This window comes from Rhineura floridana, chromosome 3, assembly GCF_030035675.1.
Source record: "Rhineura floridana isolate rRhiFlo1 chromosome 3, rRhiFlo1.hap2, whole genome shotgun sequence".
In the NCBI taxonomy this organism is placed as follows: Eukaryota; Metazoa; Chordata; class Lepidosauria; order Squamata; family Rhineuridae; genus Rhineura; species Rhineura floridana.
In genome coordinates, this window is record NC_084482.1 from 219,039,910 (window position 1) to 219,105,467 (window position 65,558).

At 42.2% G+C, this 65,558-nt stretch overlaps 3 protein-coding genes across 3 annotated transcripts in view; 2 read left to right on the top strand and 1 right to left on the bottom strand.

Moving 5' to 3' along the window:
* Positions 1-5,361, top strand: part of LOC133378995 (vomeronasal type-2 receptor 26-like) — a 9,305-nt gene extending 3,944 nt beyond the window's left edge. The window contains exons 2-3 of the mRNA XM_061613607.1: positions 1,956-2,082; positions 4,451-5,361. Coding sequence (XP_061469591.1) covers positions 1,956-2,082; positions 4,451-5,361 — 1,038 coding nt within the window. The remainder of the gene's footprint in view (positions 1-1,955; positions 2,083-4,450) is intronic.
* A 22,421-nt stretch (positions 5,362-27,782) lies between these two features.
* On the bottom strand, positions 27,783-34,914 carry LOC133378996 (vomeronasal type-2 receptor 26-like). Its single transcript, XM_061613609.1, has 3 exons — positions 34,171-34,914; positions 29,778-29,904; positions 27,783-28,693 (listed from the first exon to the last, which is right to left on the bottom strand). Exons 1-3 carry the CDS (start codon positions 34,912-34,914, stop codon positions 27,783-27,785), a joined length of 1,782 nt encoding a protein of 593 aa, XP_061469593.1.
* A 16,527-nt stretch (positions 34,915-51,441) lies between these two features.
* LOC133378997 (vomeronasal type-2 receptor 26-like) lies at positions 51,442-58,649 on the top strand. The gene is made up of 5 exons (XM_061613610.1): positions 51,442-51,720; positions 53,351-53,560; positions 54,610-54,837; positions 55,761-55,887; positions 57,739-58,649. Exons 1-5 carry the CDS (start codon positions 51,442-51,444, stop codon positions 58,647-58,649), a joined length of 1,755 nt encoding a protein of 584 aa, XP_061469594.1.
* The last annotated feature ends 6,909 nt before the right edge of the window (positions 58,650-65,558 follow it).

The window sequence follows — 65,558 nt, forward strand, 5'->3', positions numbered from 1 at the left end:
GAATAAAATACAATACAGTAAAATAAAAATCAGATCAAATCACTAAAAACATACAACATTGAGCATTTAACAACTTAATATAGAATAACTTAACAATAAACAGTAAACTTTGCTTGCTGAGGCTGATGGGAGTGGTAGTTGAGCAACACCTGGACAGCCAAGTGTTCCCCACACTTCCCTCTAATATTTGTTAACTTTTCATAATGTGAAACAAAAAAAAATGCTTCGTACTGAATTTGGTTACAATTTAAAATCAGAGGCAATATGAAAGGAAGAAAACCGTGAGGTAGCATGATTTATCTTATTTTTTTATTTTTATTTTATTTATTTAACAATGATCACTAAAACACTAAAAAACCAAATAATTACAACATTTTAAAAATAATTGAAACAGGAACTAACTAAAAAGATTAAAACATATCAACATATCTATGTGTCTGGAGAGACTTACCTAAACAAAAAAAGTTTTAAGCAGGCCCTGAAAGGAATGCACCAAAGGAGTCTGCCTGATGTCAATAGGCAGGGAGTTCCAAACACTAACAGAACTATTGCTTACAAGTGTGGAATATGTAGCTGTCGTGATAGTGTCAGTTCTGCAGATTGAAGCGCTCAAGTGGGCACATATGGGGCAAGGCACAAGTAAACTGGTCCCAAGCTGTTAAGGGCTTTATATACCAATAGTAAGACCTTGAACTTGGCCCAATAACAAACTGGCAACCAGTTCAGGTCTCTGAGCTGAGGTGTTATATTCTGATGGGCTCTCACTCCCATCAGCAATTTCGCTGCAGCATTCTGCACTAATTGCAGTTTCAAGTGCAAGGGAAGCCCCAGATAAAGCACATTGCAGTAATCCAGTCCTGAGGTCACCAATGTCTGAACTAGGGATGTGCTAGAATTCCACCCAATTTGTATTTGGTACTGAATTTTCCATGAATTCACTTATTTGCTATAGTTGCGGATCAGATTTTCGTGCAGTGGTTTTCCTCAGCTATTTTCAGAAAGTAAAAAAAAACATCTTGTCTAAAATATTCATATAAATATTTTATTAATATTTTCTTCAATTTACTGTCATTCCCTTTCAAAATATTGATGCTACCTTTTGAAATATGAACATTTCCTTTTAAAATATCAATTAATATCAATATTTTTTTTCCAAAGAGGATAAAAAACAGATTGGTAGAAGTAGCAGTTGCAGACGAAGAACACACTCGAATCAATACCAGACTGTTAGGTTGACACACTGCTTTTGAAGCAGCACTGGCCAATGGATCCCATCCCCAACTTGAACTACTGTGGCCAGCCCTCCCAATCCAGGAATGGCCATGGTTGTCGTACCAGGTGCAACTGATAAAAGACACTTCCAGGCAGTACCTGGGCCTCCAGTGACAGAGCAGGATTCAGAAGCAACCCAGACTGCGAACCTGCTCCTTCAGGGGTAGTGCAACCCCACCCAGGGCAGGAAATTGACCAATGTTTCAGACAGAGGAATGACTCAGCCACACTGTCTCTATCTTGCCAGGATTCAAACTTAGCTTATTAGCTTAGCTTATTTTCCTTCATCCATTATCCACCCCACCACTACACCCAGGCTTTGGCACCAACCCTTTGGAATGCCATCCCTCAGGTAGGCCATGCCAGGCTCAAGCGCTAGGCCAAATCATAGGCTTTCCTTGTAGCCTGTGGGCCAGATTGAATTTGAGGTTTATTTCCTAACTCTAGATCCACCTGGGTGAGCGAGTTGGAATCTTAACGGGTCTCTGGCTGAGCCAGCTGGATCCCCGTATAGAGCATTTTACAGTAGTCTTTCTGTATAGCTGTAAATTAAAAGAACTGCATTCAAAACAGACCCAAAGCCACTTCGTCAATAAACTGGTGCTAATGGTCTCATCGGGTCCTTCCCAACCATGTGAGTGCTTTACATTATCCCTAACATGTTTTGTTTAATGGTCCTGAAGACACTTCCTCGTGCAAGATGCACCCAAAGCTGTCGCCCTGGGTATGCCATAGAGATTCGGGAAGGACAGCCAACTTGCTGCTATGCTTGTGCTCCCTGTGTGGAAGGAACCATCTCTTCTCAAGAAGGTAAGAGTCATCAGAAGCAACCGTTGGGGAATGAAGTAAAATTTCATTCAAACAGAGGAGTTGGGATCATAATGAGGAGGACGCTGATGTGTTCTTGAGCCCCTGAGAGGCCGTAGCTCAGTGGTAGAGTATCAGCTTTGCATGCAGAAAACCCCAAGTTCAATTCCCCCGCATCTCCAAGTTGGGCTAGAAAAGAGTTCCTGCGTGAGATCCTGGAGAGCTGCTGGTAGTGAACTTTTGGTATGCTTTGGGAAGGTTATTAAGAGAACGTGATGGCTCATAAACTCACAAACTTCTTGATGACTCATAACTTGAACTTGATAACTCATAAACTCATCCATATTGTTCATTTCCCAAAGGTCTCTAAGCAATTTTCAACAGTGTTAAAACCGAGATGTCACTTCTCTTGTCTAAGACATGGGAACTGAAGAACCCAGTACTTCCTGGTGCCTGTAATCTGCTGGGCAGAGCCTGTGATTAGCAGGGGCAGGTAGGCAGAGGTTATTTTTGCAGGTAGGGGCAGAGCTTGGAAGGAACTAATTACAAGTAACAAATTACTTGTAATTCATTACTTTTTTGAGTAACAAGTGGGTAATTCCTTTACATTTTGATTGTAATAGAACTAGGAGTAATTTTACAACTTTTGTGGAGTAATTGTAACATTTCCAGAATTACTTTGGGGCATTACTGGGGGGGAGCAGGGAAAGTCTTCTGCTCCTCTGATCTGTGGATGAAAATCATGTGCCTCAAACTGGGCTTCTGTGCAGTGTCACTCTTTCCTCATGCTCTGTGCATGGGGAGGAGGCGATGAGGGAGGAGGCAGAGAGTGAGACGGGGTGGAGTGGAGAAAACAATTATTTTAAAAAATTATAGTGGTGGTTAAGAATGGAGTGGAGGGAAAAAGGATCCGGAGGTCAAGAACATGGATAAAGAAGGAGGCAGCAGCAGAACGGAGATAAAGAACTGTGGAGGTGAAAGATGACAACATACGTGTGTGTGTGTGTGTGTGTGTGTGTGTGTGTGTGTGTGTGTGAGAGAGAGAGAGAGAGAGAGAGAGAGAGAGAGAGAGAGAGAGAGAGAGAGAGAATATTGTGTTTGCACTTGACCTCCACCACCCTCTCTGGCTACTGTGCTGCATTTGCAGTATTTTAACTTTTTTGCATCTCAGGGGAAAATGTTTGGTGGCAGGGCAGGGTCTGGGAGGTGGTTAAGTGAGAGAGATTATGCTGGCTGGTTGAGTGAGGGTTTGCACTTGGTTTGATGTGCAAAGATCTGAGCAGTGGTCTCTGCCTCCCTTCCCACCACCCTTACCAGAGGAGAGACCACCATTGCTAGCTTATGAATAAAAATAATTATTCTACCACCTCTGTATGTGTTTGTTTATTTTTAATGTTGTTTTAGGCTACTTAGATGTGCAGCAGCCAAGGCCAGCACCTTGTAGGCGTTTTTTTAAAAAAGTAACTGAAATGTAATTGTAGTGATTACTTTCGGGGAAAAGTAAAGTAATCAGTTGCTTTCAGAGCAATTGTAATTGTAACGGTAATTACTACTTTTGTGTCATGTAACTGTAACTGTAATTTATTACTTTTTAAAAGTAATCTTCCAAGCTCTGGGTAGGGGTCAGATCAAGATGGAACTCTGCAGACATCAAAGCTTTTGTATGCCTGTTAGAGAGGAAGCAAAAAGATTGCATTGGGATTCTACAGAGCACAATCTGTGGTTAAGCTAGCTTTGTGTACCTTTTCCATATAATTCCTTTCTAGTAAAACTCCCATTTTTGTCTTTGTCAACGTTTTGTCTGGACTCCCATTATTCACCACCCAACGCTGAAGCTGATTGATATGCTACTTTGAGGTGTTCTTAGGGAGACACAGGAAACTCCCCTCTTTTATCTGCTGGCAGCAAGTTCTAGATAAGGGAAGAGTGGGCTGAGCAGAGGGTTACACTCTGTGTAAGCCGAGAACTCCTTTTCCTCCGATGATGTGGGAACGAGATTGGTTGGGGTACCATCACAGTACAATCAGGCTGAGGAATAAATTTTAATATAGATGATCCCCAGGACATTGGATATCTTGTCATTTTTTCCCTTTATTCTATATTTCCCTTAATTATATCTTAGGTTGTTGCTGTTATATATGTATGACATTTTACAGTTGAACCTGAGATAAGTAGGTAATAACGTACGTTGTGAGACTTTGTATTTTACTGAGTATTTCTCATTATAATTGCTTTAATTTTTTTATATTGTATAGATATTATGTTAAGTATTGCTATATATTGTTTCTTTCATTCTGTGTTGTAAACCGCCCTGGGGTCTCTTGACAAAGGGTTGTATATAAATGGAATAAAATAAATAAATAAATTTCAGATGCAGATCATTGCAAGAAGTGTCCAAAAGATCAGAATCCAAACAAAAACCAAGATCAATGTGTCCCCAAGACTATCACCTTCCTATCCTATGAAGAATATTTGGGGATCATACTGGCTTCCTTTGCCCTCTTCTTGTCTTTAACCACAGGCTTTGTGTTAGGAATCTTCATTAAATTCCTAGAAACTCCAATAGTCAAAGCCAACAATCAGGACCTCTCCTACATCCTCCTCATCTCCCTCCTGCTTTCCTTTTTGTCCTCCTTCCTCTTCATTGGCCGGCCAAGGAAAGCAACCTGCCTTCTCCGACAGATGGCCTTTAGCATCATCTTCTCCATTGCTGTCTCTTCTGTGTTGGCAAAAACCATCACTGTGGTGCTCGCCTTCCTGGCCACAAAGCCAGGGAATAGGGTGAGGAGATGGCTGGGGAAGAATTTGGCCAACTCTATCATCATTTTCTGTTCCAGTGTCCAAGTTGTCATCTGCACCATCTGGCTGGGTATCTCTCCCCCATTCCCAGATGCTGACATGCACTCACAGCCTGGAGAGATCATTCTGCAATGCAACGAAGGGTCTGTTGCCATGTTTTATGGTTCCCTGGGCTACATGGGCTTCCTGGCTGCCATCTGCTTCATGGTGGCTTTCCTAGCCAGGAAGCTGCCTGGGGCCTTCAATGAAGCCAAGCTGATCACTTTCAGCATGCTGGTCTTCTGCAGTGTTTGGGTGTCCTTTGTGCCCACCTACCTGAGCACGAAGGGAAAATATATGGTAGCCGTGCAGGTCTTCTCCATCTTGGCCTCTAGTGCTGGCCTTCTGGGCTGCATCTTCATTCCCAAGTGCTACATTATTATACTGAAGCCTGATCTGAATACAAAGGAACATCTAACAACAAAAATTAAAGACAGAATCTGATTCTTAAAATATTATTTTCAATCTTGACAATTGATATTCACCCAACCACCAACACCCTCATCCTTCTCAAGTGAATGTAGCTTCTTAGATGTAAATCTCTCTTCCTTTCAAATAAATCATGAATGACTAAAGTGCATTATGATATGCATTATGACTCTGTAATGGCTTCTGGCCCTTTACACTTTTCTTTACATGTAGGAGTTTATCACAAGCTGATAAACTAAACAGGCACTAAACAGCAGTAAAATTAAAAACAATAGTTGGCACATAACAATGACAACAACTCCTTTGGGTGAAGTGATATGGGATGCCAGTTTATCAGCTTTGGAGGGGGCATCAGGAAAGAACAAGAAAATAAGTAGTAACAAATGTGTTGTACCTCAAACTAGAAGAATGTCCTTTAAACTATTTCTGAAAAATGTGAGTATCACAGTAGGCTGTTTTTACATTTATTAGATTTAATACTTCCAAAAATAATGGACCAGTACATATATGTGGTTTAACCTGAAGCTTTCATAGAGAAAGCCAATCCATTTACATCTAAACTTTCTGGGATGGGGTATTAGCTGCTGGTGCTGGTTCTAAATGGGGCAATGTTGACTGTGATCAGTGCCAAACAGACTCTGGGCTGCAGTCATACCATACATTTATTCCACTCTAGCTCCACTTGAAAGAGTCATAGTTTTCCCCAAAGTATCCTGGAAAGTGTGGTTTGCAAAGGGTGCTGAGAGTTATTAGGAGACCCGGTTCCCCTCTCAGAGTTCCTTCCTAGGAAAGAAGGATTGATTGTTAAACTATTTGGGGAATTTTAGCTCTCACGGGAGAATAGGGGCCTCCATGCAACTCTCAGCACCCTTCACAAACTGCCAGGATCCTTTGGGGCAGCCATGACTCTTTCCAGTGGAAGAAGAGTTAAACAAATGTATGGTGTGAAGGTGGCCCTAGTCTGAAGGCCTTGTGTGTTGCCTCGGCCTACCCAGACCACATACACACCGAAGAATCCTGGGAAATGAAGTTTGTGAAGAGTGCTGATGAAGGAGGATTGTTTTAATATACAAATATATTTCTTTAGAGAACTAGAATTTTTCTTTTCTTTTTTCCTATGATAACAATTCCCTCATTCTCTCAGCTAAAAATCCTCTCCTTGAGGTTGTCTCCTCAGCCTGGCATCCATGGTGACTGTATGCCTAGAACGCTTAGTACAGCTTGACCCTTGGTATGATAAGATCAACGGAACAGAACTTGTACCGAGCATCCCAGCTCTCCAAGGCCTGGGACAAAATAACATTGTAATGTAGATAGTTCATAGCTGAAATGTGCTGGTAACATTAGAATTACTGAGAAATTACCTGATTGGCTAGAAGTTAATGTAGACAGTGTAACCCCTATGTAATCACTATGTAACACCAATGCAATGCTCATGTATAACCCCTTGATTGGATATGCTAATGTCTTTGTTCTAAAATGTATAAAAACCCTATGCAAAAAGTGCCATGTTGCAGAGCTCCACCAAACATCATGGGAGACTGACCGTACACACATAATCAATAAAGGCCTACCTTTGCTGCATGCCTGTGTTTTCAGTTTCCTTAAGGACACCCAGTGTAACGAATCCCAAAATTTCCCATCACTGACAGTTGAATGGTGTGACTGTGGCCTGGCTCCTACAAAGTCTTGCTACGCTAATAGCACTGTGTACATGTTGGTATTGGGATATGCACTTGAACCCTTCAAGCAGGGTCTTCATTGACATTTATCCAGGGATAAAATAAGGCAGAGGGTTTATTATATGAGGAAACATGTAAACAAAACCACAGTAAATATTTTCCCTTTGAGGAAAGGTTGATTTGTTTCTTGCTTTTCAGTTGTTTCAAATTAAATATATACTGTACGTAAATGGACAATTGCCAAGAAAGTCCAGCACTATTCAAAAGAGGCAAAAATGAGGAGACTGGGAGCCAAGCTGGGAGAGGCGGTTCTCTGCCTGAGACTGTGAGGAGATGCTGCCGTCACATTAGACAATAGATAATAGGCTTGGGTGATCAATAGCAGTGAGCAACCTCATATCTTCGTAATGTTCAGGAGTAACTAATCCATGCTCTGTGGTTGGTCATATAGCTTGATCCAGGTTCCTATGATGGTGTTTCAGAGCTTGGAAAAGTTACTTTTTTAACACTACAGTGGCCATGCTGGCTAGGGCTGATGGATGGCCACTGGATTGGGCTGATGGGAGTTGTAGTTCAAAAAAGTAATTTTTCCAAGCTCTGTGGTGTTTCTACTATAAAGTTCAGGCCCAACTCACCCTTTCCCAGCACTGATCTTTCCTGCAGTGAGTTCTTAATCTGGAACAAAAAGAGGACACAAGACAACAGATTTTAACCACTTGTTTCTGCTATCACAGACTTTGTGGAGAAAGCTTTTCACTGTGTATACTCAAAGCCAGCCTTTTCTGTGAAAGGCCCTACAAGATGCAGGGAGAAAGAGAAACTGGAGATTCTGGCCCAGGATGTCTTGGAAGAAAGCCTGTCTTTAGGCACCTACCATATTTACAATGCTGTCCAAGCTGTGGCACAAGCCTTAAATGCTGCACATTCATCCAGATTCAGTTGGCGGATGGTGGTGGGTGGAGACACATTGGAACTTCCAAGGCTACAGCCATGGCAGGTACTTTGTTTTTGCACTCACAGATCATTCCATACAAAAATATAATCGGCTCTATGGTACAGCAGTTGTGATCTTGTAGCCCCGTCTCAGATTTTTGAAATGTTGTGGTAACGAGTGGGACCTACTGTGGTAACGAGTGGGACCTAAATGTTGTGATATATCCATTTATGCCAGTCTGGTGCCCTCCAGATGTTTCAGTTGTGCTGACTGGGGCTGATGGGAGTTATGGTCAAAAACATCTGGAAGGCATGAGGCTGGTGGAGGCTGCAGCATAACTTCACCACCACCCAAACAGAGGCAGTCCCTTGGAATACTAAAATGAGGTAGTCAGCATGTTATTCCACTCCACACAGAGGAGGAGTTTTTATTTTTGAATGTTCTCTTAAGTTGGCTTTTTTTTTTTTCCAACAGCCTGCAACTATAAAACATCAAGAAATGGCTCACAAGCCTTTCTCCTTGCTGGGTTAGCTTTCTACATAATTCATGCAGAAATTGGAGAGAGTTTGATGACATCAGGATGATTTTATGTGGCAATACATACAGTAGTTTATACCACTTTCCTTCATATTAACCTTAGACTCCCTCATACCCTGAATCGAAATGTGGGGGGGGGAATGTATAATAACGCAAGTCTCATGCACAGATGGTGACTCATGAATTAGGGCTCTGAAGAGACAAAGTGGAGGTGTCTAGCATATTTTTCCTGTTTTCTAAATGGTGGCATTTGTTTTCTCTCATTCTAGCTCCACCCTTTCCTGAGAAACGTCCAATTTTACAATTCTTCCACAGATGGCCTGTATCTGGATGAGAACAGTGAGCTGGCAGCTGACTTTGATATTGTGAACTGGGTGAAGCTTCCCAATAACTCCATCCTTAAAGTGAAAGTTGGGGCTATTGAGAGACAACCCTCCTTGGGTAGGAAGGTCACCATTGACCAGGATATTACTGAGTGGCCCAGATTGTTTAACAAGGTGGGAAGTAACTATTTGTTTTGTTTTATTTCCGTTAATCAGGTACCCTTGGACCCTCCAGATGTCAATGAACTAAAGTTTCCATCATCCCTGGTCATTGGCCCTGCTTGCTGGGGCTGATGGGAGTGGTAGTTCAGCAACAATTGGAATGAAAGTTCCCCACACTTGCCTGTAGTGTTTGCTAACTTCTAACAATGTAAAACAAAAATAAGATTTTTCACAAAAGGAAGAAAAACATGGGATAGTGCAATGGGATGTGAGCAGACTCTCCGCAATCCCAGGCAACAACTGAGGTTTTTAATATTTATGTGAATCCACTGGGTGAACTCATCTGGAGATTTGGGCTGTGAATATTGATGGCTTCCAGCTCTCTCATTTACATTTGATCATAGGGTGGCAGTGGAGATTTTATGAACGCAAAGAAATTGCTGATCAGCCTAATGGCCCATCTAGTCCAGCACCCTGTTGCCTACAGTCACCAAACAGATGCCTTTGGGAAGCCCACAAGTTATGGGGCTTCTTATCCTGAAGATAGTATTAATTCATCATAAGTAGTAGCCATTCATCCACCAAATGAGGTTCAGCATCCAGGAGCAGGGACTTTTCAGCTGTGGCACCAACTCTACGGAATGCATTCCCCCAGGAAGGCTTGCCAGGCTCATGCATGAAGCCAAATCATGGCTCTTTATTGCAGTCTGTGGTCCAGATAGAATTTGATATTTTTGTTTCTGATTTGGCTTTTGTTTTCTGGTTTTGTTGACATTTACTACTGGTGCTAATACATTGGATTTTTCCTTGTTGCTTTTTGCATTTTCTTTTGATAGTTGGTTTCTTTTATTTTGTTTGACATGCTGTAAGCCAGTTTGGGTTGTCCCATGTGATGCACTTTTATTTGTCTTTTTTCAAAAATGACTCAAGATGTCTTACAATAATAATATATCCAGGCAATCAATCACAAAAGCAACAATACCATAAAACAGAGATGCAGAAGAGAGAATACTTAAGTGAAAATCCTTCTTAAAGAACCAGGTTTTAAGCAAGCACATCAAATATTCAGTGCTGGAGCTTGATAGATTTAACCTGGAAGGGCATTCCTCAAGGTGGGGACATCACAGAGTAGACCCTGCTCCCCAATATCCCCTGCCACACCTCAGATGGGTGGGTAGTATGGAGCAAACCCTCCAATGCTAAATAGAGCATGTGGAAAGGAACATATAGGATTAGGGCATTAGTCTGGGTGCCATCTGTGAGGTCAATCCAAAACTGTAATAGAACTGCTGAAGTGGACAAGCTGTTCCCTTTGTTAAGTTAATGGCCCTAACTGGGCCTGTAATGCATCCTGTTTACATTACTAAAGAGCTGGCCAAGCACAGATGTGTTGCCCTAGAAATTGTGAACTAGGGTTGCTTCCAGAAGGAGAAGCAGGCTGTGCCCCTGCTCACCAGGCTGGAAGCCTCATCAAACCTTCAGTATGTATTATTTATTTGTTTTTATTTTATTCAGCTTATATACCGCCCGACTAGCAAACAGCTCTCTGGGCGGTGAACATAAAAACATATACAATAATAAAATTACAGGATCTACTACAACAAGTATATAAAAGTACACCATCAAAAATAAAATTACAACATTTACTCAAATTAACTTAGATTAAAATGCCTCAGAGAAGAGAAAGGTTTTAACCTGGCGCCGAAAGGATAATAGTGTCGGCGCCAGGCGTACCTCCTCGGGGAGACTATTCCACAATTCGGGGGCCACCACTGAGAAGGCCCTAGATCTTGTTACTACCCTCCGGGCCTCCCTATGGGTCGGGACCCGGAGGAGGGCCTTCGTAGTAGACCGTAGTGTACGAGCCGATTCGTATCGGGAGAGGCGTTCCAGCAGATATCGTGGTCCCGCGCCGTATAAGGCTTTATAGGTTAGTACCAACACTTTGAATCTGGCCCGGAAGCATATTGGAAGCAATACGTATGTAGGAGAGCAATAGGTATGGAGCTGAGATGACACAGAGGCCTGACTTGCTGTCTGTGCTGAAAACAAAGCTATGACTTTGGGGGACTCTCCTAATGGAGGTGCAAGTTCTGTTCAGGTGGTGAAGCTGTGAGCCCTTCCATCTTATGCTCAGGCTCTCTGTGTGTAAATTAATCCATACATCACTAAGACAAAACCATTTCCAATGACCTTCATTCCAAGGAAACCAACATGCTGGCACACCTGAACTCTTTCACTGCTCAGAGTCTCCATGCAACAGCATGAAAGAAGGTGGTCAGTAGAGTTACCTGGCCCCAAGCCATTTAGGGGTTTAAAAGTTAAAACCAGCACCATGAACGGTGCCCAGAAACAAACTGGCAACCAATGTAGACGAAACAAAATGGGTGTAACATGCTCCAAATGCCTCATTGTAATCAAGAGACTGGGAGTGGGGTTTTGCATGAGTTGCAGTTTCTGAACATTTGTCAAGGGCAACCCCACATAGAGTATGGTACAGTGGTCATTCCATATAGCTGTATATCAGAAGAACTATATATCTGTACATCAAAAGAAAGGAGCCCTGGGCTTCTACTGGGAGGAAGGGTGGGATATAAATCTAATAATAAATAAATAGAATGAATGAATAAATAAATAAAAGAAATACCTTCAATAACTACCTTCATAAAAGGACCTGGACCTACTTGGTCATTAAATTAGTCATTAAACCTCTAGCCCACCGGCTCCTTTCCAACCATGTGCGTCATTTACATTACACCTATCATGTTTTGTCTGATGGTCCTTGTCTTTGTGATTAGACACTTCCTCATGCAAGGTGCACTGAAAGCTGTTGCCCTGGATACACCAGGGAGATTCAGGAAGGACAGCCAATTTGTTGCTATGGTTTATTTATTTATTTATTTCATTTCATTTTTAAACCGCCCATAGCTAATAGCTCTCTGGGCGGTGTACAAACAGAGTTAAAATACAATGTTACAATAAAAAAACCAAGTTGTTACTTGGTTGCTTTGGTCCAGAATTGTTAATGGCCCACTAACTAGGTTTTGGGTCCAGTTGGATCAGAAGCAATATGCCTAAGCCCCTCACAAGTTGAAATCCATTTGACAGCCCCTCTAACATGCAGACATATCTGGAGCAAACTTGAAGTCCCCCAAACCATAGTTTTATCCATTATCAGTTTTATATCCATGGCAGAAGGTAACAGCTGTTGCTGTGCAATTTCCAGCCATATCATGTACCAACATGATCAATCCAACGTACAAACCAACCTATGGTTGCACTCCGTGTACAGAAGGAACCATCTCCTCTCAAGAAGGTAAATGTCCCATGGGGAAATAAGGTAAACTTTTACTCAGAAAGAAGAGTTGTGATCATGATGTATCCTTGAGCCCTCAAAAACCCATAGCTCAGTGGCATGAGCATCTTCTTTGCATGCAGAAGAGCCCAAGTTCAATTCCCCAACATCTCCGGGTAGAGCTAGGAAAGAGTCCCTGCCTGGAACCTTGGACAGCCTCTGCCTGTCAGTCTGGACAATAGTGAGGTAGATGGACCAATGAGTCTGACTTGGTATAAGGCAGGTTCCTATGTTCCCATGAGCCTCAGAATCTTCCAGAATGTGCTCAGATTCTGTGGCAGACAATTTCCTTGATGATTGTGGTGACATGTTAGAAATGGTTCCCTCGGGGTGGAATGTTCAAAAACCATTCTGGAACATTCTTCTATTTTCTGTTGACCAGACCACTCCCAAGGGCAACTTTGATTCTCTCCTAGACATAACCTTTTAACTTGCTTTAGCAAAGTATTCTGCAAACCAGTAAGGTGGGATTAGATAGGTTCTGGGCTCCTGATGAGAGGAGGAGCAGGATATAAATCTATTGATTGATTGGTTGGTTGGTTGGTTGGTTGGTTGGTTGGTTGGTTGGTTGGTTGGTTGGTTGGTTGGTTGGTTGGTTGGTTGGTTGGTTAAAAGATTTATGGACATACAGTGACTGCTTCTGGCAGGCCATTGGAAGAATGTGATGACTCATAAACCCATGAATTTACTGATGACTAATAACTTGAAGTAGATTAGTCATAAACTAGTACAAAAAAGACGAAAGTATGGTTTGTATCTCAGCTGTGAAGATGATTTTCTGGTGGGGTAATGCTATGCCAGTCTCTCCCTCCAGTCTAACCTATTACACATGGTTCCCTGTTGGATAACAATTCTCACTGGAAACTTATCAGTTTTATGATGGAACCCATTGGGAGAATGCTGGTGCAGTCAGGAAGTGATGGCCATCAACTTGGATGGTTTACAAGAAGATTAGAAAAATCTATGGAGGATAAGACTACTGATGGCTACTAGCCATGATAGCTAAGCTCTGCCTCCACTGGTGGAGGCAATGTGCCTCTGAATATCTGATGCTGGGAATCACAGATGGTTCAGAGCTTGGAAAAGTTACTTTTTTGAACTACAACTCCCATCAGCCCGATCCAGTGGCCATGCTGGCTAGGGCTGATGGGAGTTGTAGTTTAAAAAAGTAACTTTTCCAAGCTCTGCAAATGGGGAGAGTGTTGCTGATGCACTCAGGCTCTGCTTGTGAGATTCCCATTTGGACAACAGGTTGGCCATTGTGAGGACAGTGTGATGCTTCATGACAGGCCTTTGGCCTAATCTGGCAGGGCTCTGCTTTCATACGCCATTGCAGGACATGTGCCAGGGCAGCAGAGCAGGGGTGTCACTACCAGAGTGCAGAGGGTGCACCCAGCACCCAGGTGTCACCATGAGGGGGGTGACACCCAGAGCCGCCCCGCCCCGTGCAGTTGCCCACTGCAGCAGAGGCTCACTCCACAGAACTAGAATCTAGAAAGAGTTCCAGAGGAGGAGTATGGGCTAAAGTAATTTGCCTTGCCCAACATCAGAGTGAGGCCTTTCCTCAAAATGACTTCACCCAGTGAATTCACATAAGCAGGAGAGGAGGCTCCTTCTTAAAAAAAAAAAAAGTCACCCAAACAGAATAGGATCTTGAGTTCCAGCCCTCAGGGTAATCTCTCATGGGAGGATCTGCTTCAGCCTCCCCTCAATAGCCATTCATTTCCACAGAATTAGGGTCCTTGGAGCCTTTCTAGCTCATGGCCAAGATGGGAGCAGAGTTGGGGCCTCTTGCCTCCACTGTAACTTCTCTGCTGTGTGGAAGAATGGGCTGAAGGAGGGAGGAAATATAGTGCCTTCTTTCCGGGGGTCCTCTGCCCTCCTGCATCCTATGTCCAGGTCAACTGTTACCATCGGAGGCCAGCTTCCCTTATCAAGGCCAGTTCCAGCCACAATGTTCCTTTTGACATTGGGAAGTTCTGTGCAAGGTAGATGAAGAGCGGGGACCCCACAGGGCCAATGGAGCCACTTAAGTCATCAGAATGGACCATTCTTTGGATCCAGAATGTCTTCTTGTTTGATCATCAGCAGGTACTGTTGAAAGTGGATGAGTCTCTTGGTAGCAAGTAATGGGGAATCCTATGCATACATATATAATCATAGATATTAAGAAGGTAAATGTTTTATAATCATAAAGAATTAAGTATTGAATTGCAGGCCTGTTGGGGCCCTGAAGATTCAGGCTCATAGAGAACCCCAAGCAAAAACCTGTTGCAAAAACCTGTTGCAAACAGCAGTGGTCAGAGGGACCTTCTGTTTCTTGTTGGATCATCAGCAGGTACTGTTGAAAGTGGATGGGCCTCTTGGTAGCAAGCACCAGTCAGAGTGCACAGCAGTGGGCTGGATGGACCAATGATCTGGCCTAGTGAAGAGACTTAATGGTTATTATTAGTGACCCTGAAATTGCTCAAATTTAATTGGTCACCACAAAAGCTGAGAAATATGTTTAATATAAGAGATCAACCAGCACATTGGATAGCATTTTGTCTTTCTTGACTTTCTTGTTCTTTTCAGATGCAGATGATTGTGACAAGTGCCCAGAAGATCAGCATCCAAACAAAGACCAAGTTCAATGTGTCCCCAACATTATCACCTTCCTATCCTATAAAGACCTTCTGGGGATCCTCCTGGCTTCCTTTGCCCTTTTCTTATCTTTAACCACAGGCTTTATATTAGGAATCTTCATCAAATACAAGGAAAGTCCAATAGTCAAAGCCAACAATCGGGACCTCTCCTACATCCTCCTCATCTCCCTCCTGCTTTCCTTTTTGTCCTCCTTCCTGTTGATTTGACAACCAAGTAAAGTCAACTGCCTTCTCCGACAGATGGCCTTCAGCATCATCTTCTCAGTTGCTGTCTCTTCTGTGTTGGCAAAAAACATCACTGTGGTGCTGGCCTTCCTGGCCACAAAGCCAGGGAACAAAGTGAGGAGATGGCTGGGGAAGAGTCTGGCCAACTCCACTGTCATATCCTGTTCCAGTATCCAAGTTGGCATTTGCACCATCTGGTTGGGGATCTTTTCCCCATTCCCAGACTCTGACATGCACTCCCAGCCTGGAGAGATCATCCTGCAATGCAACGAAGGGTCTACTGCCATGTTTTATAGTGCCCTCGGCTATATGGGTTTCTTGGCTGCTGTCTGCTTTTCTGTGGCTTTCCTAGCTAGGAAGCTGCCTGGGGCCTTCAATGAAGCCAAGCTGATCACCTTCAGCATGCTGGTCTTCTGCAGTGTTTGGGTGTCCTTTGTGCCCACCTACCTGAGCACCAAGGGGAAATACATGGTAGCCGTGCAGGTCTTCTCCATCTTGGCCTCCGGTGCTGGGCTTCTGGTCTGCATCTTCATTCCCAAGTGCTACATTATTGTCCTGAGGCCTGATCTGAATACAAAGGAGCACTTGACCACAAAAAGGAAAGAAGAAATCTGATTCTTCTGAAACAGTTTTTCAGCAGCATGGCAAAACCTCTCTGTATTTCATATTATGTACAATTATGCCACAGAAGAGACTGCATCTCTGGCTACTTTCATGGTTCCTGGTACTGAGAGACACTTCCTATCTAAAAATGCACCCAGAACAATTTGTTTTAAAGTATGGCATCAATTGAGGGAGGGGGACAAATGGCACTTTAGTAATGCACTGTAGCACCAATCAAATAACTGATCAATAAAATAAACTGAGGAGGAAATTGGTTTTTAAAAATGCCTGCACATATGTATCATAACCTACCCTTATGAATTGTTTTGTTTTAATGCATTTTAAGATCTGTTTTTACGATGTTTTAAAGTGTTTTTAGCACTTTGTTTGCCACCCTGGGCTCCTGTTGGGAGGAAGGGCGGGATACAAATTAAATAATAAATAAATAAATTGTATCTTCCGCTTCCCAGCTCATATGTCTACATCAAACTCACTTGGGCAGATCGAACATAGCAGAATGGGTCAAAAAGGCACAAATCCTCTTTCCAAATCATGGAAAGTCCATTGCAATTCCACCTGTGCTGGGACCATCAAAGTGCAAGTTTTCCCACATCCCCTGACCTGACCTGCCCTTCTGCCCTGACTCTTATAAGAAGGAGCTGCCCGTGGTGCCTCTGACATCTTTCTGGGCACTGCCCTTGTCCTTACGGCAAGAATATGAATGCATTTAAACCTTTTTTGAAATAGTAAGATTTTAATTGTTTTACTGGAAATACCCTTAGTCTGCTGGAGCTGTGGATAAGTGATTCTGAATTGGTGAAAACTGGCTCTTTTGATGTGCAAACTTTGGCAGCATCAAGAATTCGCAAAAAAAATATTGCTGATAATGTAGTCACCTGTTTGGGGGATGCCTTGATTTAAAGTTCTCGTTAAATGCTCTGATTTTAGATTATAGCCTATTTTAATTTTATAAGTGATCAAATTCCTTCTAAGATATGTAGCTACTCAGAGTTCACAGAAGGGCTGTTTCCCAGGATTCTTTGCTTCCAAACTTTGGTTCACTGAGATGAATCAAATATTTAAAATCCCCAAAATTTCATCCATCCTTACAACATATCAGGTAAAAACATTGAAAGGCAGAGCAGACAGGCTGGCTTATCTCACAGAAATAACTTAGAGAGGAGCTTGCACATTCTGCTTTATAACTTTCCTTCTAGTAGGGCTAGAGACTCCCTCTTTTTAAAAAAATAAAGCTCAAAGTCTGGATCCCCTTGCATGCATGCTCTCCCCAGTGCAAGTGCACAATTTGCACCTTTATAAATCTAGCAATGTGCTTGAGTCTTCGTGCTATGAACCTTAATTTTATGCTTAACTTCCATATTTGTAAATAAACCCAAATTCCAAACGCCTGGTGTGACCTCAAAGGAAACACAACCCTGGTCAGTATCTACCCACGTAATCTTGATTCTTACTCTCCGATCTTCTTCATATCAGCCCTGGCTAGTTTGAATAGCATCATTGCCTTCTAAGCTGCTGGCTGGCCTCATGAAAGCTGGAAGGAGCTCCTTGATGGCTGAGCATTTGGTGTCTGGTGGAGAGCTGCATGACATTAAACATGAGTCAGAATGGAAATGACATAGCTTTGCATGTGCAAGTATAATGAATGTCATTTCCAAGATGGCTGCCTATTAAAATAACCTCGGTCTCATGTAGGTTTGTAGTAGGTTTAGAATCATAGAATCATAGAATAGTAGAGTTGGAAGGGACCTACAAGGCCATCAAGTCCAACCCCCTGCTCAATGCAGGAATCCAAATCAAAGCATTTCTGACAGATGGCTGTCCAGCTCCCTCTTGAATGCCTCCAGTGTTGGAGAGCCCACCACCTCCCTTGGTCATTGGTTCCATTGTCGTATGGCTCCAACAGTTAGGAAGTTTTTCCTGAAGTTTAGTCAAAGTCTGGCTTCCTGCAACTTGAGCCCATTATTCCGTGTCCTGCACTCTGGGATGATTGAGAAGAGATCCTGGCCCTCCTCTGTGTGACAATCTTTCAAGTACTTGAAGAGTGCTATCATATCTCCCCTCAGTCTTCTCCAGGCTAACTCTAACAGAAGGTTTTTCCTGATGTCCAGTCAAAATCTGGCTTCCTGCAACTTGAGCCCATTATTCCAGGTCCTGCACTCTGGGACGATCGAGAAGAGATCCCGGCCCTCCCCTATGTGACAACCTTTCATGTACTTGAAGAGTGCTATCAAGGTTTGGCTACATATTTTCTATATTACATGCAGGCAGTAAATACAAGACAATGGCTTCAGTGATTAACTTCTCCCAGCTTGAGGACCCAGATTCCATCTTACTCTGAGGAGAGGGTGTGGTGAACATTCCTACTTCCAAACTAGCTGGACCCAGAGATGATGGAAAATTCAGAGCTAATATTCATATTAATAACTCTCCTCAACCAAATGGGGCACAATCAAATTTGATATGCTGGGAACATTGTCTATTTTTGTCTATTCATGATGGGCCCATCATTATGACATTTGATAGCAACCAGAACATTATTATTTACCATTATTATTTAAGTCATTTCTATACTGCTTTATATTATTTGGGAAACAATCTCAAAGCAGTTTACAACCTAGTTTAAAACTCTGAACAAAACATCACAAAATATTTAAAGAAAACATTACAGATTCAGGCCAAATATAAAAGACAAATTGAAAATGGGATGATTAACAGAAAAATATTTTCTTTCCCCCAATAATCCATCCCAAATATGTCCTTAACAGTCCTCCATGTCTAAATCCCACTCTGATTCATTCCCACAATCCATACAGATAACTTATCTCCAGCCAAGCCACCATAAGGAGCAAACACTTAGCCTACAAAAATACATCACAATCAACACAACCACTCCATCTCCGTCTCTCACCCAGGTAGGGCCATACTCAATGCCAGTTCAGTTTCTAATACTGAGTGGTACTGAGAGTTTTGAAGCATACAAAAACATGACAACCCAGACTCTCACTCTGGGCAGCGCATGCACAACTCAACAACAGTTGCTCTCTCTCTATCAGATAATACATTCAATGGTACAATATTAAAGGGGGTGATGCCTTCATGGAGACCCCAACAGTTCTGCATTGCAGCAACCTTCATAGCTAATGTGTGGGCTGGGCGCATCAATTAGGAGCAATTAAATCACACTGATAATAAGGCCATTAATTACCTATATCATAAATTGTTAAGTGGTTCCACTTAGTCGAACAATTGTTTGTGTAAACATTGAAAAACGTTCCTGAACTGATAATTCCTTTATGTGTTCACACCAGATATATATATATATATATTTAATTCGATTTATTAGTCGCCCATCTGGCTGGGAACCCAGCCACTCTGAGCAACGTACAAAATAAAGGCATATAAACATCAAACATAAAAGTATATAAACATCAAACATAAAAATATATAAACATCAAAAAACAAGCAATAAAACAAGCAATAAAACAAAGCAATAAAATATTTTCCCATGTGTGAGAGATTTGATATGTTGTTCTGTAGCCGAAATTGTATTTGTATTTCTTTCATGAATTCAGATATATTGAGGAATGTACCACCTTGTCATATTTTGGAATAGTTATTTTTTTTCTCTAACAATTGCGATAAGCAGCAACTGAGGTAGGAATTTTTCGTAAATATATAATCTTCAAAGGAAAATGTAGTATAAATATCCCTGCATCTCGTGGAATGTTTAAATAGTTTTATAAGTAATGGGAACTTGTTTAACTGATCTTATCTGTCTGAACACTTGTTCCCTAATCCTGAACTAACTCTCTCCCCTCTGATGTGGCAGCTGCTTCAAGGAAAACTAAGGTGCACCTTAACTGCCAGGCTCACAGCCTGCTACATAGACAACATGCTTCTTCCCAGAACAGAGTAAATCTGTCACACCAAAAGCCACCTGCACAGAAGTTGACCCACCACTAATCAGCTGCCAGACATCAAAGTGCCCTCCTGAAGAACAAGGACCCCTTGGGAGTAAGGGATGGTGGATTGAACCTTTAAAAACTGCACTGATTTTAATGACATTTGACTGGAAACTAAGAAATGAGACCATCCATTTATAAATCTCAGAATTTGTTTGTTTTCTTAGAATTCCTGAATGTTGGGTACTTTCAGCTCATTCCTCATGTGGTGGAGAACAATAAATAAATAAATGTTTCAGCAACTTCCTTAAGCGAGGGACGCATGAACAGAGCGACATGGAGAGAGTGCCTGTCTTGTGGCCTGGATGATTCTCTGCCTGCAAACAGGACTGGGGGAGGGGCTTCCAAGTAGCACTTGCTGTAATGTATTCAAAAAAGAAAACCAGGTGAGACAGGTAGGCCAGGCCATCCACAGGAGAGCATTGCTGGCGCTGGCTTAGGGAGGTAGGAAGAGCCTGGGGTCTCCGGAGGGTGCAGCCATTCCTGCCCTCCAGCCCTCCGGCCACCATCTCACTCTGCCCAATGGTAGAGCCAGCCTGATAATCAGTACTGCCTGGGGGGTCCTCTGGGAGTCAGTGGTGTAAGTCAAACAGGATTCTTGGGGAGAAGGCAGAATGGAGAACATAAGGAGGTTAGTTATTGCAGAAGATATTGCAGAGTAGTAAAAAAGCACCTGAGTGAGCTTTGTGCGTGTTTGAATCCTTGCTAAGTAGCACCCCTTCCCTTGAATTAGTCAGACAGAGACTTTAAGCTTCAAAATAAGTAAACTACTTTATTCTGGACATGCATACTTGATGGGAAACAGTTCTACATCTAGCTAACTAGCTAAACTGGAGATGCAAACACTAAACCTAGCGTTCATCCTGTGAAGACAGAGACAGACAAAGAGAATGTCTTGTCTTCTCTCTCTCCCCTGAAGAAGAATAAGCCAGAAGATGTAGTCAGCATCCTAAGAACATCAGTTTACACAGTAAGGAAGAGCTAAATATAAATGTACTGCCTTCAAGTCGATTCTGACTTATGGTGACCCTATGAATAGGGTTGTCATGAGGCTGAGGGGCAGTGACTGGCCCAAGGTCACCCAGTGAGCTTCATGGCTATGTGGGGATTTGAACTCTGGTCTCCCAGGTGGTAGTCCAACACCTTAACCACTACACCACACTGGCTAGCAGGAGATAAAAGGACAGGTACAGCCTAGGAAAGGGTTCGAATCCCCACATAGCCATGAAGTTCACTGGGTGACCTTGGGCCAGTCACTGCCTCTCAGCTGCATGAAAACCCTATTCATAGGGTCGCCATAAGTCGGAATCGACTTGAAGGCAGTACATTTACATTTAGACTGACTACAGCTGCAGATAAATATAATTAACTTCACTCAAGCCCACCTGTACAAGATCAATACACTCACATTAATCAAACACATCAACATTCTAAACCACTGTACTCAGTGGACACAGGCCCCATGTCAATGGGACAGGGGAATCAGTACATTGGACAGCTGCTGGGGAAAAAAAAACCAGAGTGAATTCCACTGCCCCACGGCTATGGAGCCACCAGCCTCCCCTGAATGTACTCAAGCTTACTATTTCGACTTATGGCAACCCTATGAATCAGCGACCTCCAAGACCATCTGTCATGAACCACCCTGTTCAGGTCTTGCAAGTTCAGGTCTGTGGCTTTCTTTATGGAATCAATACATCTCTTGTTTGGACTTCCTCTTTTTCTACTCCCTTCGGTTTTCCCCACCATTATTATCTTTTCTAGTGAATCATGTCTTCTCATGATGTTTCCAAAGTATGATAACCTCCGTTTCATCATTTTAGCTTCTAGTGATAGCTCTGGTTTAATTTGTTCTAACACCCAATTATTTGTCTTTTTCACAGTCCATGGTATGCACAAAGCTCTCCTCCAACACCACATTTCAAAGGACTTGACTTTTCTCTTATCTGCTTCTTTCACTGTCTAACTTTCACATCCATACATAGAGATCAGGAATATCATGGTCTGAATGATCCTGACTTTAGTGTGCTATAATAGACAAAGACACAGCAAGGGCACAAACAGAAAAGGCTGACAGGTGGGAAGGAAAGTGGTTCAACGCACAACAGGGTGGATCACAAAAGCAGCAGCAATACAAGCACAGAGGAAATGGCTCTCTGTTCTCTAAAAGATTGCGGGGAGAGGTGATGATGTTTTCAAAGAAAGTGAAACCCTTCTGACAGCAAGGCACATTTCCAGATATCAGTTTCAACAGGTTTATTGGAACAGATCACCTCAGACTATGAGGCTGTGGGTAGGAAGGTCAAGGATTTGGGGGCGCAGGTGGTCTTCTCATCAATTCATCCTGTGAAGGATAGAGGACTACAAAGGGAAAGGAAGATACTGAAGGTCAACGACTGGTTACGCAGATGGTGTCGACGGGAGAGGTTTGGATTCTGGGACCATGGTCTAAGCTTCTTGGAGGGGGGACTGTTGGCAAGAGATGGGCTTCACCTCACGAGGACTGGGAAGAATCTCTTTGGCTGAAGTATGGCAAAACTCATCAAGAGGGCTTTAAACTAAAGCCTCTGGGGGATGGAGATGATAGCTTAAATACCGATCCAAAGACAGCGAGTTGTAAACGCAACGATTTGAAGGGTACAGGAGACACTGGGAGAGAGAAAGGGATGCACGGCAAAGCTCACGGTATATTACTGGAGGAATCCAATAAGAACAAAAGAGACTTCTGGTGTCTATATACCAACGCGCAGAGCCTGGGAAACAAGCAAGAGGAGCTTGAAGTCTTAGTGCATCAAGGCAAATATGACTTCATAGGGATAACAGAGACTTGGTGGGATGACTCCCATGATTGGAATATAGCCATTCAAGGATATAAACTCTACAGAAAGAACAGAAGCAACAGAAAAGGAGGGGGAGTAGTGTTATACGTCAAAGACAAATACACCTCTATGGAAATCCAAGAGAGCGAACAAAGTGGTCTGATAGAGACCATTTGGGTAAAAATAAATGGAGAAACAAATAAAACCGACATGGTAGTAGGTGTCTACTACAGACCCCCTGGCCAAGAAGAGGTGGTAGACGAGGCCTTTCTCAAACAAATCTCTGAAATCTCAAGGAGGCAAGAAGTAGTAGTGATGGGGGACTTCAACTACCTGGATATCTGCTGGGAGACAAACTCTGCGAAGCACAAAGCCTCCAACAAATTCCTTTTTTTTTTTTTTTTTTTTTCAATAATTTTTATTCAGATTTTCATAAAACATACAAGACAAAATCATAAAACATTCAAAGACAAAAAACAAAATCAAAAATAGTTAAACAAAAAGAAAAAAAAGAAAAAAAAGAAAAAAAAAAAAACAAAAATAAAAAATAAAGAGTAAAATATTGACTTCCCATTTGTCAAAGATCAAATCAGTTATAAGTCTATAATATATAACAATCCTGTCTCTTAAGTCATATTATAAAATCACTTTCCTCCAGTAGTTATCTTACTTAATCATCAAATCTCATAAACATTACTTTATTCTTTCCACAAAAAGTCAAAGAGAGGTTTCAATTCTTTAAGAAATATATCTATCAATTTTTTTTTCCAGATAAGCATATCGATTAATCCATCTCATTACTAATTATGATAATCTTATTGTCATAACCATAGTCAAAATAAACATTTCAATTAATCCATCACATCAGAATCTGTTAGGTTCAATAATTTCAGTAGCCATTGTTCTATTATCTCTATTAGTTCCATTTTCCATCTTCCATCTTCAGTAGTCTTGTTAAGTCCAGTAATTTCAATATCCAATCTTCCATTATCAGTATTCCATAATAATCTTGCTGTCAAAGCCATAGTCATATAGTAAGAGTCTGATGGGGATTACCTCTATCCCAAATATTTTCTTGCCATCCATTCTGAATAGGTTGCTGAAATACTGCTGTAAAATCATATCTCTGTTCTTTTTTTCAAAATACACTGGGTCATCTCTTAAAAGTTTTTCCATTGTCACATGGCTGCAGTTAATTCCATAGATTTTCTCTATATTGGGCTCCATCACATCATTCCAGTCCAGAAGATTATCCATGCCATTGATAACTTTATCTCTAGAATCTTCATTCATTTCTTCAGAGATAACATTGAGTTCCAAACAATAGATTTTATTTCTAAAGTCCATAGACTCCAAATCTTGTTCCTGTTCCACGTTGGTTCCAATCTCCGGGATCTCCTCTCTCACAGGGACCCCTATTCCAGTCTCCAGGGTCACCTCTCTCACAGGGACCCCTGTTCCAATCTCCGGGGTCTCCTCTCTCACAGGGACCCCTTCCAGGGTCACCTCTCTCACAGGGACCCTTATATCTTTAATCTCCTGCTTCATTTTACTCAATTCAATTTTCATTATCTCAATCTCATCCATTATTTTCTGAAACATAGTTATTTCCAGATTTTCAGCCACTTTCTTAATTGCCATTTTAAAAGAAAAATATAGGAAAACCACTTCTTATTTCAGCAACAATTGGGTTAATACTCCAAACTTGGTGACATCACAGTATAAACAGAGCAGACAGCCTTATCTCTCCAATAGTTAAGTAAACAAAATGCAGTTCCCAGGATCGAAACAATTAATGGCAATCGTCAAGAAACAGATTCGTCAAAATAAAATAGACCAAAAAGAGAGTAGTCTCAAAACAGTATAATATTTTTCAAAATAAAAATCTGGAATAGAAATCCCTCTTCTGTGTATATCTTTAGAATGCAAATCCAGGACAGCTTTTTGCAACAAAAACAGAGATAAGCTATTAATTAGTGCGTAGCAGAGAGAAGTTATGGCTCCCCAGTGAGATGTCAAAAACTGATCAATCTGGCAAATCTCTTTTAAACAGCAACAATTTAAGTCAAGTAAAAGAAAAATATAGAAAGAAGGGTGCTTGCCTGTTAGTGCGTTCTCTCTTAGAAGATAAGGTGAACGTTCGCTTTATCAGATAGAGCTTGCTGTTAAAAATCCGTCCCACCTTCGTCGGCTGGACCTCGTCCCATAAATTAATGAGATCTGGTCGTCCCAACAAAAATAGGCTTTGAGGTTAATCTCTTCGTTTCTCCCTACCCGGGAGAAGTTTAATCAGTCAAAAAAAAAAGAAAAAACTGACTGATATATCTGAATAAGCTTCTTTTGAGGCAGGAGCCCGTCTCAAAAGCAGGCACAGGCTAAGTCACCCTTCCCGGAAGTCAGCCTCCAACAAATTCCTGATGGGCCTTGCTGATAATTTCCTCTTTCAAAAAGTAGAAGAAGGAACAAGGGGATCGGCAATCCTGGACCTGATCTTAACTAACACGGACGAATTGGTCATGAGAATTAAAGCGGTAGGTACCTTGGGGGAAAGTGACCACGTAATGCTGGAATTCGGGATTCTGGGGAAAGCCAAAGAAGAATATAGTCAAACATGGACCTTGGATTTCAGGAAAGCCGATTTTAGCAAGCTCAGGGATATGATGGGTAGGATGCCGTGGCTAGATAGACTAAAGAAAAAAGGAGTCCAAGAAGCGTGGGAGTTCATGAAGAACGTATTACAAAAAGCGCAATCGCAAACAAAGAGGAAGAAAAATGGAAGACATCTCAAAAAGCCAATGTGGCTACACGGAAGACTGGTGGAGGAGGTAAAAGTAAAAAAGAGCATGTATAAAGAATGGAAGGAAGGACGCATCACCAAGGAAGAGTACCAGCGAGTGGCTCGGGCTTGCAGGAATAGCGTAAGGAAAGCTAAAACCCAGAATGAGCTGAGGCTGGCGAGGGAAGCGAGGAACAACAAAAAGGGGTTTTCAGATATGTTCGAAGCAAGAGAAAGACCGAGGAAACGGTGGGACTGCTGCTCAATGAGGATGGCAAAATGTTGACAGATAACAAGGAAAAAGCAGAACTGCTCAAAGCCTATTTTGCCTCCATTTTCTCCCAAAAAGGGAACAGTGTGCAACCTTGCATCGGTAGCAATCTCAGTAAGGGGTCGGGATTGCAGTTCGAGATTGATAAGGAGATAGTCAGGAAATACCTAGTTAACCTAAATGAGTTCAAATCTCCAGGGCCTGATGAACTGCATCCCAGAGTATTGAAGGAACTTGCGGATGTACTCTCGGAACCTCTTGCCATCATCCTTGAGAAATCCTGGAGAACGGGAGAGGTGCCGGAGGATTGGAGATGGGCAAACGTTGTCCCGCTCTTTAAAAAGGGTAAAAAAGAAGATCCGGGGAATTACAGGCCGGTCAGTCTGACTTCAATAACGGGAAAGATATTAGAACGGATAATAAAAGAGTCCATTGTCAACTATCTAGATGACAATGCTGTGATTAGTGGGAGCCAACATGGGTTTGTCAAGAAAAAATCCTGTCAAACTAATCTCATCTCTTTTTTCGATCGGGTCACTAGCTTAGTAGATGGTGGAAATGCTGTAGATGTCATCTATCTAGATTTCAGCAAAGCATTTGACAAAGTCCCCCACGACCTTTTGATTAGCAAACTGGTCAAATGCAGACTAGATGGAAATACTGTCAGGAGGATTCACAACTGGTTGGAAAACCATACTCAAAGAGTGGTCATCGGTGGCTCTGCTTTGGACTGGAAGGAGGTCTCGAGTGGAGTGCCACAGGGTTCTGTCCTGGGGCCGATACTCTTCAACATTTTTATCAATGACTTAGATGATGGGGTGGAGGGAAGCCTTATGAAGTCTGCGGATGATACGAAACTGGGAGGGATAGCTAACACAATGGAAGACAGGAATAAAATCCAAAGGGACCTGGATAGACTAGAAAATTGGGCTGAAATAAATAAAATGAAATTCAATAAAGACAAATGCAAGATTCTGCATTTAGGCCACAAAAACAAAATTCACGGGTACAGGATGGGAAATACCCGGCTTAGCAGTAGTGCATGTGAGAAGGACCTTGGAATTGTAGTGGATCGCAGGTTGCACATGACCCAGCAGTGTGATGCTGCGGCAAAAAAGGCAAATGCGGTTTTGGGCTGCATAAACAGAGCTATAGTTTCCAGGTCGAGGGAAGTAATAGGCCCACTATATTCTGCATTAGTCAGGCCTCATCTGGAATACTGCGTTCAGTTCTGGGTGCCTCATTTTAAGAAAGATATAGACAAGTTAGAGTGGGTTCAGAAGAGGGTGACGAGGATGATAGCCGGTATGGAGAACAAGTCTTATGAGGAAAGGTTGAAGGAACTTGGCATGTTCAGTCTGGTGAAGAGAAGGCTGAGGGGTGACATGATTGCACTCTTTAAGTACCTGAAGGGCTGTCACATAGAGGAGGGTACAGATTTGTTCACTGCTGCCCCAGAGGGTAGGACTAGGTCTAATGGTTTTAAGTTGCAGGAGTGTAGATTCAGATTGGACATTAGAAGGAACTTCTTGACAGTAAGGGCAGTTCGGCAATGGAACCGACTGCCTAGGGAGGTGGTGGGATCCCCTTCACTGGATGTCTTCAAGCAGAGGCTGGACAGCTATCTGCGGGAGATGCTCTAGCTGTGGATTTCCTGCTGTGAGCAGGGGTTTGGACTCGATGGCCTACAAGGCCCCTTCCAACTCTATGATTCTATGATTGCAGGCCAAAGTCATTTCTGAAGCACAATAGGATGAAGTTTGATTAGTTCTTTAAAAACATCTGTGGATTTGTACCTAGCCTCATTTGCTCATTAGATGCTAGAAAATAAGTCTATGCAAATCCCATCAGTGTGACTCCAGATGACCATTAGCTGTATTAAGACTGTCTGATCAGGTACCTAGTGGGATCAGACTATGATAAAGCAAAATACATTAAACATCAAGTCCAGGGGGCCAATGACCACTGCAGAAACATTATAACTCCATGTTCATGATTCTTCCTTTATTTAAAAGGCAGAGAATTTACATCTACACAGTTATATTCACATGAAAGCTATGTGCTGTTCGTCACTGATGTGCAGAACATTAGTTGTCAAAATAAAAAACAGTATGCTAAGAATCAAATGGTATCACTAGGTTTTTTTGTCAGATGCTCCTTTGTATTGAGTTCAGGCCTGAGTACAATAATGTAGCACTTGGGAATGAAGATGCAGCCCAGAAGCCCAGCACTGGAGGCCAAGATGGAGAAGACCTGCACGGCTACCATGTATTTCCCCTTTGTGCTCAGGTAGGTGGGCACAAAGGACACCCAAACACTGCAGAAGACCAGCATGCTGAAGGTGATCAGCTTGGCTTCATTGAAGGCCCCAGGCAGCTTCCTGGCTAGGAAAGCCACCATGAAGCAGATGGCACCAAGGAAGCCCATGTAGCCAAGGGCACTGTAAAACATGGTGACAGACCCTTCATTGCAATGCAGCATGATCTCTCCGAGTTCAGAGTGCATGTCAGAGTCTGGGAATGGGGGAGAGATGCCCAGCCAGATGGCACAGATGACAACTTGAATACTGAAACAGGAAATGACAATGGAGTTGGCCAAACTCTTTCCCAGCCATCTCCTCACCCTGTTCCCTGGTTTTGTGGCTAGGAAGGCCAGCACCACAGTGATGGTTTTTGCCAAAAGAGAAGAGACAGCAACTGAGAAGATGATGCTGAATGCCATTTGTCGGAGAAGGCAGGTCGCTTTCCTTGGCCGACCGATGAAGAGGAAGGAGGACAAAAAGGAAAGCAGAAGGGAGACGAGGAGGATGTAGGAGAGGTCCCGGTTGTTGGCTTTGACTATTGGAGTTCTTCTGTATTTAATGAAGATTCCTAACCCAATGCTTGTGGTGAAGGAGAGGAATAGGGCAAAGGAAGTCAAGAGAAACCCCAAATATTCTTCATAGGCCAGGAAGGTGATAGTCTTTGGGATACACTGATCTCGGTCTTTGTTTGGATGCTGATCTTCTGGGCAAATGGTGCAACGATTTGCATCTGCAAAGAAAAAGAGTAACATCTATCTTACATGCATAACAGTTACATGATTTTATCAAATATATGCCAAAGAGTCAGAAAAGGGGAGAAGTTATGAACTGACAATATGCTGTAGGGCTGAGGATGGGGAGATGGCCATTGACAGAGAACAGGCTTGGCTTGCAGCAGTCCCCAGGTTAACTCCAGATCATTTGCAACCACAAGTTTCTTCGGGTGAGAAGTGCCGAAGACATTCTAGACCCATTGTCAGTCACTATAGATGCTAATGGGCTGGATTAATATTTGGAGTTGAGTTTAGAGTCAGAAACAAAATACTTTTGTTTTAAATTTGAATCCCACACTCCTTCTAAGTTGCTGATCATCAGATTTTATTTATTTATTATTTTTCCAAAAACTTTTTTGTACTGGTTTTCATTTAAAGAAATAAACATCAAAGGTATTCATAGGGTAAGAAAGCATATAAATATCCAGTGAAATCAATGAATAAAATGAATAATATCATTGCATATGACCAAGGAGATTTGGAATTTATAATATTAAAGGCCAGGGGAAACCTGTGTGAACAGGTATGCCTTAAATTGGCAGAGAAAACACCTCACAACTGGTGCTCGTATGATCTCAAAGGAAAAAGCATTCCATAGGGTGGCCAGAACAAGAGAGGAGGACATCCTCTGCACCTTGCCATAACCCTGTCAGATTGCTGAGGGTGAGATTGGCCTAAGGCCGATGACTTATCTCTGCTAATGGCTGGACAGAGATGGATAGATTTAATTATTTCCATCCTTTCTTTCCAAGCAGCTTTTAAAAGAATATCACAAACCATCATCCTGATAAGAATTTCAGATACTTATGAAAAAGATGAAACTTAAGAAACAAGAAGACCAAAACATGAGCTGCTCATCCAAAGAGACCTCATGGGTCATTCAGTTCAGTTTGCTGCTTGAACCCGGAATTCTATGGAAATCGTACCAGCCTTATCCATCCTCACTGGTGTAGGAACAATTTTGGAAAAGGTTGGAAAAGATTTCTGAGTGAACCCTTCCTCTCTTCTCCAAGGGTGCCTTTTCCCATTGGAATCACCCACCTTCTTGAGTGGAGATGGTCCCCACTGGGCAGGGAAGGCAGTCGTAGCAGCAAAGTGGCTTTCCTTCCTGAACCACCTTGACAAATCCAGGACGGCAGCTTTCCACACACCTGGAAAGAGGCAAGGTCTAAGCATGAAGACAACAAAAATCTGTTATAGATCATTTATCTGTCCGGGATTTGAGATCTTCCGGTGAGGCCTTTCTTGTGCTCCCCACACCTTCGCAAGTACATATGACGCGGACACGAGATAGGGCCTATTCAGTGGCCGCCCCTAGGTTGTGGAACTCCCTTCTGAGTGAGGTGCGATTAGCTCCCTCCTTGCCGTCCTTCCGGCGACAAGTAAAGACTGTTTTATTTCAATGGGCATTTGGGATAGAGAACAACCAGGATTAAGTGTCATAGGATTGGTGACTATATTATATGATTTTATTATCTTAAATATTTTAATATTTTATTATTTTAAATTGTCCACTGTTTTTAACGTATGTTTTATGGTTTTAATTTTTCTCATAGTTTAATTCTTTTTTAATTGTATACTTCTGTATGTTTTAATGGTGTTGTTTTTCATTGTAAGTCGCTCTGAGTCCTATTGGAAAAAAGGTGGGGTAGAAATAGTTTATTATTATTATTATTATTATTATTATCTATGAAAATGAGAGAATTGAGAAGGACTCAGTGGGGCCTCTAGCACCATGATTTAGCTTGAAAAAGTATAGCCAAGCCTAACCCTGCCATATTGAAACAACTGCATTGTTGCCTGAGGCCCAGATAGTCTCAGTTGTATGAAATGTTTATTTCAAGCTCTAAAAGGTTTATCTGCTACATTTGGGATAGCTTGACCTCAGTTATTAATGTTCTAATAACCTCATAGTTAATATTGTACTACTATGATATGTTCTACATAGGGCTATCTTGAAGACAGCCCAAATGCTGCAACTGGTGCAGAATGTTCAGTGTGGGGCAGCCAAATGGGATGGCAGATCAGCACTCTTTCAAGAACTGCACTGGCTGTCTTTTGGTATCGAACACAATTCACAGCATTGGCAGTCATGTATAAAGCCCTAAGTGGATCAGGGCACAAGTACATAAAGAAGAGCCTCTCCAATCTCTGCCAATATGAAGTCTGAGATCTGTAGGAGAGGCCCAGGTTGTCATCCTCTTACTAGCATAACATGTTGTATGGTATCATTGGACAGGGCCTTTTCTGTTGCAGCACCCTGGATGTGGGAATTCTAACAAATGAAGTGCAGGCTAAAAGTATTAATAATACTAAAAATCCTGTTCCCTGTTCACTCCTGGATCATCTTCTCTTCCTCTGCTGTTTCCCTTGTGCTTAATTTTAGATGGTAAACTCTGTGAGGCAGAGGCCTGTCCTCGTGTGCCCTCTAATGTGACATGCACGCTGAGAGGGCTATTATAAATCAGTAGTGCCTAACCTTTCTCAGTGTGAGGGCTGCATTGCATTGCAATATTTTAAATCATTTTAATTATCCATTATTAAGTGAATTCTTCATTATGAAATCCTATAAAAATAATTATATGTGCCATGGGCTAGCCCCCACCTCGATATAAACAAGTCAATGTAATTATCAAGTGGCCCGTAGTCTGTATTTGAAGTAGAGCTGAACAAACTTTTTTCTGCCAATCTGTTTTCATTCAATTACCAGAAAGCAGGGAATGAAATATCCTTGGATATTTAAGGATGGTTCATTTTGTTCCAGTTTAAAAATGGCAAGGGGTGGGGGAAACCTGGGCCACCTCATCCAGCTACTGAAAACTTAAAGGGGAAATTTGCCCTCCAAAAAGTTGACAAGCATTCAAAGGCAGCGCCACACAGAGCAGGGTACCCTTTTAAGAACTTGAAGGATGGGTACTACATTGAAATGAAAGGCATGCATTCCCCCCACCTGGTTGAGCCATTTGGGCCACACAATGGCATCCTGGTCAATGGTGCACTCCAGGTCTGGGGATCCTCGCCTGTTGATCCTCCCAAACTTCACCCTGAGGATGGATTTATTGGGAAATACCACCCAGTTCACAATGTCCAAACTGGCTGCCAGCTCCCCGTTCTCATCTAAATATATTCCATCCATGGAAGAATTATAAAACTGGGGGCTCCTCAGGAAAGCATGGAACTAGAACGGCAGAGAAAAGAGCAGCATTTGGAATATAGAGAAACCACAGTGACTATCCAACTCTGCTCATTTCATGCTTGGATCTCGTCTGACTCAGGGCTGGTTGTAGTTTCAAAGAGCCTTGTGACTTTAAGGTTTTTTACCCCTTTCATACATTCTTGTGGGATCACCCCAAAATTTCCCATTTTTTTCTGATGACCTTTTCAGTTTAGTATCCATTGCCCCGTTTTTTTTTTCTAATGTTACTTTTTATTTCAGGGTTCCCAAATTGTGGTCCGTGGACCACTGGTGGTCTGTGAGGTCCATGTGGGTGGTCTGTGGATTTGTGGCTGACGACAGAAGATGGCACATTGAACACATTAAATAATAATTGCTGTATTTTAATTGCTTGTTTTATTTCTTATATTGTATGTTTTGTATTACAATTTGAATTCTAGAATTTAAAATGTAACACAAAAGTGCAATATACAAGAAATAAAGGAAACAATTAAAATACAATCAAAAATCATACTGCATCTAGACAGCACATTACAGTTTCTACAACAGGTAGAAAAACAAGTAAGGATCATTAAGTGGTCTGCCAAGACCCTCAGCAATGTTCATGTGGTCCTGGGGTGGGTGCGGGGAGTTTGGGAACCACTGCTTTATAGAATATTGATTTGTAATGAGAGCACATATATTTGTGATAGTATACTTAATAATTGCTATAGTCCCCAGAATAATTAAACTGCGGTCCAGTAAACCAGATTCTACTTTCTCAATTTCAAATTTTAACTGTTTTTGTTTTATAAGATGAAATACACCTCATTGAATTAAATGGGTCTTCAGAGCTATTATCTGCTCTGTGTTGGCCCAGGCACGCTGCAGGCAGAGACGAAGAAACATCTTGGCTATAAAGGCAGAGATGCTGGCATCTGCGTTATCAAGAAAAGAAAATGGAGGTGAACATCAAACATCTTGCTCCCTGCCCTTACTTTATTTTTAACAGTAATTTCATGCACGGAACAATGTTAATTACTTGCTGCTGCATGAAAGCAGGCCAAGTGGACTCTACCCACCTTGAGGGTGTGTTTCAGCATGGGGGGAGAGAAGCCGGGCATGCTAGCAGTGGGCTGCCTAGTGAGCCAATGCCAGTGGAGGTCATCTCAAGGGGGAGACACCACGGAAGGTTGCCCTTTTGTGTCTCCCCTTCTGGGAAGGCAGATGGGGACAAAGACTGCATCACATGAAAGTGACAGATAGATGGAGGAAGGACCCTGACTGAGCGGTGTTGGAAGTGCAGGCAAGAGAAACTCCTGTTTGGGTTCTTGTGTTTGTATCCCAGAAGAAAAATAGAGTGAGGGTCCTCCAGCTAGCTAGGATTGGCTGCTTTTACCTGTGCTCTTCTCTACCCAACTTCCTTCCGTTGTAGACTGATATACCCAGTGAAGCTTATCTGCCTCTCCTTCCTTTGTTGTCTTCTTCAACTGTCCGAGGAGAGAGGAGACATCTCTGACTTTGCTCTCTCTCCTGAGCCATGAGGGCAAGACCCACGTCTGGCCATTGAGCCTCCAACTTAATTTCTTAGTTAGAATTAGGTGTGCCTTTCCTATAAATAAATAAATAAAGTCGCTTTTTCTTACTTTACTAAGTCTTAAATCTAAGTGATTTAAATGCAGAGTAAAAGCCTGCTTAGGTAAATATACACACTGGCAGACACACAACTCAGACCGCTGAGTTACTCTCCGTATGCATTACAAGAGGCAGGGAAGTAGATTGGGAGAGGAAAAAGGCCATCTCCCCTTCCCAAGGGAACACCAACGTAAAGGACAGAAGGTCTTAATCCAAATGGGCTGCTGCAGCCAAAGAGGGAGTTAGGCCACCAACAGGGGTTGTTAACAGAAGGGCTGTGCCCTCTGGGGCTAGCGTAAGGGGGCAGAAAGAGGGACCAGTTCAGGGCTAGGTGTGCAACATTTCACCTCTCCACTACATTCCACATTTTGTCAAACTGTAATCCCAAGACAACGATCCTGGATATTTGTACAATCAACATATTCGACAGAGATGTCTGTGATGGAAAATGGAAATGCCTGCAGTGGCCCATGTGGATTTCTCTTGGGAGGGGGAGATTGCATCGTTCAGGCTCTCTCTAAGCATTCCTGTCTCCTCTGGGAAATTCTAAACCAGGGATTCTCAACCTCTCTCAGACACCAATTCCAGAATTCTACAATCTGTTATCATATTCAGCACAGATGTCTGTGATGGAACTGCCAATACCTGCCATGGCGGTAGCCTTTGAGTTTCCACCTTGTCCATCACCCTCCACTTGGAGGTAGATGAATATGCAGCATTTAAGGCCCGTCCCACAGCTTGGACCGTGTTGTAAATCATGTAGCTGTCTAAAGAGAGGACTTTTTCCAGGTCATCTTGGGGAAACATTTCCAGGTCCTCTCTCCCTCTGCATCTTGTCCAGCCTTTCACAGACAATTCATGTTTTAAATATGTACAGTTAAAAGATTTCTCCACAAACCCCTTCATAGCAAAGAAAAAAGGTGCAAAATCATCATATTTTGACTTTTTCTTTGCCTCAATAAGGAAGGAAAAAATACCATGAATGTGTTGGAAAGGTATGACATTATACATCAATTCTGTGGAGACATCCCACATAGCCGTTGTTATCCAGACTTTCCCTACAATGGGTTTTATTAACATTTCAACTACCTGTTGTATCATTAAAATTCCATCTAAGAAGTAAGTCATCTCTGCATAATAAACAAATACATGGACTTGTCTCCACTTGAGGAATTGAAAAAAACCCATCTTTCCTCCTTTCATATTCAGTCCTGGGATGCTTAGTGAGATGGCAGTACAAACACCACTCTTGATGAGCAGAGGCGTCAAGGTCTGCATGAACCTCTCTCCATTGTCAGTGTCTGGAGCAATGAGACCAATGAACGTCCATCTGAAGTGCAGGAGCAGCTTGACAATCCCTGGGTACTGGGCTTCTTCGTTGGGGACCATCCGGTAGAAGAAAGGGAACTGGGTCTTATCGCTCAGAACAGCAGAAGCAAAAGCATAACTGACCTGGCAAGGAAAGGAAGATGAGTGGGTGGTTTTAGTACAAAGACTAAATATTTATTATCATAATATTGATGACTCAGGGCCAGCATTTTTTAAGAAAACAAAAACAAAAAAAGAAACTGAATTTTATAAGGCCTAGAGAAGTTACATGCGTTCTGAAGCTTATCAGTAAAATACGTGCTTGGAAGCTGCTGTTGTAGTGGCTAACTTGGAATGCAGATATGGGTGGAGAAATTAATGTGCCGTGTGCATAAGAGATGGTGGGCATAGTCAGAAGATCAACCAATGGAAAGGTGACAGGTTGGCACTAAGGGGCCAATTAGAATGTGCCATAAATTTTTGCTTGCAATGTATAAAAGTGTAGCACCCCCCCCCATAAGGGGTGTGCTTGTTTTGTGAATTATCGTCTTGCACCTCTTTCTGGCCAGAATGAAATAAAGCTTGTTGGACCCTTCAACCTGGGTGTGGTCATTTGGCTGTACTGTGCACAGGGCAACAAACCCATTTGGGAGATAACAATATGCTCAATAAGGACCAGAAATATCCTTGCCTAAGGAAGGTGGTGCCATGTATGTAAGGAACCTTTGGCATATTCAGAGCTTCCATTGTATTCTGAGTAATGTCTTTTTTTAAAAGGAGACACACACACCCTCAGGCATGATGCTCTGGAAGAAACTCTACAGGAACTTCCTAGCTGATGTGTGGTGTGTGCCTTGCCCTGATAGGCTTGCATGAGGCCTCAAGCCTACTGATAGAAACAACTACTGATAGCATTTACAATAGTTATTTAAGGAAGTATTTCCAGTCAGAGAAAATTTGTTACCTGTCCGCAATATTTAATGATGTACCCAACTGTACACCAAGCCCCCTTTGAGAGAGGCAGCTTAGAAGACCTCTTTATTGAACATTTGTCCTCTTTGGTTTGCAGAAATCATTATTTGTTTCCTGGGGGGCAGGGGCAAACATTTCCCCCACACTTTCCATAAAAAGTATGATTTTTCCAGGAAGAGGGTTTGTTACACAAGAGTTCTAAATCAACTTGAATTGCACAATTTGAACCCAACCCAAGATACTGACATTCCCGGAAGAGTGCTGAGTCATCGCTTTTGAACCAAAGGGAAGGGGGGACAGATTACATCACTGTACACAGTAGCTTCTGTGACCAGTGACAATTCCCATTCTTCTGTTGTTAGATTTCCCTGAACAATAAGGGCAGGCAATAGCTGATTGCCTTAAAACTGGTGAGCTCAAACAACACAGTTCCCTCATGGCAGTTAGGCACAGCTTACATTTTTACACAACCATTAGCCTCCACAATTTCACTCAGCCTTGGAGGAAAGAAACCCTTTCTGCACATGCAAACATATGCAACTCTCAGCTTTTTTATAAGATGTAAAGCAGGCACACAGATGTGAAACAGACTCATCAGGGTTATTTTTCAATGAAAGGAAAAAGTAACATCTTATTTAACTCCAAAGAGATACAGAAAAAGAATATTTTAGTTGGCAAAATTACACCATCTCTGCATGCATGTACAAAGCTGCTGAGGTTTAAAATAGTCTGTATGCAGTTCGTATCTAAGTAGTCTTCTCCAAATGCTCTTTATTGGATGTGCTTCCTCAATATTTTTCTGGCAATTATGCTTCGCTTTGAAGATAGCTTTGGTTAAGCTTACATTTTATTATATCATTTGTAATTGTTGTTGTTATAGCCATACGACAATGGAACCAATAACCTAGAGAGGTAGTGGGCTCTCCGACACTGGAGGCATTCAAGAGGCAGCTGGACAGCCATCTGTTGGGTATGCTTTGATTTGGATTCCTGCATTGAACAAGGGGTTGGACTTGATGGCCTTTTAGGCCCCTTCCAACTCTACTATTCTATGATTCTATAATTAAGTTAGCACATGAAAGAAATATGATTTGAAATATGTACCTGCATTGTTAGAGAAAGATACAAAAAAGTAAATTGCGGATACTGAACTAAATTCAATTTTTTTCCTTGCCTGGAAAACTCTGTAAGTGTGATAGAGATCTGATATGGTATAGTTCCTTTTATAGGTAATTATATAAGCCTTTGCAACCCCAAATAATCAGCTGATTGTTGGGACCTCTGTGCACTGCATTATGCAAAAGAAGGTCCGGCTGATGTTGTGAAGTCAGTTGATTGACATGGGGGTGGTCCTACCCAGGTGAAACTAGGCTCTCAGGGCTTAGGACAAATAAGGATTCTGTAAGGCAGAGTGGCGCAGAGTGGTAAGCGGCGGTAACATAGTTGAAAGCTCTGCTCATGGCCAGAGTTTGATTCCAAAGGAAGGAGGAAGTTGAATCTCCGGTAAAAGGGGTCGAGGTCCACTCAGCCTTCCATCCATCTGTGGTCAGCTGGGGATAGAACTGGCAATCCCATCCCATATATACGGTCTGCCTAGTAAACGTCGCAAGACGTCGCCCTAAGAGTCGGAAACGATTCTCACTACAAGTGTGGGGACACCTTTACCTTTTTTAAGGCAGCCAGATTATTTTCCTATCTCTACCATCACACCATATTTCCATCCCCCCACCACACAATTTAATCTGGATTTATCACTTTATGGGATTTCCCTGGGAAACAGTAAAACTGGACTAAATGATAAAATAGTATGAGAAAGCGTTTTAAAGACATTGTCTGAACACTGAAAACAACAGCACCAAGTCCAAGATAAACATCCATGTGGAAGCACCCTTCATCTTGTTCTGAAATTCTGAAAAACTCATGTAAGTAGAGCCATCAGTGTGAGAAAAGAGAAGAAAGGTATGTGTCTGTCCATCAGAAGAAGTGAAATCTCTCTCAAGCAATTTGAGATACTACTTCAAAAATTATCTGTCTCCCATCTTACTTAACATCCACTCCCAATTTGAATTAATGTGGCCCATCCAGCAAATGTCCTGCCCTCTCCATTCCTACCTGTGGGGTTTTATAGATGCCCAACATGCTTGAAATCAGGATGGAGATTTCAGAGTCAGCCCCTTCAAGAACAGCCAGCAGGTTATTCCGTCCTCCACAGCTATAGTTTGGAACATTCGCCTGCCCAGTAGACAGCAGGTCTAGCAAAGCATCATATGTCATCTTTCCTTCAAAAAAGTTCTCATGGATGCTGTAGCCCAGGGTGATGTTGGGTAAGAGCCTGGGATTCTGGTTGATCTCCTGAATGGCAAAGAGGAAGGAGAGGAGCTGCCAGGACTTTGTGGGCCCTTTCCTGCAAAAATATGCATATTGCATCATCATCATCCTGCATTCATTGAATATACCTGACTCATTTCTTGCTTCTTTGATAATGCAAACTCTGGAGCATTTACAGATAATGTAACGCTCTGGATTTAATATCAAGAGCTTTACTTATGCAAACATTGATCCGTGGTCAAAGCCACAAGGACCCAACAGTGAATCTTCCTCAATGGGTGTCTGGGTGTGTGGTGGGACAGCCTGTTCATGAGTCAATAGACATGATCCTTAGCAGAAACAGCATAGCTGGAATACTCTGCAAGAACCTTCAAGGTAATATTTATGTCATTTTTAATTTTTGTAAATGGTTGTATGTTTTTACTTGGTATTTTACTTGCATTGTAATTGTACTCTGTACAGCTCTAGTTGCCTCACCTCAGAAAGGATATGGTAGGGCTGGAAAAGGTTCAGAAAATAGCAACAATAGCCAGCAACCAAAATGATCAAGGGAATGGAGCCTGTATTGCCAAATTCGTTACTAGCAAATGGTTCTTTTAAAGGATTCAGATGGGTAATGAAATTAACTCCAATCAAGCTAGTTAACAGATTTTTATTCGTAAGTATAGCTAAACAAGAAAGCAGATGTATGACCTTTCCATTAGTTGCTGGGACACACACACCCTTCACATTGTTATCAGCAATAAGGCCTCACTCCTGGATTATCAGTCACATGCCCTCTTTGGTCTTAGGGGTTGGGGCCTCTGCATAAAAAATGAAAAATGGACTGCCTTCAAGTCTATCCCGACTTACGGCAACCCTATGAATAGGGTTTTCATGGTAAGCGGTATTCAGAGGGGGTTTACCATTGCCTTCCTCTGAGGTTGAGAGGCAGTGACTGGCCCAAGGTCACCCAGTGAGCTTCATGGCTGTGTGGGGATTCGAACCCTGGTCTCCCAGGTCATAGTCCAGCACCTTAACCACTACACCACACTGACTCTCTCCTCTTAATCATTATACACATTCTACCACACTACTATACTTAGTCATTTGTTCACATTCCATTTGATGATAATGCTCAGGCCAGGCCATTGGCTAATTATTGCTTCCCAGGGATTGCTTTATCCTATGAAGGGGGCTGAGACCTCATGATTATGTACGGATGCCCCAAATATATGAAGACTTCCCCCCATCTGATTAGACCCAACTCTATGACACCGTTTGTAATACTTTGTATATGCTCTCTATACCAGTATAGTATTAAGCAAACTTATGCTCCCAAATAGACTGTGAAAGGGGAAACTGCTGGATTCCAATGATATCCTTGAAATCTTCACTGTTTGATCATTCCTACTATTAGGAATGGTTGCAGCATTTGGGGCTTTTTTAGTTTACAGAAAAGGTGAGAAAGAGGCAACATGATAGAAGTATATAAAATGAGAAGAAATTAGAAGTATAAAAAGCAAATACCCCCTCCCCTTATAACACTAGAACCTGGGGACACCCAGTGAAGCTGAACGTTGGGAGATTCAGGAGAGACAGAAGAAAGTACTACATCACACAGGGCATAAGTTGAACTATGGAATTTGCTCCCACAAGAGGCAGTGATGATCACCAACGTGGACAGATTTAAAAGAGGATTAGACAAATTCATGAAGGAAAAGGCTATCGGTGGCTTCTAGCCACACTGGCTATCCTTTGCCCCCACTGTCAAAGACAGTATGTCTCTGAATGTCAGTCACTGTGAATCACAACTGGGAAGAGTGCTGTTGTGCTCAGATCCTGTTTGTGGACTTCCCATTGAGGCATCTGGTTGGCTACTGTGAGAACACATTGCTGGACTATATGAGCCAGTAGGGCTCTTTTTATTTTATTTTTACTTATTTGTTGTAAGCAGCCCACACAACTTCTTTTTAATGAGAGAATAACCAAATAGGAGATCCCCCAGATGACATCTCCAAACTTATTACAATATATAACCATTGCTAGTGTTATCTCCATATGATTCCTTTTTCAATTAAAATTATCTCCGTTTGTCCAGTTGTTCAAGATATGTGTGACTAGCGAAGCAAGGGATTCGTATACATCAGGCTCTGGGATGGGGATTTAAAAAATCCAAACACTTGCTGACTTCAGGAAGGCGTCTTCACTGTATTCTTTTTGGCGCCTCCTTAAAACTTTTTTTTGTTTAGGAGACCTTATCCAGACACGTAGATGTTGGCGTGTTTTAATGTTGTTGATCTGCTGCTGTCTTAATGGTTTTAAAAATGCTTTTAAGTTATTTTTAACTGTATTATCAATAATTTTAATGGCTTTTGTAAGCTCGCTAGAGTGTTTTTTACAATCAAGCGGTATATAAATTTTGTTAAATAAAATAAAATAAGATGACTCAAGAGTCATTTCCAACGTTCCATTTCCTGGCTACTTTGTCCGATTTACACTGTACCACACTATGTATCTCACTAGAAAAGACAATACTGCTGGGAAAAAGAGGAAGACCAAACGAGAGATGAATTGATTCCATAAAGGAAGCCACAGACCTGAACTTACAAGCTCTGAACAGGGTGGTTCATGACTGATCCTCTTGGAGGTCACTGATTCATAGGGTCGCCATAAGTTGTAGTTGACTTGAAGGCACATAACAACAACAAACTAACACTATGTATTAGGCGTGCAATACAATCTAGTGTTGCCTGGGGTGGGGGGCTAGGGTGGGAGTTATTAAAAGCTGAGAGAGAATAGCTTACCTTGGACAAGCAAACACTCAGTCACACTTTACCTACAAACACATACAGAGGCACACAGATCCACCACCACTCCACAAAAAACAGGACCCTGATTGACTAGGAGCAGCAGATACCAGTAAATGAGAAAGATAATTTAAGATAATTGGGGATATTTGGAAGTTGTGTAATCGGCAGCAAATGAAGCAGCAAGAACTTCACCCCCACGAAATGACTTACCAGTAAAAATGGGCAGAGGGAGACTCGTTGAAGACGTGTGGGTGAAATAAAGCATTTGTGGCAGAGATCACCCCGCTAATGAGGTGGTCTCCTGGAGTGTAATAATTCAGTGAGTCTATCTGATCCCTCTCCAAAGTCAAGGGGCATTTTGCCTTCAGCATCACACAATCTGCATAAGGTGGCGGCAGCAGCAGCAGAAGAAGCAGGACTATTCTGTGTCTGCATGGACCAGCCCCCTCCCTTACGGCTGTTCCCCTCTGATAATTAGGAGAATCACTTGCAACCGTATTTGCCAAGTCCAGGAGCATCTCTAACGCTGATGGAGACATCCAAGGCTTCACCTCTGAAGGGGATGGTAGTTATTAAGGCAATCTCACACCCGCGAAGTTGTCCTCACTTACCCTGAATCTCAGCCCAATCTCTCAAAGCCACAGGAGACATTTATATTCCAGCCCACTCCTTTCAGGTTCTGATGCAAGATGGCACCTCGTGCTGCTCTCGAATCTGGTGTTTGTTTTAGTGGACACGAAGGCATTTTTTTGACAAATCCTTGGAGCTTTGGCAAGAAGCAGAAGAAAAAATAACTATGATTTTGATAATTATAGCAAGGGAGAAGCATTGCCTTTGCAAGATCCTCTTCTCTTTATGTGGCTCCATGTGCATCCGTAGGGCTAGAGAAAAGCATGTTTGCAAAAACTGCCAGATGTGGCTCCAGACCTTGAGATGGTTAATGGAGAGAGTAGCTAACTTATCTACCTTGGGGGGAGGAAACACACTCATAAGAGTAGGGAGGGAAGGATCTGTCTATTTCTGTCCTCTCCATTTCTCATGTTTCCAGTTTTAAATTCAGTTCTCCCACATTTCTGCAGCAATTTGCAAATTTTGTTTGAAAAGATCCTTGTGAAAATTGTTAACATTTTAGTGCAAATCTTTCAGAATAACCACATTTTTGTTTGCCATTTTGACACATGTACACATTTTTGCAAGCAATTTCTCCTAATATAATGCATTTTGTGTGTTATTTTAAATCCCTATACGGTCTCGGCCCAGTTTACCTGAAGGAGCGCCTCCAGTACTACAAATTAAGGCGCCCGACCAGATCAGCCACGCAGGGCCTTCTCTCAGTCCCACCAACGAAAACAGCTAGGCTGGTGGGGACTAGAGAGAGGGCATTTTCAGTGGCGGCCCACACTCTCTGGAACTCCCTCCCGTTCGATCTTCGCCATGCCCCTTCCCTGGATACATTTCGCCGAGCCTTAAAAACTTGGCTCTTTGGACAGGCCTTCGGGATTTCCGGGGTGGGCTAATTTTTCTGTGATTGCTTTATAATTATTCATTGATTGCCCTAAATGATTTTATACTGCTGCATTAGTGTTGACTGCATTGTATTCTATTTTGTATTATATTGTATTTTATTGAATTTTAATGTGTACATCGCCTAGAGTGGCTCTGGCCAGATAGGCGACACAAAAATTAAATTTATTATTATTATTATTATTATTATTATTATTATTATTATTATTATTATTATTTTCATTAATATATTAATTTACTCTTTCCCCTAATCTATGTATTTATGTAAACATTGTTTGATTGGAGAACTGCATCTCAACATTTGGACTGCATAAATCTTGAAGGATGGCTCTCATATTGTTTTGGAACGTGCAGACTTGATAGATTCAGCTTTAAATGCAAACAAAATCATATTCATTCCCTGTCAAGCAACTATACAAGTCTGTTGCCTACTGGTGTTGGTCTTTTAGTTCTTTGGCAAATCCTCCACCCACACATCCCACACACACACCCCAAAGAGGAGGAACGACACAAGAAAAGCTTTCTTTGGCCTCACTGAAAGTCCAGCATCCTGGTTGCAGCCACAGAGGGCTGCTTCAGACACTTCCTCACTGGGCCTTGCTCATGGTGGAGAGATAGGAACAAGGTTCCTTCCACCACATGCATGAATAAACTGAGTCTGATTCCTTGCAAGACAGAGGAACTGTGGGTTGGTGGTTTCCAAGTTTTGATAATTGGTCAGTTTCCTGCTTTGGATGGGGTTGTACTCCCTCTGAAAGAGCAGGTTCGTAGTCTGGAGGTGCTTGTGGATCCATTTTTGTCACTAGAGGCCCAGGTGACCTCTGTGACTAGGAGTGCCTTTTACCAGTTTTGGCTGGTAAGACAGCTGCGGCCATTTCTGGACTGGGATAGCTTGACCACTGTTGTCCACGCACTGGTAACCTCCAGGCTGGATTACTGTAATGCACTCTATGTAGGACTGCCCTTGAGGTTGGTCCGGAAGCTGCAGCTGGTGCAAAATCTGGCGGCGAGACTGCTCACTGGGGCAGGGTATCACCAACATGTCATCCCACTGCTGAAAGAATTGCACTGGCTGCCCATTTGCTACTGGACCAAGTTCAAGGTTCTGGTTTTGGTGAACAAAGCCCTATACAGCTTGAGACCAGGATACCTGAAAGACTGTCTTATCTCTTATATACCCAGCACATCATAGGAAACGGACCTTTAGTGTAGTGGCACCTACCCTGTGAAATTCCCTCCCCTTACATATTAGACAGGCGCCATCTCTGCTATCTTTTTGGCGCCTACTGAAGACCTTCCTCTTTCAACAAGACTTTTAAATTGAGACCTATCCCAGTCTGCATCTATGTTGGAAATGCTTTTTAATATGTTCTTAAACTTTCTTTTTAAAAGTGGTTATTAATCTTAGAAGTTTTGAAGATGTTTTGTTTTAATGTGTTTTAAAGTTTGTTTTTATGATGTTTTAATGTTTTAGTGCTTTTGTTTGCCCCCCTGGGCTCCTGCCGGGAGGAAGGGCGGGATAATAATAATAATAATAATAATAATAATAATGATGATGATGATGACGATGATGATGATGATGAACAGGGGTCCAAACTGCCTCATGGCTCCACAAGACTGAGGGCCCCAACAGCTTCACTTATATCGGACCTGTTTGCCTATAATAATAATAATAATAATAATAATAATAATAATAATAATAATAATAATAATAATAATAATAATAATAAAACAACTTTATTTCTACCCCGCACTTTTTCCAATAGGACTCAGAGCGGCTTACAGCTAAAAACAACACCATTAAAACATACAAAGTATACAATTAAAAATAGAATTAAACTTTGAGGAAAATTAAAACCATAAAACATACGTTAAAAACAGCAGACAATTTAAAATAATAAGACCTTATAATGTAGTCACCAATCCTAGGACACTTAATCCTGGTCGTTCTCTATCCCAAATGCCCGTTGAAATAAAACAGTCTTTACCTGTCGCTGGAAAGACGGCAAGGAGGGAGCTAATCGCACCTCACTCAGAAGGGAGTCCAATAGCCTAGGGGCGGCCACCAAAAAGGCCCTATCTCGTGTCCCCATCATATGTACTTGCGAAGGTGTGGGGAGCACAAGAAGGGCCTCGCCTGAAGATCTCCAATCCCGGGCAGGTTCAAGTAGGGAGATACAATCTGCCAAATAGCCTGGACCTGAGTCGTATAGGGCTTTGTAGGTCAAAACCAGCACTTTGAATTGTGACCGGCAACAAATTGGCAGCCAGTGGATCTGTTGTAACAGGGGGGTTGTACAATCCGTGCAACCAGCCCCGGTTAGCACTCTGGCTGCAGCTCTTTGTACCAATTTAAGTTTCCGAACAGTCTTCAAAGGCAGCCCCACGTAGAGCGCGTTACAGTAGTCTAAGCGGGATGTAACCAAGGCATGCATCACCCTAGTCAGATCAGGCAGATCCAGGAACAGGCGCAGCTGGCACACCAGTTTTAATTGGGCAAATGCGCTCCTGGACACAGCAGTAATCTGGGCCTCAAAATTCAAAGCTGAGTCCAGTAGTACAATAGAATTGTTATCAACCCTTGCATTGGTTTTTATTCCAGATTATAAACATGAAGGTAGGCACTGCTTCTCCTGTGGGTTGGCTGGAGGAGCTCTGAACGACAGGAGAGGGGAAAATTTTTTTTTAAAGAACAGACCTTAGATGCTGAATGTTCCTCAAATAGACAACACCAGTGCTTCAATGTTGTAGATCTGGGAAACAGGAGTGTTTGTATTTGCAAGGATGTATATGTGAATGGGATGTGCATGGGACTGTAGCTTGCATGAAGCTCCCAGAATATTTTATGCAGGATATGAGAAATTAAGAAGAAACGGGGTTGCTTTAATAGTGAGAAGTGATGTAGCAAAAGCAATTAGGAGTTACAATGCGAGGTCTCAGCAAGTTATATCAATGAGATTTAAAGGGAAACCAATTAACATAACCATCATACTCCAACGGCAAACACAGAAGAAGAGGAAATGGAGAGATTTTACGCAGAAGTGCAGGAAGAAATTGATCACACACCAAAACAAGATGCGCTGATAATTGTAATATGATTGCTTTGTTTAGCTTTACTCTGATTTTCAATATGACCAGTTCATGATCTGTACCACACTCTGCTCCTGGTCTTGTTTTTGCAGAAAGCATGGAACTTCTCCATCTTCTGCTACCACTAATATAATCAATTTGATACCTATATTGACCATTTGGTGATGTCCATGTGTACAGTCGTCTTTTCGGTTGCTCAAAAAATGTGTTCGCAAGAAACAAATTATTGGCTTCACAAAATTCAGTAAGTCTTTCTCCTGCTTCATTTCTGTCTCCTAAGCCCCATTTCCCCACAATTCCTAGTTCTTCTCTGTTCCCTACTTTTGCATTCCAGTCCCCAATGATTATCAGCACAACCTGTTTTGGTGTGTCATCTTCCTGTACTTCTGCATAGAATCTCTCCAATTCCTCTTCTTCTGCATTTGTTGTTGGAGCATAGACTTGGATGATGGTTATGTTAATAGGTTTCCCATTTAATCTCATTGATATCACTCGCTCAGACCTTGCATTATAGCTCCTAATTGCTTTTGCTACCTCACTTCTCACTGTTAAAGCAACCCCATTCCTTCTTAATTTCTCATTTCCTGCGTAAAATATTTTGTAGTTGCCTGATTGAAAATGTCCCATTCCCGTCCATTTTAACTCACTCACACCAAGTATTGTAATGTTGATACATTCCATTTCTTGCTTGACAATTTCTAACTCTCCCTGGTTCATGCTTCTCACATTCCATGCTCCTACTGTGTGTGTCGTACAACTCCAGACTCTCCTTTCACATCTGTGCACATCAGCCTCTGGGCTTCCTTTCAGCTTTGACCCAGCTGCGTCTTAGTCACAGTGTTACTCGTACTTGTCCTTTGTTCTTCCCCAGTAGCTCAGTGAGTGCCTTCTGACCTGGGGGTCTCATCTTCCAGCACTATCTCGTGTTGCATTTTGGATACTCTGTTCGTAGGGTTTTCATGGTAAGAGGCATTCAGAGGTGGTTTACCATTGCCTTCCTCTGAGTTTGGATGCATCTTAGTCTGGTGTCTCAGCTTTGACCATTCCGCCTTGGGTGCCCCTGCTAGGAGTCTAGCTCTCAGCTTCTTCAACATTCTCAAACCCCCTCACCACGTTAAGGTGTGCATCTTAGAGGACAATTTCCACTGACAGATACATTTATATGCACTTTTTACCCTGGTATATGCATTTATGTGCATATCATTCGGCTGGGCAACTGTGTTGAGAAACTAAGATAAGGGTGAATTTCCAAAGATGTTTATGCTTTGCTTTATATTGTTTCAGAAAGTGCAAATTGGGCAAGTTTGTCTTTAAATGTGAACTGAATCAATTTCCCCTCGTCCCTAAGTGTGGCAATGGACAAGCCACAACAACCACCCCCAAAGTGCTAAGGAGTTTCCACACCACAAGTGAGTATGGAGGCATTGCAGGTTATTTTTGCTTATTGGATTTTATTAGCAAATGCATTCTGATAATGACAGTGTTCTGTGGACACGGCAAAAAAAAATTGTGCACCAAGTCCATAATAAATGTCCATTTGGAACAGGAATGTTGGAGAAATTCAATTCAGTTCACTTTGAAAGTCAAATCTATCAAAGTTGCATTTTCCAAAACTGTGAAAATGGCAATGCACTGCCTTCAAGTCGATCCTGACTTATGGTGACCTTATGAATACATTTTTCATGGTAAGCGGTATTCAGAGGGGGTTTCCCATTGCCTCCCTCTGAGGCTGAGAGGCACAGACTGGCCCAAGGTCACCCAGTCAGCTTCATGGCTGTGTGGGGATTCGAACCCTGGTCTCCCAGGTTGAGGCACTCTAACCACTACACAAAAAAACTATATGAAAACTGAAACACAGCAACCAATTTGAATTTGCACTTACCCAAAGTTTGGGATGCAGTTCTCCAATCAAACCATGTTTACAAACATGTATTATTAGGGGAAAGTGTGCATAAAAAAGAACATATTCCTGAATTTAACATACAAAAATGCATTATATTAGGAGCACAAATGTATACGTTATTCAAAATTGCACACCATAATATGTTTATTAGGAGAAATTTGCATTAAAATGCTGAAAAATGGTCATGAGGACTTTTTTTAAAAAAAAATCACATGTGGAAAACTGGATTTAAGATTGGAAAATAAGAAACTGAGAGGAGAGAAATGGACAGATCAGTCCATCCCTAGTATGGAAGTACCCTTTGTGTATGAAACAGCCTCTTGTGGCAAACCAGGATGCTGTCCTCTCAGTAACGCCAAAGAGAGACTGTTTTTCTTTGTCAACTCTCCTCTTGATGGGGGGAGGGGAGAGGTTTGCCAAAAGAACTAAGACCAACAATGGCAAGCAACAGATCTCTGTTAGAGTCCATGCAGTGGCACGGTAATTCAGGTATATCCTAAAAGGAAATATCGATCCTGATTTTTTTAATGCATTGTTTCACCAAGGCTAGACTTGCTCAGCTGCCCCCACCCCCATTATCCAGCTGAAACATGTTTTTCTCCAACCTCCCGCCTGTGCATGTAAGGAGTTCTGGATGTTGCAGAGGTGATGCTCCTCCCCCTCACAATCATCAAAATCATAGTGATTTGTTCTTCTACTTCTCATCAAATCTCCAGGGATTTAGCAAAATATAGCCTTTGAGTCTATGAAAATAAACGTCAGAATCGAGAGCAACATGAGGTAAAGTCTTGCATCTAAGCAGGAAAAGACTGGAGCATAAATGTCTCCTGCACCAACGAGAGCTTGGGCTGAGATTTGGGGAAGGTGAGGAGGACTACGCTGGGGTGACGTTGACTTAATAACTGGGCACTCTCTTCAGAGGGGAAGCCTTGGCTGGGCTCCAGTTGCGTTAGGGAAACTACTGAACGTTGAAAAAATGGTTTCTAGTGATACTTCTAATTACCAGAGGGGAGCAGTCATGAGGGAACTGGCTGTTTCAGGGAGAGACAGGATGGTCCTGACTCTGCTGCAAGTGCCTTATGCAGATTGTGTAATGCTGAAGGCAAAATGCCCCTTGACTTTGGAGAGGGATCAGATAGACTCATTCAATTATTACCGGCCAGGAGACCACCTCATTAGTGGGGTCCTCTCTGCCACAAATGCTTTATTTAATCCACACGTCTTCAGTGAGACTCCCTCTACCAGTTTTCACTGGTAAGTCATTTTGTGGAGATGGAGTTAGTGCTCCTTCACTTGCTACAGTTTCCAAATATCACGTTATTTTAATGGGGACTTTCTCATAATCTGGGACCTGCCCCTAAGCAGACAAATTCATGGAGGATCACGCTATCAGTGGCTACTGGCCACAGTAGCTATGTTATGTGCTATCTGCTTTGTCTCTGAATGCCATTCCCTCCCTTTAAATATCAGGCAGGCGCCATCTCTGCTATGTTTTAGGCGCCTTTTGAAGGCTTTCCTCTTTCAACAAGCCTTTTAAGTTGAGACCTATCCCAGTCTGCGTCTGTGTTAGAATTGCTTTTAATATGTTTTCTTAAAGATGTTTTTAAAGCTTTTTAAAATGTTTTTAACATTGTTTTGTTTTAATGTATTTTAAGGTCTTTTTATGATGTTTTAAAGTGTTTTTAGCGTTTCTGTTTGCCGCCCTGGGCTCCTGCTGGGAGGAAGGGCGGGATATAAATCAAATAACAACAAGAACAAGAATAATAGTGGGAAATGGCAGAAGGGGAGAGTGCTCTTGCCATCAGGTCCTGCTTGTGGGCTTCCCGTGGGCACCTGGTTGGCCACTGTGAGAACAGGATGCTGGATGAGATCGGCATTTGGCTTGATTCAGCAGGATTCTCCTTATGTTCTTATGAAGTCCTTTTTCAATTATACCTGATGGTAACATAGAACAATGGTGTCTTTCTGCCGTCACTTTCGTTTACAGGACAAACATCCACTTCTCTTATAAGCCCTGTAAACAGACAAAGGTCTGTTGTTAAGGTGGTTAGTTCTTGGTTTTGGCTAATACAATCCCTGCCCCAATGGTAGGTTCCACCATAGCTGTCTATCTACGTGAGTACATGTTGCCCAACTGCAACTTTTCTGTAGTAAAGTAGGACCCAATCCACTGTGAAATTCAGCATCCTCTCAGTCATTCAAAAGTTTTTAAAGAAGGAAACAGTTGTTGGGTCACTTCCTCCAGACAACCTGCAGCACTCATACTGAGCATTCATTCTTTTTTTCAGTGTAGTGGTGGTTATACAACATCCCAACAAGGAACTGCTACCCCACATTTTCCAGCGCATTTTCCTCTCACTTTGCTTATTCTAAAAAGGACTTTGGGGGGGGGTTGTTGCACAAGAACCCAAATCCACATTAATTTTGCAGCCTGAATTTACTGGTATGACATTGAATCCCACCCACAAAATAGTAGCACTCATAAGAACATAAGAAGAGCCTGCTGGATCAGGCCAGGGGCTCACCTAGTCCAACTTCCTGTTCTCACTGTGGCCAACCAGAGGCCTGCAAGCTGGACCTGAGTGCAAGAGCGCTCTCTCTTCCTGCAGTTTCCTACAACTGTTATTCCGACTGTGGAGGCAAAGCATAGCCATCATGGGGGACAAAAAGGATTAGACAAATCCATGGAGGAAAGGTTCTTTTAAAGCCATCCAAGTTGGTGACCGTTGTTTCCTCTTGTGGGAGTGAATTCCAAACATAACCATACGCTGTGTGAAGAACTTTCTTTTTTCTGTCCTGAATCTTCCAACATTCAGCTTCATTGAATGCCCATGGGTTCTAGTGATAGGAGAGAGGGAGAAAAACTTTTTTCCATCGACATTCTCTATGCTGTGCATAATTTTCTCCATAGGAGAGTCGATCCATCCCTTTGATCATTTTTACCTGCTCTTTACTGAAATCATCCAGTTACTTTATCCGCTACTTTGTCCAGCTAGAGGAGGTGAAGCTTTCGCAGAGCAAATTAACACACTACGGGGGGGGGAGGATAAAGAGGCAGAGAGCCTCAGTGGGAGAACTGGGGGGAGCCAGAGTGTTACATGCATTACAAATTTTAGACCATTAGCCTCTGTGAGTGTTTGCAGGTGATATGCAGCTGCCTGAGAATGTGTGTGTGTACCTGCTGTGCCTTCACTCTGTCTGCAGTCTAGAGTACACTAGATTTCACTGTATGCCTAACACTTAATGTGGAACAGGGGTGGGTGAGAATTTTGATTCTGTTTGCATTTCAAGCGGATTCTATCCAATTCACCCTTTCTGGAACAATCTCAGAACTTAAGCGCAACCATCCTTTGAAATTTGCACTTATTTGAATTTTGCAATGCAGTTCGTCAACCAATGTTTACAAAGATGCATACATATATGACGAAGGTGTGCCCAAAAATGAATATAGGAGTAAAAATAACATGCAAAAATGCAATATACGATGAGAAATGGGTTGCAAAAAATTTGTACGCTGATCAAAACGGCTTACAAAGATTTGTTTATTAGGAGAAATTCGCACTAAAATGCTGGAGGGTTTTCATGAGGATTTTTCTTTTTTAAAAATCATGAATTTCTGCAGAAACCTGGAGAACCTAATTTAACACTGGAAAAATGAGGAACAGAGAACTGGAACTGACAGATCTTTCCATCATTATGTGGGACAGAGCAAAATAGGATGCAGTGGCCAGGAAAATCAAAACTGGGAGAGAGGTAGAGCCATAGTAACTGGTGCAAGGAAACATTGCTTGGGGGTTGCAGAAAGGTTAGTTTTTTTGGGGGGGAAGTGCCACTTGGAGGGGAGGAGAAAGGAAACTGGGGGAGTTGTTAAATCCAGTGTGTAAAAGACTGCAGAGTTGAAGAAGCAAAAACTGAACCTGTTGTATTCATTGAATGAAGGAGCATGATGCAATATGTATTTTTTATTATTTATTATTTTTTTGCAGGAAAGGGCCCACAATGTACTGGCAGCTCCTCTCCTTCTTGTTTGCCATTCAGGAGATCAACCGGGATCCCAGGCTCTTACCCAACATCACCCTGGGCTACAGCATCCATGAGAACTTTTTTGATGGAAGGTTGACATACGATGCTTTGCTAGACCAGCTGTCTCCTGGGGAGACGAATGTTCCGAACTACAACTGTGGAAGATGGAATAATTTACTAGCTGTTCTTGAAGGGGCTGACTCTCAAAACTCCATCCAGATTTCAAGCTTGTTGGACATCCCTAAAATCCCACAGGTAGGAATGGAGAGGGAGTGGGGCATTTGCCGGCTGACCCTAATTCCAGAGAACTCAAAATGCAGGTGAGGAGGATATCCAAAGCAAGACTGGAGACAGGTACTCATTTTTAAGAGCATTGGAAATGATTTGAGAGAGATTGCACACATAACACTGCTCCTGGTGGATTGAGACACACATCTTTCTTTTCTCACACAGTTATCTAATTGACTTGAAGGCAGATAACACAGACAGTCATGTCTACTCATTTTTTTTTACAGAATTTAAAACAAAACAAACAATGCTTCCACACAGCCCTTTATTGAGTACTTGCAAGTTTTTCAGTGTCCTCCTCAGAATGCCGCCCCTGTGGTGTAGTGGTTAAGGTGTTGGACTACGACCAGGGAGACCAGGGTTCAAATCCCCACACAGCCATGAAGCTCACTGGGTGACCTTGGGCCAGTCACTGCCTCTCAGCCTCAGAGGAAGGCAATGGGAAACCCCCTCTGAATATCATTTACCATGAAAATCCTATTCATAGAGTCATCATAAGTCGGGATCGACTTGAAGGCCGTCCATTTTTCATTGTTGTCCCATTGAATCTGGATTTACTTTTTTTCTGGAAAATCAAAAATGTTTGAGCTAATGGGGAGGAAGAACATTAGCATCAGTATCAGTATCAGTATTGGTGAAAGGCAAGCAATAAATATGCTACTACTAATTGTTGTTGTTGTTATGTGCCTTTGAGTCAATTACGACTTATGGCGACCCTATGAATCAGAGACTTCTAAGAGCATCTGTCATGAACCACCCTGTTCAGATCTTGTAAGTTCAGGTCTGTGGCTTCCTTTATGGAATCAATCCATCTCTTGTTTGGCCTTCCTCTTTTTCTACTCCCTTCTGTTTTTCCCAGCATTACTAGAAAAGACAATAATGCTGGGAAAAACAGAAGGGAGCAGAAAAAGAGGAAGACCAAACAAGAGATGGATTGATTCCATCAAGGAAGCCACAGACCTGAACTTACAGGATCTGAACAGGGTGGTTCATGACAGATGCTCTTAGAAGTCTCTGATTCATAGGGTCGCCATAAGTCGTAATTGACTCAAAGGCACATAACAACAACAACAATTAGTAGTAGCATATTTATTGCTTGCCTTTCACCAGTAGGTCCCAGGGCAGATTACAAAAATGTAAAATACAATGTTAAAAACAATTAAAATACAATTACATCCAAAGGAATAAGGCGGGTCCTGAAAACATACATCTCCAGTGCCGAAGGCCATGGTAAAGTGGTGCATCTTTAGCATTTGCTGAAAACTGTACAGTGAAGATGCCAGACTGTAGGGAGGGAATTCCATAGCTTAGGGGCTGCCACAGAAAATGGCCTCTCCCAGGCCACCATCCCCCAAATGACTGAGGGTGCTGCAGAGAAGGAGATATCAATACAAAAAGCTTGAACCTTGCCTGGTAGCATATGGGCAGCCAGGACAGACCTGGCAGGAAGGGTGGGATATAATAGTAATAGTAATAGTAATAGTAATAGTAATAGTAATAGTAATAGTAATAATATCCAGTACTTACTGATCATATTGGGGTAAGAAATATCTTGGGCTTTAATACAAAACAAAACATCTCTTCCATTCCTTGCCAGGTCAGTTATGCTTTTGTCTCTCCTGTTCTGAACGATAAGACCCAGTTCCCTTTTTTCCACCGGATGGTCCCCAACGAAGAAGCCCAGTACCCAGGGATTGTCAAGCTGCTCCTGCACTTCAGATGGACACTGATTGGTCTCATTGCTCCAGACACTGAGAATGGAGAGAGGTTCATGCAGACCTTGACGCCTCTGCTCATCAAGAGTGGTGTTTGTACTGCCATCTCACTAAGCATCCCAGGACTGAATATGAAAGGAGGAAAGATGGGTTTTTTTCAATTCCTCAAGTGGAGACAAGTCCATGTATTTGTTTATTATGCAGAGATGACTTACTTCTTAGATGGAATTTTAATAATACAACAGGTAGTTGAAATGTTAATAAAACCCATTGTAGGGAAAGTCTGGATCACAACGGCTATGTGGGATGTCTCCACAGAATTGATGTATAATGACATACCTTTCCAACACATTCATGGTATTTTTTCCTTCCTTATTGAGGCAAAGAAAAAGTCAAAATATGATGATTTTGCACCTTTTTTCTTTGCTATGAAGGGGTTTGTGGAGAAATCTTTTAACTGTACATATTTAAAACATGAATTGTCTGTGAAAGGCTGGACAAGATGCAGAGGGAGAGAGGACCTGGAAATGTTTCCCCAAGATGACCTGGAAAAAGTCCTCTCTTTAGACAGCTACATGATTTACAACACGGTCCAAGCTGTGGGACGGGCCTTAAATGCTGCATATTCATCTACCTCCAAGTGGAGGGTGATGGACAAGGTGGAAACTCAAAGGCTACCGCCATGGCAGGTATTGGCAGTTCCATCACAGACATCTGTGCTGAATATGATAACAGATTGTAGAATTCTGGAATTGGTGTCTGAGAGAGGTTGAGAATCCTTGGTTTAGAATTTCCCAGAGGAGGCAGGAATGCTTAGAGAGAGCCTGGACGATGCAATCTCCCCCACCCAAGAGAAATCCAAAGGGGAATGAGCTGCCCTGTACCAGAAAATATGAGATGCAGTGGTGAGGTGAAATCTTCCAGTCCCATTTGTTCCCCCTTTGTTTCCCTCAAAGGACACAGCCCCCTTCACTGGCATCCTGTAATGACTAAAATGTTTTTAATCACTGGAATTCACAAATCCATCCATCCCTGCAGCTACTTGAGTCAGTCAGGGGAGATCCAAGGATGAAATGGGCAGAACTGGATAGCCAATGTGTTTGTGTGTTTGGCATTCTGAATGCTGCTGTTTGCATTTTAGCTCCACCCTTTCCTGAGAAATCCCCAGTTCTACAACTCTTCCGTGAATGGAGTGTATTTGGATGAGAATGGGGAGTTGGCGGCCAACTTGGATGTTGTGAACTGGGTGGTGTTTCCAAATAACTCCGTCCTTAGGGTGACGTTGGGGAGTCTTGACAGACAGGGATCTCCAGGCCTACAGCTCACCATCGACCAGGAGGCCATTGTGTGGCCCAAACGGCTCAACCAGGTGGGGGCAATGCATGCCTTTCATTTCGTTGTATATCCCTTAAGCCAGCCTTTCCCAACTAGTGGGCCACCAGGTGTTGCTGGACCACAACTCCCATCAGCCTCAGCCAGCATTGCCAATGGTCAGGAAAGATGGGAATTGTGGTCCAACAACATCTGGTGGCCCACCAGTTGGGAAAGGCTGCCTTAAGCTCTAATAAGAGTCTGATGCTCTGTGTGGGGCTGCCTTCCAATGCCTGGCAACTCCAACATTCAGCAGTCCTTCAAGATCTCAGACATAGGTCGTTCTCCAGCTCTGCAGCCCAGCTGTGACTCAAAGACATTGAGGTGGTAGGTCCTGCTAAACTAAATGGGGTGAGGGGATTCCACTGTTTTGGGGGGGTGAGAGGGAGGGAATTATCCCCTTAAGTTTTCATGGGACTCACTAACCTCAATAGCTATCTGAGATGGCTGAAGATTCCCCAACCCCGTGACAGTTTGAAACTGGGGGGGGGGAGAATAATCAAACACAAATCTTTTTACTTCTATCAGGGAGGGGCCCCCAAACCCCAAAAGGTTTCTGTGCACACTTATTTATTTTTTGTTTTCATTGAATTTAATATTGAAGACAGCTTTTAGTAATGACTTATAAAAAATACACAAAATAGCATAGAATAGCTGACGGGAAACTTAGTTACAGACTGCATCTTGGGGGGGGCTGCCATAGAGAGGGCCCACTCCCACATTGCTGTACAACATGCTATGGGACAAGCACCACCTGGGCCTCAAGAGATAGTCTGGTTGTTTCCGTTTTACAGATTTCACTTTTACTCCTAAAGCATGATGCTAAAGGTCCCACTGGCATCTTCCAAGCCCTGGGCATCATTTATCTAGATAAATCAGCCCTAAAACATTTCTCTCAATCCTCCTTGTTTTTATGCTTAGACCCTGCCTCCTTCCAGGTGTGTGGAAAGCTGCCGCCCTGGATTTGTCAAGGCGGTTCAGGAAGGAAATCCACTTTGCTGCTACGACTGTGTTCCCTGCGCGGAAGGGACCCTCTCCACTCAGGAAGGTGGGTGACTCCAGGTGAAGAGGGCACCTTTGGGGAAGAGGGCAAAGATTCACACAGATATCCAGGGTTTTTTTAAAAGGGAAATTTATAACTATCCAATGATATGAGATTATCATTCACATGCAATGTGCACCTCACTTCAACCCCCCTGTGCATTTTCCTTTCTTGTGCATATATTCTTTCTTGCTTAGTCACATTCCATGACATAATAATTAGGAAAGGTATTGAAAATAAAACAGCCGATATCATAATGCCGTTGTATAAATCTAAGGCGCGGCCACGTTTGGACCACTGAGTACAGTTCTGGTCGCCTCATCTCAAAAAGGATATTCTAGAGTTGGAAATGGTTCAGAAGAGGGCAACCAGAATGATCAAGGGGATGGAGCGACTCCCTTACGAGGAAAGGTTGCAGCATTTGGGGCTTTTTAGTTTAGAGAAAAGGCGGGTCAGAGGAGACATGATAGAAGTGTATAAAATTATGCATGGCCTTGAGGAAGTGGATAGAGAAAAGTTCTTCTCCCTCTCTCATAATACTGGAACTCGTGGACATTCAAAGAAGCTGAATGTTGGAAGATTCAGGACAGACAAAAGGAAGTACTTCTTTACTCAGCGCAGTTAAACTATGGAATTTGCTCCCACAAGATGCAGTAATGGCCACCAGCTTGGATGGCTTTAAAAGAAGATTAGACCAATTCATGGAGGACAGGGCTATCAATGGCTACTAGCCATGATGGCTGTGCTCTGCCACCCTAGTCAGAGGCAGCATGCTTCTGAAAACCAGTTGCCGGAAGCCTCAGGAGGGGAGAGTGTTCTTGCACTCGGGTCCTGCTTGCGGGCTTCCCCCAGGCACCTGGTTGGCCACTGTGAGAACAGGATGCTGGACTGGATGGGCCACTGGCCTGATCCAGCAGGCTCTTCTTATGTTCTTATGTTCTTATGTTCTTATGACATTTAGAAGCCCACATAGAGTGGGAGAATAGCATTCAAAGTGGGAATCTGATAGCGCTAACGCAGACAAGTGCTAGTCAAGCTTCATGCAAGAGGCATCATGACCTCCAACATGTGATTGGAGGCACAACTTTCTCCTATAGATTTGTCCCAATAAGCAGTTGCCGCTGGTAACATTTTCACTTTTATAACCTTGTTATTTTCATCACAATAGGACTTGTATGGCACTTATTAGCAAATTAGTATACATATGCAGGATGCCATTGTATCTTCACTAAAAAACGAAGCAAAATCGAACAGCTATTCTCTGCATGTCTATGGACAGGGGAAGAGCTTTCATGCAAGAGGGCCTTAGACAAGATTGACTCCATACGTCTTGAAAGCATTTCCAAAATCATTCCTAAGCTGGATACCAGGATAAGACTTACCAAGATAAGACTGTTAAAATTCATTAAGAAATCCTGATTTTGGCAGAAAATTGAGCTGGATGACCAATGAGGGCCCTTTTTACTACTAATTCAAGTTTAGGGCTTCCTGTTTCCTAATTTCCATACACTGGGATGAAACTAGTATTAAAGGGTGACTATGGAGGAGGGCCTGCTCAATCGTGGTGTGATCATGTGAGCACCAACAATGGCAGAGATGGAGAACCATTTTCAGTCTGAGGGCCACGTTCCTCCATAGGAACATTTCTGGGGTCCACATGGCAGTGGGAGGTGGTGGGAAAAGTGGATCCTTGGTCATATGGGGCAATTTCATTTATGATTGTTGCATTTTATTAGATATTGTTATTTTATGTGGCTCTCGGGTATAAGTTCTCACTCCAAAAAGGAGCTTTGATGGAATGTAAAAGAAGAGAGACTATTATGAACATACAGTAGATGTTACTCTTTTTCTTTAAAGATGCAGGTCATTGCACCAGATGTCCAGAAGAACAGCATCCAAACAAGGACCAAAATCAATGTGTCCCTAAGACTGTCACTTTCCTGGCCTATGAAGAATATTTAGGGATCCTCCTGACTTCCTTTGCCCTCTTCTTGTCTTCAGCCACAGGCTTTGTTTTAGGAATCTTCATTAAATTCCTAGAAACTCCAATAGTCAAAGCCAACAACAGGGACCTCTCCTACATTCTCCTCGTCTCCCTCCTGCTTTCCTTTTTGTCCTCCTTCCTCTTCATCGGCCAGCCAAGGAAAGCAACCTGCCTTCTCCGACAAACAGTTTTCAGCATCATCTTCTCCATTGCTGTCTCTTCTGTGTTGGCAAAAACCATCACTGTGGTGCTGGCCTTCCTGGCCACAAAGCCAGGGAACAGGGTGAGGAAATGGCTAGAGAAGAGTCTGGCTAACTCCATTGTCATTTCCTGCTCCAGTGTCCAAGTTGTCATCTGCACCATCTGGCTGGGTATCTCTCCCCCATTCCCAGATGCTGACATGCACTCCCAGCCTGGAGAGATCATCCTGCAATGCAACGAAGGGTCTGTTGCCATGTTTTATGGTTCCCTGGGCTACATGGGCTTCCTGGCTGCCATCTGCTTCATGGTGGCCTTCCTAGCCAGGAAGCTGCCTGGGGCCTTCAATGAAGCCAAGCTGATCACCTTCAGCATGCTGGTCTTCTGCAGTGTTTGGGTGTCCTTTGTGCCCACCTACCTGAGCACGAAGGGGAAATACATGGTAGCCGTGCAGGTCTTCTCCATCTTGGCCTCCAGTGCTGGCCTTCTGGGCTGCATCTTCATTCCTAAGTGCTACATTATTGTATTGAGGCCTGATCTGAATACAAAACAGTACCTGACAGCAAAAAGTAAAGTTGGCATCTGATTACTGTTTTTTTGAAAAACATTTTGACAGTCAATGCCCAGCACAGTTGTGATGAAACCCATATTTTCTACTGAATCACGTCTTCTCATTCTGTGTCCAAAGTATGATAACCTCAGTTTCATCATTTTAGCTTCTAGTGACTCTGGTTTAATTTGCTCTAGCACCCAATTATTTGTCTTTTTCACAGTCCATGGTATGCACAAAGCTCTTTTCCAGCACCACATTTCAAAAGAGGTGATTTTCCTCTTATCTACTTTTTATTTATTTATTTATTTATTATTTGATTTATATCCCACCCTTCCTCCCAGCAGGAGCCCAGGGCGGCGAACAGAAATGCTAAAAACACTTTAAAACATCATTAAAAGAACTCAAAATACATTAAAACAAAAACATTTTTTTAAAAAAGCTTTAAAAACATCCCTTTTTTAAAAAAAAGGGTTAAAAACATATTATTAAAGAAAACGTATTAAAATTTGTATGCACATTATTTGGTCCGAAAAATTCAGTGCAAAGTTTAGGGAAATGTGAATTTTGGTGGATAGCTGGGTTTTAGCTCCCAGAGTGATTTGGGGAAATGCAAATAAGGTAGATGTGAACCAGATTCCTCCACCATTATTAGCTATATGTGATTCCATTTGCCTGCCCCATACCAACCAGACTGGCAGCTTTGTTTTGCACCTGCTAAACCTCTGAGACTCTTCAAGGGCAGCCCCACATAAAGCATATTGGAACAGTACAACTGTGAGATTACCAGAGCATGGATAACTGAGGCCAGGCTAATCCTGTGCAGGAACAACTGTGGGTGGTGAATTTGATAAGATAAGTGATAACACAGTTGTTTCAGTTTTGCAGACTTACCCCTAGTTACAAGTTTCAAGTTAAATGGTGACTACAGGTGCTCTTGGGTCCTTCCCAACCCTGTGGGCTCATTTCCATAAATTAGCCCTAACGCATTTTCCTCGATGCTCCTTGTCTTTATACTTAGACGCTGCTTCCTTCTACATGTGTAGAAAGCTGCCAGCCTGGATTCGTCCAGGTGGTTCAAGAAGGAAAGCCACTTTTCTGCTATATGTTCCCTGTGCAAAAGGGACCATCTCCACTCAGGATGGTGGGGGACTCCACCTGGAGGGGCCACCCTTGGGAAGAGGCCAAAGGTCCACCCAGATAATCAGGGCTTTTTGAAAGCAAAATTTAGAACTGCTCAGTGGCATGTGATTAGCTGTTGCAGCCAAATCACTTTTACTCAGAGTACACCCACTGAAATTAATGACCATGACTAACTTTGATCCATTAATTTCAATGGGTTTACTTGAGATAAAAATAGTTGAATGTAGCCCTATAATTCCCATGGAAAATGCACACAACTGTGCATTTTCCTTGTGGGTGCATACATGCTTTCTTCTGCAGTCACTTTCCATGACATTTAGAAGCCTACAGAAAGTGGGAGAAAATCCTGAGAACTGTGAATTTGACAGCACTAATGCAGGAGAGTCAAGTTTCACTCAGCAGGCATCCCCAACATGTGATGATAATTTTGGGCACAAGTGTCATCATTGTCCTTACCATAACTTTGACAATGTTGCATGACTTGCCAGGAAAAGAGTGTCCATGTTCTGGATTATGTCCTTCAGATTAGAAACACTGGTGAATACTCCATGGGGAGTATATCAACAGAGGACTGTTCAACAAAGAGCACCGTATGAACACTGGCTCTCTGAATAGGGTTTTAATGGTAAGCAGTATTCAGCGGGAATTTACCATTGCCTTCCTCTGAGGATGAGAGGCAGTGACTGGCTCAAGGTCACCCACTGAGCTTCATGGCTGTGTGCGGATTAGAACCCTGGTCTCCCAGGTTGTAGTCCAGCACCTTAACCACTACACCAAACTGGCTCTCAATAAGGCCGCTGTTAAGAGTGTTATCATTGCTCTTATCATAACATTGCCAACTTGGCATGACTTGTTGGGAAAGGGGTCTCCATGTCAGTGGCATCACTAGGGGGGTGCGAGGGGTGCGGACTGCACCAGGTGACACCATCAGAGGGGGTGACACCCAGAGCCGCCCCTAGGCACCAGGAAGCGGGGCAGTTGCCCCGGGCCCTGCGCTTTGATGCATGATGTGTGTAATACACAACCCCCGGCGCACGCATGCACACCTCGCTCTCTTTTCTTTTGCTAGCTCTTCTTGTTCGTTCCTCACGGGGCCTCACAGGTTTGTGGCTTCTTCAGAGTCAGGTGACTCAGAGCGGATGAACAGGACAGCTCTCTAGGACCCGTAAGAACTGGAGAAAGCTCCCATAGTCTTAAAGGGACACCCCTCGCAGCTAGCAGTGGGAATTCCCACCCTTGCCCGCCTTGAAAGGAATCGCGGGCTGAGGTTGCTGGAAAATCAGTGCTCGGTGGTTCCACGGTGGAAGGTGCCATCCTTTCCTCCTTATAGTTTTCCTCTCCCCTTCTGTTTTATTGAGCATATTCCTAATTCTGTCTTTGTCTTAAACCTTTCACTTAAAATTTGTGAAAACGTAAAATGATTCCCCCTTTTGACTGCATATTTTATATGTTACAACAATGTTAAATCATTTTGTAAAAAACTAATAATAACTGATGTGCTTCATGTTACTGTATGTTATATCTTTATGCTTAAGTTTCTTTATTACGATGAAAATGTAAATGTACTGCCTTCAAGTCGATTCCAACTTATGGCGACCCTATGAATAGGGTTTTCATGAGGCTGAGATGCAGTGACTGGCCCAAGGTCACCCAGTGAGCTTCATGGCTATGTGGGGATTTGAACCCTGGTCTCCCAAATAGTTGAATGTCTACAATAAGGCTGCAGTCCTCAGTGTGCTGTCTACTATAAGATCCATTGAGCACAATGGGATTTACTTCAGACTGAGGATACATGCTTAGGACTGCACTGCAAGGATGTTTATAAACAGTTCTCATATAAAACATCACTGAATTTTAACTACCAACACGTCTATAAAGGTTTCCCAACCACATTTAAATTGTACTTCAATATAATAATGTACTTCATTATAATGGTATTAGAATAATGGTAGTGATCCTCTTTATCCTCAGACATCTTTGCTTTTGTAATCACCTGTAATTGTAGTTAAGCTCACAAAATTGCCGTATTTTAAGAAATCAGAAACTGAAATTGCAGTATCATGATGCTTTATTTTGTCTTTGCCCATAATAACAAACTGAGCAACAATGAGTGCTCACAAGTAATGAATGAAACAGTGCAGAGGACATGTTGGAAAGATGTTGATGTACTGAATTAGTCATACTGTTAAGTAGACTTGAGTCAGTCTAGTACCAGTTGCAATGGTTTATATTTCCTGACTGTTTATGAGTGCTGTTTTCAAATCACTTTTCTTGGATAGGCCCCTAATGATTATATATTGACAATCAGAAAAAAAAAATTGTTCTTGAATAGTCACGTTGAATTTAATCCTGAAATTATTTCTTTCCGCTGTCATGTTCTAGAGTTCTTGGTACCAGGATTTATAGTTTGCTTATTAGATGTTACAATTACAGTAAATATTGACTCATTTTTACAATTGCAGTCATGTTGTGTGGCATCATATTTTTACAGACTAGCACAATGCCAGTCCTTATAATAGGCGGTAGGGCTGTGAGAGGTGAAATCCTGTTGCATGCATAGAAGTGGAGACGGATCTCTCAGTGTTGAGATAGGAAAGACAGGTTTTCCCACTGCCACAAGTAGGTTAGGTTTGGTTTATTAAATTTATATATCACATCCCACTGCAACAGTCCAGAAGAGATTTACAACTAGAGTAAAAATACAATATTAAAAATACATAAGTAAGTTAACAACATAGTAAGAAAACAAGACATCCAATCAGTTAAGTCCCCGAGTGCTACTCTTGCCTTCTCACCTCTGGCAGGAGTCAATTGTTGACAATAATAATTGCATTTATTAGTCACTTTTTTCAGAAGAAATGACCCAAAATGACTAACAAATAATACAACCATAAGTATAAAAACCAGAACAAATTGCAACCTAAAAACGCATCCATAATATATATATATATGTAAAGCAGGTCCAACACATCACTAAAAGATCAGCCATAAGCGAGCCACGAGTACACTTAATACCCTCCAAATTAAGGACCAAAAGCCTGGGTGAAAAGAAATGTTTTTGCCTGGCACCGAAAAATAAATAATGATGGCAGCAGGCATGCATCCCTGGGAAGAGGCAGCTATTTTATTTGTTTGTTGATATAAGAAAGTACATGCATGCATCTGGGAACATAAACTGTAGATGGATTTTTTTTCATCTAAATATTTTAAAGGCTTTGCTTCAATTCCATTATGGGACATGCTATAGTGTCACTTGCTGTTACTTATAAGAGACATAAGAACATAAGAAGAGCCTGCTGGATCGGGCCAGTGGCCCATCTAGTCCAGCATCCTGTTCTCACAGTGGCCAACCAGGTGCCTGGGGGAAGCCCGCAAGCAGGACCCGAGTGCAAGAACACTCTCCCCTCCTGAGGCTTCCGGCAACTGGTTTTCAGAAGCATGCTGCCTCTGACTAGGGTGGCACAGCACAGCCATCATGGCTAGTAGCCATTGATAGCCCTGTCCTCCATCTTGAGGACTATAATGGTAACCACTTATTATGCTCCTGGAATTTTGATTTGAGTATATGTATTAGCAGTGATAAGCTGAAACTTATAAAGAACTATTTGTGATCTACCATGGGACAGTCAAGGCTTTCCGATCTTGCGATATTATTGAAAATGAGTTGGCAAAAGGCATTGATTTCGATGAAGTGATTCACAAGTTCGCAGCTTTGAAGGCCAGGAAAGGAAAGTTCTGATTTAGTCGAGATATTCACTAAGTGCTGAAGTGCTTGTGTATTTGTTCCTGTTTATTTTTTTGGTATTATTTCATTTATGAGTATATTTCCATATGCATTTGTCTACAACTTCTACATTATTTGGGCCATTATTGATTATGCAAACGTAATCCATTAATGTATCTCATGTAACAGTAAAGTTTAATGTTAAAATGAACATAATTTTGATGTAGTTCTTAAACGTTTTTACTTCGAATTCTATTGTTTTCTTACCAAATTTTCACTTTAACCACATGAAACTATGTATAAATGTAAATACATTTAGGCTGTGCATATGATATCGTAATTTAAAGGTGTAATTTTAATTTTGCTAGTTGTTTATGTCACTACTATTGCCATTACATTCAGTGATAAATGGGAATTACGATTTACGAGTAACATTAATACAAAAAACATTACTAAGGATTCTGTATGGTCTGATACGGGAGGAGGTCCATGGGGGTGACACCATGAGTTACCGCACTGGGTGACACCAACCCTAGTGATGCCACTGCTCCATGTTCTTGAATTATGTCCTTCAGATTAGAAACATTGGTGAATACTCTGTGGGGAGTATATCAACAAAGGGCTGTTCAACAAGGACAAGAGATGAGTGGGCAACCTTAGACCAGTCCATTTTTCTCACCTTCAATCAACTGTAGAGTGTTTTCACCACCAGTTGAAGACTGTTTCCCCCATTAGTATTATTGATTCCTGATCTCTTTGGTCATATGTGATTATTTTACTAATTTTATTGATTTTATTGAATGTAGTTATATTTTCATATAGTGGGAAACAATTTGGTATTACTTTCTGTATATGAATAGCAGTACAGATGGATATTTATTTATTTATTTATTTATTTATTATTTGATTTATATCCCGCCCTTCCTCCCAGCAGAAGCCCAGGGCAGCAAACAGAAACGCTAAAAACACTTTAAAGCATCATAAAAAGACCTTAAAATACATTAAAACAAAACAACGTTAAAAACATTTTTTAAAAGCTTTAAAAACATATTTTATTAAAAACACAAAAAAAGGTTTAAAACCATATTATTAAAGAAAACATATTAAAAGCAATTCTAACACAGACGCAGACTGGGATAGGTCTCAACTTAAAAGGCTTGTTGAAAGAGGAAAGCCTTCAAAAGGCGCCGAAAACATAGCAGAGATGGCGCCTGCCTGATATTTAAAGGGAGGGAATGGCATTCAGAGACAAAGCAGATAGCACATAACATAGCTACTGTGGCCAGTAGCCACTGATAGCGTGATCCTCCATGAATTTGTCTGCTTAGGGGCAGGTCCCAGATTATGAGAAAGTCCCCATTAAAATAACGCGATATTTGGAAACTGTAGCAAGTGAAGGAGCACTAACTCCATCTCCACAAAATGACTTACCAGTGAAAACCAGTGAAAGAGGAAAGTCTTCAAAAGGCGCTGAAAAGATCACAGAGATGGCACCTGCCTAATATTTAAGGGGAGGGAATTCCACAGGATAGGTGCTGCCATACTAAAGGTCCATTTCCTATATTGTGCAGAACGAACCTCCTGATAAGGTGGCATCTGCAGGAGCCCCTCACCTGCAGAGCACAGTGATTGGCTGGGTATATAAGGGGTAAGACGGTCTTTTAGGTATCTTGGTCCCGAGCTGTATAGGGCTTTGTACACCAAAACTAGAACTTGGCCCGGTAGCAAATGGTAAGCAAATGATATAAGGTAAAAATTACTCTTGTTCTTTGCAGATGCAGAGCCTTGTGCCAGGTATCCAGAAGAACAACATCCAAACAAGGCCAATAAGTCTCCAAGATTATAACATTCTTGGCTTATGAAAAGCATTTGGGGATCCTCCTAGCTTCCTTGGTCCTGCTGTTGTCTGTAATCACATCTTTTGTGTAAGGAATATTTGTTGAATTCCTAGAAACGCTTCTACATTCTCCTCATTTCCCTCCTGCTTTCTTTTTTGTCCTCCTTCCTCTTCATTGGCCAGCCAAGGACAGCCACCTGCCTTCTCAGACAAATGGCCTTCAGCATCATCTTCTCAGTTG

Excerpts from the sequence above, each read along its gene's own strand:
- LOC133378996 (XM_061613609.1), bottom strand. The coding sequence starts at position 34,914 with ATGGTCCCCAACGAAGAAGCCCAGTACCCAGGGATTGTCAAGCTGCTC. Across the intron at positions 29,905-34,170 it reads AAAGGCTACCGCCATGGCAG|ACCTTGCCTCTTTCCAGGTG; the intron begins GTATTGGCAGTT and ends CTTCATGCTTAG. Across the intron at positions 28,694-29,777 it reads GACCATCTCCACTCAAGAAG|ATGCAAATCGTTGCACCATT; the intron begins GTGGGTGATTCC and ends TTTTCTTTGCAG.
- LOC133378997 (XM_061613610.1), top strand. The coding sequence starts at position 51,442 with ATGTACTGGCAGCTCCTCTCCTTCTTGTTTGCCATTCAGGAGATCAAC. Across the intron at positions 54,838-55,760 it reads GGCCCAAACGGCTCAACCAG|ACCCTGCCTCCTTCCAGGTG; the intron begins GTGGGGGCAATG and ends TTTTATGCTTAG. Across the intron at positions 55,888-57,738 it reads GACCCTCTCCACTCAGGAAG|ATGCAGGTCATTGCACCAGA; the intron begins GTGGGTGACTCC and ends TTTTCTTTAAAG.